Source organism: Oryza glaberrima, chromosome 5 (genome assembly GCF_000147395.1).
Source record: "Oryza glaberrima chromosome 5, OglaRS2, whole genome shotgun sequence".
NCBI classification, from domain to species: domain Eukaryota; kingdom Viridiplantae; phylum Streptophyta; class Magnoliopsida; order Poales; family Poaceae; genus Oryza; species Oryza glaberrima.
Window position 1 is genome coordinate 11,206,534 of NC_068330.1, and position 60,948 is coordinate 11,267,481.

The 60,948-nt window shown below is 44.7% G+C and overlaps 6 protein-coding genes, 1 long non-coding RNA gene and 1 pseudogene across 11 annotated transcripts; 5 read left to right on the plus strand and 3 right to left on the minus strand.

Moving 5' to 3' along the window:
• Positions 1-9,451: 9,451 nt before the first annotated feature.
• Positions 9,452-10,333, plus strand: LOC127773011 (uncharacterized). Its single transcript, XM_052299023.1, has one exon. It carries the CDS (start codon positions 9,452-9,454, stop codon positions 10,331-10,333), a length of 882 nt encoding a protein of 293 aa, XP_052154983.1.
• Positions 10,334-11,392: 1,059 nt separating this feature from the next.
• LOC127774958 (CAX-interacting protein 4-like) lies at positions 11,393-12,528 on the minus strand. Its single transcript, XM_052301252.1, has one exon. The coding sequence runs from the start codon at positions 12,452-12,454 to the stop codon at positions 11,561-11,563; it is 894 nt and encodes a 297-aa protein (XP_052157212.1). The 5' UTR covers positions 12,455-12,528; the 3' UTR covers positions 11,393-11,560.
• Positions 12,529-20,172: 7,644 nt separating this feature from the next.
• Positions 20,173-24,005, minus strand: LOC127774160 (uncharacterized). The gene is made up of 5 exons (XM_052300443.1): positions 23,850-24,005; positions 22,452-22,806; positions 22,036-22,116; positions 21,893-21,960; positions 20,173-21,747 (listed from the first exon to the last, which is right to left on the minus strand). Exons 1-5 carry the CDS (start codon positions 24,003-24,005, stop codon positions 20,173-20,175), a joined length of 2,235 nt encoding a protein of 744 aa, XP_052156403.1.
• Positions 24,006-25,046: 1,041 nt separating this feature from the next.
• Positions 25,047-31,142, minus strand: LOC127774161 (disease resistance protein RGA2-like). Its single transcript, XM_052300444.1, has 7 exons — positions 30,736-31,142; positions 29,981-30,144; positions 26,658-26,724; positions 26,237-26,291; positions 26,024-26,130; positions 25,350-25,773; positions 25,047-25,132 (listed from the first exon to the last, which is right to left on the minus strand). The coding sequence occupies exons 1-7, from the start codon at positions 30,937-30,939 to the stop codon at positions 25,047-25,049; spliced, it is 1,107 nt and encodes a 368-aa protein (XP_052156404.1). The 5' UTR covers positions 30,940-31,142.
• A 1,563-nt stretch (positions 31,143-32,705) lies between these two features.
• On the plus strand, positions 32,706-36,447 carry LOC127772714 (uncharacterized). The gene is made up of 8 exons (XM_052298666.1): positions 32,706-32,873; positions 33,467-33,579; positions 34,950-35,021; positions 35,160-35,195; positions 35,315-35,360; positions 35,504-35,591; positions 35,679-35,736; positions 35,994-36,447. The coding sequence occupies exons 1-8, from the start codon at positions 32,795-32,797 to the stop codon at positions 36,042-36,044; spliced, it is 543 nt and encodes a 180-aa protein (XP_052154626.1). The 5' UTR covers positions 32,706-32,794; the 3' UTR covers positions 36,045-36,447.
• A 1,682-nt stretch (positions 36,448-38,129) lies between these two features.
• On the plus strand, positions 38,130-40,297 carry LOC127774387 (uncharacterized). Its single transcript, XR_008017730.1, has 3 exons — positions 38,130-38,313; positions 38,461-38,544; positions 39,674-40,297. It is a non-coding gene; the product is annotated as an uncharacterized LOC127774387 (long non-coding RNA).
• An 8,569-nt stretch (positions 40,298-48,866) lies between these two features.
• Positions 48,867-53,301, plus strand: LOC127773900 (uncharacterized). 5 transcript variants are annotated; one of them, XM_052300127.1, is made up of 3 exons: positions 48,867-49,180; positions 50,118-50,909; positions 51,588-53,301. In XM_052300127.1, exons 2-3 carry the CDS (start codon positions 50,160-50,162, stop codon positions 52,848-52,850), a joined length of 2,013 nt encoding a protein of 670 aa, XP_052156087.1. In that variant the 5' UTR covers positions 48,867-49,180; positions 50,118-50,159; the 3' UTR covers positions 52,851-53,301. The 5 variants fall into 5 exon arrangements, with proteins under 5 accessions (XP_052156087.1, XP_052156088.1, XP_052156089.1 ...); XM_052300128.1 differs by lacking the exon at positions 48,867-49,180 and adding an exon at positions 49,187-49,714; XM_052300129.1 differs by lacking the exon at positions 48,867-49,180 and adding an exon at positions 49,187-49,678.
• Positions 53,302-56,101: 2,800 nt separating this feature from the next.
• LOC127774162 (uncharacterized) lies at positions 56,102-57,154 on the plus strand (annotated as a pseudogene).
• Positions 57,155-60,948: the final 3,794 nt, after the last annotated feature.

Below are 60,948 nucleotides of genomic sequence, written 5' to 3' on the forward strand. Positions count from 1 at the left end.
GCCCTTCTTTCCTTTGCTAGACATGTCCTTCACGTAAAAAACTTGCGTTACATCATTGGCAAGGACAAAAGGTTCGTCCGAGTATCCAACCTTGTTAAGGTCAACCGTTGTCATCCCAGTGTCATCAATCGTTACGCCTCCACCAGTCAACCTAACCCATTGGCACCGGAACAGAGGGACCTTGAGAGGACCATAGTCAAGTTCCCATATGTCCTCGATGGCACCGTAACACGTGCCAGTTGTACCATCGTGTCCCATGGCATCGATACGAACAGCGCTGTTTTGGTTCATGCTCTTCATGTCTTGGGCTCTCGTGTAGAATGTGTACCCATTGATCTCATATCCCTGGAATGTCGCGATCGAGCCGGATGGTCCCCTTGCCAGGAAGGCCAGTTGTTAGTTAATTGTCTCGTTACCCATGAGATGTTGTCGCAGCCACGCGGGGAAAGTATCAATGTGATGCCGTGTAATCCATGCTTCGGACTTACCGATGTTTCTGACGCGAACTAGAGCCAAGTGCTCCTCGATGTAAGGAGCCACCAATGATGATTGTTGCAGAACCGTGGAATGGGATTTACGGAATAAATTGTTGTCTACCGTTATTATTGCTTTCCTTCCGAGAGTCCCCTTTCCCCGTAGTCTCCCTTCATGGCGTGATCAGGTACCCCGATTGGGCGAAGGTCTTCAATAAATTATACACAGAATTCAATGACCTCCTCTATTCCGTACCCCTTGGTTATGCTTGCCTCTGGACGAGCACGGTTACGAACATACTTCTTCAGAACGCCCATGTACCTCTCGAAAGGAAACATGTTGTGTAGGTACACAGGCCCGAGAATACCGATCTCTTTGACAAGGTGACAAAACAGATGCGTCATTATATTGAAAAATGAAGGTGGAAATATCAACTCAAAGCTGACAAGACATTGCACCACATCATTCTGAAGGGCTTCTAATCTATCCGGATCGATGACCTTCTGCGAAATTGCGTTCATGAAAGCACATAGCTTTGTTATTGTTGCCCGGACATTGTCTGGAAGGATACCCCTTATTATAATTGGTAGCAGTTGTGTCATCAACACATGACAGTCATGATATTTTAGGTTTGTGAACTTCTTCTCCTTCGTGCTTATTATTCGCTTTATATTCGTGGTGTATCCAGACGGTACCTTGATGCTCTCTAAGCATTCAAACGTACTTTCCTTCTCTGCCTTGCTAAGAGTGTAGCTGGCTGGACTCAAGTAATGGCTTCCTTTCTCCTTGGGTTCCGGGTGAAGGTCGCCGTGTTGTTCCATATGCTTCAGATCATTACGTGCTTCCAGTGTATCTTTTGACTTTCCATATACACCTAGGAAGCCAAGAAGGTTTACGCAAAGGTTCTTAGTGAGGTGCATCACGTCGATTGCGTGGCGGACGTCCAAGAATTCCCAATAGGGTAACTCCCAAAATATAGAGTTCTTTTTCCACATCGCCGCGTGACCATCTTCGCCCTTTATAGGCTGGCTGCCAGGCCCCTTTCCAAACACTACTTTAAGATCTTTAACCATAGCAAACACTGTTTTACCGCTACGATGTTTAGGCTTCGTACGGTGGTCCGCCTTTTGTTCAAAGTGCTTGCCTTTCTTCCGTACTGGGTGGTTTGCAGCAAGGAATCGACGATAACCCATGTACACAACCTTCCTACAGTGCTTAACATACGTACTTTCTGTTTCATCCATACAGTGAGTGCAAGCCTTGTACCCTTTGTTGGACTGCCCAGATAGGTTGCTAAGTGCAGGCCAACCGTTGATGGGTACGAACAGCAGTGCTCGTAGGTTAAACTCGTCCTGTTTGTCCTCGTCCCACACGGGGACACCATCCTTTTTCCACAACAGTTTAAGATCTTCAACTAGTGGTCTTAGGTACACATCGATGTCGTTACCAGGTTGCTTAGGGCCTTGAATAATAATCGGCATCATTATGTACTTCCTCTTCATGCATAGCCAAGGGGGGAGGTTGTAGATACACATTGTAACGGGCCAAGTGCTATGGCCGCTGCTCATCTCTCCAAAAGGATTCATGCCATCCGTACTTAAACCAAACCGTATTTTTCGTGCGTCCTTTTCAAAGTCTTCAAATTTTCTGTCAATGTTTCGCCACTGCGAACCATTGGCGGGGTGTCTCAGCATCCCGTCCTGTTGACGTTCTTCAGCGTGCCAACGCGTCATTCTAGCATTCCCCTTGTTTCTGAACAAACGCCTCAGCCGTGGTATTATAGGGAAATACCACATGACCTTAGCAGGAATTCTCTTCTTTGTTGGCTGCTCGTCAACTTCACCTGGATCCTCTCGTCTAATCTTGTATCGTAGTGCTTTACAAACAGGGCATACTTCTAGGTTCTCGTACTTCTCACCATGATATAGGATACAATCATTCGGACATGCATGAATCTTCTGAACTTCCAGTCTTAGAGGGCAGACTATCTTCTTAGCCTCGTATGTTGACTCGGGCAATTTGTTTCCCTCCGGAAGAATGTTCTTGACGAGTTTCAATAAATCGCCAAATGCCTTGTCACTAACACCATTTTTTGCCTTCCATTGCAAGAATTCCAGAGTGGTATCCAACTTTTTTGCCCCTGCTCGCAGCCTGGGTACAACGACATTCTGTGGTCCTCTAACATCCGCTCCAATTTATGGGCCTCCTTTTCACTTTCACAGTCCTCCTTTGCGTCCTGCAACATCTGACCAAGATCATCCGCAGCGTCGTTATCGCCAGCATCCCTGTCCACCTCACCCGTTTGAATTCCTTCAAATCCAGCGTACTGAGCCCAGTCGGGAATGTTCTCGTCCTCCGCTTCATCTTCTTCCATTTCAACCCCTTGCTCACCATGTGATGTCCAACAATTATAGCTTCGCATGAACCCCGACTCAAACAAGTGGAAATGAATAGTCCTGGATGTAGAATACTCCTTTTGGTTCTTACTCTTATTGCATGGACAACAAATAAAACCGTTATGCTTGTTAGCTTCGGCCACTCTCAAAAAATAATGCACGCCCTCGATAAACTCTTTGGACCACCGGTCAGCGTACATCCATTGGCGATCCATCTACATGAAATGAAAAAAAATCGTACATAAATAAATTTTCGTACAGTAATGACAGTCACACAATAATGATAAAATATAATTATAAAATAATTCAACAAACAATTCATATTAACAAATTTTGAAGTTCTACGCTAATGTTAATGTTGTACTTCTCTTAATTTTCAATTCAGTTTGTTTTCTATTTTTTAAATATTAATTTTCATCATATTTTAAACTATGAGAATAAAATTCTTTTAAGTAAACAAACAAAATTTCAATATATTTTTCTTCCCCACACAAATTTTCTCTCTCATCAACTTACATCAAAGTTTTGTAGACAAAAAAAAATGTGTGAAACATAGCTCCAAAAGTAATATAACAACAAAAAACATTGCAGGATGAAGTTACTAACCTTTTAGACACCTCCGATTGTATATAATCACTAAAAAAATTCCACAAGAAATTTGGGCATGATCTCCCCTCTTTCTTTGAGAAATTTTGATGCTTGCTCGGGCTGGAGGAGGAAGAAGACATATATATAAAGGGGTGGATCTTTAGTCCCGGTTGGTGTTATCAACCGGGGCTACAGATCGCCGGGATGTTACCAACCGGGACTAAAGATCCCGGGGGGCCTGACAACGTCTGATATCTTTAGAACCGGGACTACCAACCGGGACTAAAGATCACATATGCCCATTGTAGCCACCAACCGGGACTAAAGATCATCTTTACTCCCGGTTTTAAATGGATCCGGGACTATTGTGGATTTCGGCCGACCGACCAAAGATGGTTTCTCCACCAGTGTACATATTTGGCTTTAAATAATCACAAAAATTAGAGGTTTTTCTATAAGGGTGGAGATATTGGGTTCTAGCTGACAAAGCTGGCCGGGTCAAGCAACCCACTCTACTGTAGTGGGTGTTCCACCTCTGACTATAAACATCGTTTGATGATAATATACAACAAGAAAGTGAATAGAAGTTAGTAATTGCATACAAGAAACCAACTAGTAATACTTATAAAGTTTATAATGTGTAGCACCTATAGAAAACAGGTCTTCATTCACAAAACATATCAATATATCATGCAATCTCATCATCTTGATGTCACAGAACAGATCAAGATAGCAAACTATTCAAGACAAGACAAAAATTCTCAAGCTTTATTTTGATACAAAGCTACTCTATCTATGTTTGTTACCATTTACTGGTACTATTGTAATTTTGACCACCAATAAATTTCAAATGATTAGGTTATGACAAATAAAAGTTTAATACTTATATTTATGTTTAGTACGTAACACATTTAGATATATAGGTGAAGTACTTCACCGTTTTTTAGTATTCTCTGATCTTTAATGATTCTAACTGTAAAACTTTTATATAAGCAAGTTGATCTTGACCTTTTATAATTAGGTTCTTATAGATTAATAATGCATCCCTAACGGTTCAAAATGTCAAACCATTACATATTTTTTTTAGGGATAAGTCCATTTTACACCCTCGAACTCTTGTGCTTGTCTAAAATACACCCAAAACTCTAAAACCAGATATTTCACCCCCTCCAACTTTCAATACCGTTCACTTTACATCCTCAAGTGGTTTTTCAGCTGGTTTTCATCTATGTGGCAATGATGTGTAAGTCTAGTCAGCAAATAAAACTAAAAATAAAAATTAGAGCCACACGTCAATGGCCACTTCTTTCCGCATCTCCTCTTCCCTTTCTTTCTCTATCCTTCTTCCTCCCAGACAGAGAGCATCGGTGGAGTTGAGCAGGAGATCGGCGACCGTGGAGCAGGGGACTCGTTGCGGCGACGGAGCTCAAGCACATCCCCAGCCTTCCCTTCCGCGCCGACCGCCGGCGAGCACGAGCTCAAAGGTCCACCTCTCCAACCACCTCCAGGAGCTCCAAAACTCCATCTTCTCCATGAATCGAGCTCGCCGGTGGAACTCGAGCTGCTTGGGGATGAGGAACTCAAGCTCGACGAGGCAGCGGCGGATGCAAAGCTTGAGCTCGACCTCGTCCTTGACCAAGCGGTGGCGGCGCTGCATAGGGATGACTCCTCCCCGCGCGTATGGCTCCGGCGAGGTCGGCCACTTCCGCGTGAGGCAGCAAGCTCGTGATTCGCAGCGCCACCGCCCTCGCGGATCCACGCCGCCGCCGCCGCCACCGCCCTCGCGGCTCCACGCCGACGCAGCTGCCGCCGCCCTCGCAGCTCTACGCTGCCACTGTAGCCGTCGATTTCGCAGCTCCGCGCCGCTGCCGCCCTCGCGGCTCCAAGCCGACGCCACGCAGCCGCCGCCGTAGCCGTCGATTTCGCAGCTCCACGCCGCCGCCGCCCTCGCAGCTCCGCGCCGCCGCCGCCGCCAACGGTCGTGAGAGAGGAGAACGAACAGGGGAGGGAGGGAGGGAGGGAGAGAGAAGGAGAGAGAGGGGGAGAGAATATGGGCTTGGCCCATGTTAATGTTTTGCGCTGACGTGGCATCCGATGTGGCATCCGACGTGGCAAAAACCATGGTAAAAACAGCCCGGGGGGTTAAGTGTCCGGTATTGATAGTTCAAGGGTGTATTATATCCGGTTTTGTAGTTCGGGGGTGTATTTTAGACAAGCACAAGAGTTCGAGGGTGTAAAATGGACTTTTCCCTTTTTTTTAACATTAGAGATCTAGCTCCTAGCCCACACAAAATGTAATCCTCCGCATTGAAGTAGAAAATACAGATGAGCTACAGTATGGTACATTAAGTCAATCGCTTTAATCTTAAAGTCGCTATATCCAGCATATGCTTTAAGAATACAATAGAGGATCAACGAAATAGATCTGGCCTCAAGTTCCCGTCCAACCTTAGCACACTCGTTAACCTCTTCACCTCCAAGCTCTGATGTGGATGATGACACCATAGGCACTAGATCTGGTCGCTTCGAGCTCAGTATTGTTGGATCTAGGTGCACTGAGCTCAAGACTAAAATATACCACCTGATTTTCCTTAATAATGACTAGCTAAACTATATTTGTCATGGAAAAAAATTGTGAAAAGTTTTATATTTGTTATTTTTCGTTCATGTTGAGTCAAAGCCTCTCCAGTTCCCCCCCCCCCCCCCCAACACACACACACATTTCAGTTTCGCCTTCATTTGAACCATCAACCCACAATTCTATCAAATTCCATCAAAATCACCAATGTTCTCAAGAACACGATTTTATCAAGTTCCATTCATAGTAGTTCCTCAAACTTTATTCAAAAATTCCTTGATCTAGCTTTCCCAAACCAATACAAAATTCCAAAATCGACGAATTCAACTATTTGAAAATCATTCCACTAAATACTACTACTATTTAAAAGTTTCATGCTGAGTTCTATCCGAAAAATCTTCTTCAAATGAATCTCTACCATCCTTCTGGGGATGAGACTACGAATTGGGCGCCCAATAAAAACCTGAAAAACCGGCTACCCTACAACAGTTGCATGCCTCCATCTTTCCTTTCCTCACTGCATGTGCACGTCCCCAACTTTCTCTCTCTTTCCCGTGTGTGCATGTCTACATCATTCTCTCTATATATGTACCTCTTTTATTATTTTGTGAAATTATTTTTCTTCTAAACTATTTATCGGATTAATGATCCGATTATACCATTGTATTCGTTTGTAATTGAATCTTTGTAAATAGATTATATTCATAATTAAAAAATTTTTATATAATGCATGAAACATCGAGTTGTAACTGGTTAAACATCACAGAGCACTGACGGAAACATCCAAATAATACAATGTGCAATATTTACAAATTAACTAGTGAAACAACAAAAAATAATATTAAAAAAATCCAAGTAACATCATGTGCAGCATTAAATAAAAAAATTTTACAACACAAAAATTTAAAATGTGCAACATTGTCGAATTCCCATTGAAACATTAACTTCTTATTCATGAAACATGGAATTTCAACGGCTGAAAATGTATATTATTTTCATCAGAATATAATCATGTGACATGCTTTTGTAAAGATTTAATTGCAACAAATATAACAGTGTATTCGAATTATACATTGGCTAAATAGTTTCGAAGATAATTTGTTTATAGGTTGTTAAAAATTTGTATGCATGCATGCATATATACTAAAGAAAGAAACAGGTGCATGTTATTGTGAAAGAGCAAAGATTGCTAGGGTTTAGCTTTTCAGTTTTGCCGATTCTATCGGAGGTCACCAATATACCGAAATTTTGGTTTGAAATTTTGAATAAATGTTGGTCAAATTTGAACAAAATATTACCAAGTTCAAAAAAAATAAAAATTTCGTCCAAAATAATATCATATTTATCGACGGGGGATACGCGTAGACCGGATATAGAGGGTATTGGGGTACGCTGGTACGAGGATCTACGTGATACGATCAAGCAAACAGGAAACAGAGATTATACTGGTTCAGGCCCCTTGATAGTAATAGCCCTAATCCAGTTGATATGGGATTATATGATGAAAATCACAGATTACAAAGGGAATAATGGAACTCGATAATACCGACGAGATCGTAGTCGAGTAGGTTCGACTAGATTACTCGGCGACTTGGCTCCTGTAGGCTCCGGCTTCGTAGGCTGTGGTGGACGTGTTAGCGGTGAAATTCGATGCCTTAGGTCCTCCCGGGGGTCCCTTTTATACCACAGGTCAGTTGGTCTCCAAGTAGGACTCAGAGACATCGGACCCTACACGATACAGTGACGACCCAGTTCTGTCCGAGTAGGACTCCTTCCATCTGTGAACTCCGTGATGAATTTCCTTAACGTATACAGAAAACGTCCGTATACGCGCAGGCATACCATATCGATATACAACGTATATCGAAGGGTAGAGGGTATATCTTATCCGTAACCCTGACAATATTCGGGCGCGGCAAGGGGGTGTGGGGGAGAGGGTTCCGAAATTTCCAAAATTTCAGAAATGAAATTCTGGAATTTTGAACCCTGGTGACCGCGTGCATTGCCGTGACCCCAGGGCTGCCGACCTCCCACGCCAGTTTGGCCGCGACGCTGGCTACTCGCTCATACTCAATTTGACCGAGAAAGGTTGAAAGGATCTTATAAATCATGTCTGTTTCACCATTTGGAACTTTGGATTAGCTTTGACTACAGATTGGACTGGTCTGGATTTTGCAAACGAAAAATCGAACAAATGAAATGAAGCAGTGTGGTCTAGATGACTACTCCATCCCAATGCAATGGTACCCAGTGCGTCACATCGTATTCAACAAACCGATCGCTAATTCTTCCTTATCTGGAATTTCTGGATCATGTGGTGAATCGAAAAGGAAATCAAATCGAACCCCGCATCATTTTCCCCAATGCGGACTCGTCGTCTTCCATCTTGGACCTGTTTGGGGAGCTTTAGATTCTGAGAAGCAGCTGTTTGGTAGCTAGTTTCTGAGAATCTGGAAAAACTCTGAAACCCAACTTCTCCAACTTCTGGCTTCTTAGTTTATTTTTAGAATTTATAACTACAAATTCTCAGAAGCTGTGAACTGTTTGGGGTAGTTTCTAATAGAAGCAGTTTTTGGGAAAGCTGCAGCTGGGACACAAACTCCCCCAAACAGGGCCCTTATCTCCTTCCCCAGTGCCCCGCCGTCTGTAAATCGCGCCGTCCACCAACGGCTTGAGAAGGATTAATACGGCGGCCATGGCGCCGACGGTTCAGCGTCCTTTGCCTTCCTGGGTCTTTCTCGACAGCACCGTGGGCGGCGGCCGCCGGGCGCCATCGAGAGAGGGTCGTCGGAGTGGGCGTCGAATGCACGGAGAGGCAGCTCCTCTACACCCACCCATGGCCGGTCGAGAAGAGAGCCGCTGCCTCGATGGCGAGGGGCATGACGCTCCACGCGCGCCTCGCCGAGCCTCCGCGTGTGTCCTCCCTACACGTCCGCCTGAACGCCGACGAGCTCCGCAGGTGCAGGTCGTGCTCCTCCCGGCCGCCGCACCTAAAAAGCGGCGAGTCAGAAGGCGGTAACGGCGAGATCATCGACGACAGCGGCGGTGGCGAGTCGAAAGGTTTCTCCCCGAACGCGATCGTCGAGACCGCGGACAAGAAGCTCATCGTCCTCAGCTCGTCGGTGCCGCATTGCCCCGATATCTGCTTCTACGTCGTCTACGAAGCCGCCGAGACGTCGCTCTCCATGATTCCCCACTTACCTTCTAACTGCCGACCCACCTTCACGCAGCGGCCTCTCCCCGTGCGCCGCCGTGGCGGCGACGGCGATGGTGGTGGCTACACCTTGGCCGTCATGGCGAGCGCCTCGGTGTTTGACGAACAGGGGGGTCGAAGCCGCAAGGACGTCCTCTGCATGTGGCCGCCGCCGGACTCCTCTAAGCCGCTGCCGCTGTTGACACGGAGGGGCATCGAGCCATGGCGGGCCAAGCGGCCGCGCTTCCCCTCCGACAAGCCGGACGACTTCGCCGCCGACACGGTGTTCTCGTTCGATGGACAGTTGGACACGCTTTCTGGGCCGACCTCGCACAGGGCGTCCTCTGCTGCAGCTGCGACGACGTGCTCTCCGGCGGCTACGACGTCGAGTTCCGGTACCTCGCGCTGCCGCCGGAGTGCCGGCTGGACGCCAACTGGGCCACGAGGAGGCAGCCGCAGAGGTACCGGACGATGAGCCGCGTCGGCGACACGATCGAGTTCGTGTCCATCGGCGACGGTCTCCACCGCCAGGAATTCACGGCCAGCACAACGCTGGCGGTGTGGGCTCTGGTCCCGGCCACCGGCGAGTGGAAGTGGAAGAAGCTCCGCGAGCTGAGCATGGCGACGCTGTGGAGACTCGACGGCTTCAAGAACGCCGGGTTGCCGGAGGTCATGCCGATCCATCCCATCCTGAGCACGAAGCAAGACGGTGTCATTTACATGGTCTCGTCGGCTGATGACCTCGCGTCCGCGGGTCGTGAAGACAGCTCCGCCTCCGAGTCCGAGGGGTGGGACTCTGATGTCGGGGACGAGAGCGACGACGACGACGAGGAAGACGGCGTCCTCGTTGAGGAGGAGCGGCAGTACTTGATCGGTCTCGACATACGCAACGAGAGTCTCCTGTCGTGGAGACGTCTCCCGGGTAGCGGCTATTTTTACCGGCCTGATCTCATGGGTTTCGACGTGTCCAAATGCCTTGACGAACATTGCCTGGGCCCTCCCGCCGACGCCGCTCCGAACACTGATGGGGCTGAGGTGCTTATATACGGTTCCAGCTACACGCAAGAGGAAGTTGCCAAGCAGCCCAAACTCTCGTTGATCTGAATTACCTTTTCTCTGTATAGGAGTCAATGTTTTAAATAGCGGGCTAAGGCATTTAGCGGTAAACTTCTCAAACAGCTATAGCGGCAGCTATAACGGGCTAAATGAGGCTATAGCGGCTAAATTGTACATGATAGCAAATAGCTAGAACCCTTCTCAAACAGCTATAGCAGGAGATATCGACAGCTATAGCGGGAGATTTAAAACCCTTATAGGAGTACATTAAGTTCCTCACTTCCTCCGATCTAGCTAGGACCACCCCGTCCATTGTGATCCTCTTCGCCTCCGGCAAGTAGGGGAATGCCCACACGTGATGGAGATGGAGCAGTCAGTAGGCTCCCATTGTGCTTGAGGGCTGCTATGCGGGATGGTTGTACCTCGTGTTGTGGTCGCCTCATCTAGTTGCCATCGTGTTTCTGCCGATTTTTTTTTCTTTTTTCTTTAGGCGATGTGTTCGTAGTTTCTTTACGCAGAGTAGTATGTGTGATTCAATGGGACCAGGATAAAAGAATTAGTATGATTTCACTCTACTGTGTGCATTGATTAGCATGCGTTTGTTCTGTGTTTGCGCCGCATAATAGAATGTACAGATGTTTGCGTGATTAAGAGTTACATAGTGTAAACAAAAACAAATTTGACTCTAAATAAAACACGTAACTCCTCTAATTAGATTTGCATGCTCGTGGAATGACATCACATATTGATATATCTCAATATTTTTTTTAGAATTTATTGATAACATTTTAGACCATATGCATAAAACTAAAGGATGTCCTCAAAGGAAAAATATCTTCTCGTGGAAACTAGATATTCCCTCCATCCTCTAATATAAGCGATTTTAATATTTTACTTATACTGTTTGACCACTCGTCTTATTTAAAAAATTTGTGTAAATATAAAAAACGAAAAGTTGTGCTTAAAGTACTTTAAATAATAAAGTAAGTCACAAATAAAATAAATAATAATTCTAAAAAATTTTGAATAAGATGAGTGGTCAAACAGTACAAGTAAAATGTCAAAATCCTTTATATTAAAGGAAAAATGTAGTATATAGTCCCCAAATACTGCACTTTTCAATCTTGAAAAATACAACAGGAATCTGTGAATAGAGGGCAAAGTCAGAACTCGTCGATAAAGGGAAAATATTGTCCAGAAAGATCTCCTGCTCCTCCTTGCGCCGCTTTGCCACCCATATGAGATTCAGCAGGGTCACGACCACCACTTCCAGAATCACTGCCGATCGAATGCATCCTTTCTGCGGCGGCGGCGGCGCCGCCGCAGCGTGTGGTGGTCGTCATCCGATGAGTCGTCGTCGTAGCTCCTGCGGCGGTGGCGGCTCCTACCCCTCTCCCTCTCCTCCTTGCTGCTCTTCCTATGATGCCTCCTCTTGATCTTCTTGTCTGAATCAGTCTCGCTATCCTCCTCACATGATCTTTCACGCCTCTTGCGTCTACTCTTCTTCTTGTCTTCTTTGCTGCTGCTTCTCCTGTGCTTCGACCTTCCCCTGCTGCTCCTCCTTTGGCGGCTTGTCTTCTTCTCTTTCTTCTCTTCCTCCCTCGATTGCTTACTGCCATCCTTGTGGAGCTCCCGCTTAGCGATTATTCTCTCAAGCTCAGGATCAATGTCAGAATCGGAGGAATCATAGCTGTCTTCTTCATCATCCTCAGCCGAGCCCTCCTCAGCATCGCTGCTACCACCAGAGGTCTTCTTCCTGAACTCGTCGAGCTTGGCCTGCGATGAGGCGGCCCGACGAATACCGGCCTCGACGTCGTCGTCCATATCGAGGTCCTTGACGCAGAGGAAGTTGCGGCACTGGAAGGTGAGGTGGCCGACGCGGCCGCACTTCCGGCAGCCGCCGCGGGTCTCGTCGGAGGTGGAGCCGGTGGCGCGGATGATCGTGAGGAGGCTCTGGTAGCTAGTGTAGGTGTTTTCGGAGGGGGCTGATGCGGCGGCGGCGGCGGCGGAGACGGAGGAGGATGAGGGAGCCTGGTGCTTGCTTCTCTCCGCCGGGGCGTAGGGGTCGTAGCCGATGGCGCTCTGCCAGATGCCGTGCGTCTGCAACGCCGCGCTGCTGTGGACGCGGTTGTTGGCGGGCATGCGCACGCGCCCCGCGGTGGCCGGCATCTTCGCTCTCGCCGGCCGCCGGTTGCGTCCGCCGGGGAAGGGGTGATCGGTTTAGGGGTAGGGTTTCGTGGAGGGCGACGGGGGAATTGGGATCGGGAGCGGCGACTCGGTCGAAGGAGAAACGCTAATAACGCGCGCGTTTTAAGACCTCGATTTCTCTCGGTCACAAACACTAGTTCAAATACTTGTTCCGTCTCGATGAGAGTCGGTTAAACTTGTTTGGGACTCTGGGACAAGGTCTGTCAGTCAGTATGTGTAAGTTTGTGCTAAAGACATACTCTCTCCGTCCCAAAAAAAATAAACCCTTTATTTCCGTGTCCAATGTTTAACCGTTCGTCTTATTTGAAAAAATTATGAAAAAAATTAAAAAGACAAGTCACGCATAAAGTATTAATCATGTTTTATCATCTAACAACAATGAAAATACTAATTATAAAAAAATTTCATATAAGACGGACAATTAAACGTTGGACACGAAAACCTAGAGTTTGTCTTTTTTTTTGAGACGGAGGGAATAATTTGGGTGACTTCATCTAACAACAATGAAAATACTAATTATAAAAAATTTCATATAAGACGGACAGTTAAACGTTGGACACGAAAATCTAGGGTTTGTCTTTTTTTTAGACGGAGGGAATAATTTGGGTGACTTGACTATGTCAATGGGTGCAAGTTTGTGCGAATGATCGTGTATTCATGTGTGACTATGTCAGTGTGTGCAAGTTTGTGGTTGTTTCTCGTTATGGTATTATTAATCGCTAAAATTTGGAAATGTTGATATGTCCTATTAGAAAAAATAATGAGTTATATTTCTTCGTTGACTAGCAATAGTGGTTGTGCGTTGCAACGGGAAAAACACCGTTTGATAGTGCGACACATTGAAAACCTCAAATCAGTAAAAATCAAGTCTAATTTGATATATTAACAAATAGGTAGAACCGAGTTTAATTTGATGAATTAGCATAGTATCGACGTTTGATGTCGCGATTCTGGTATTTGCATAGTATGGGGATCGTTGGTACTAGGATATACGCAAGATTGTAATAAAAGAGATGGGGACGAGGATTATTATATAGGTTCAGGCCCCTGAATTGTCAGGTAATAACCCTACTCCTGTTGGCCGAAGCTGGTCGTTGCTCTTATTCATCATAATCACACCAGTACAATATTTGGGGTAGCCTATCTATTTGTTGTCGACTTGATGGCCATAAAACCATCCCGTAGTCGACGATAGAGTAGTCTTCCTCCTCGAATCCGTGTCCGGCGAGATCAGAGACAGCGCTAGATCCCTCCTGACGGTAGTCGTAGGAACCGTATGGGGACAAAATAGGCTTATCTCCGATGTCGATATCCGCCTATCCGACGGCTTGTCTTGGCATATGTTGGCTTGTATGTTGATCTTGTGTCTTGATCTATTGTTCCGTGTCCTCTCTTCTCCTAGGGGGCCTTGTATTTATACCCATAGGTGCCCCCTTGTCCAAGTAGAACTAGGGAAACCAATATGGATACAATCCGAGTAGTCATTGTCGTCTCCATGTAGAACTCAATTGTTTCTTCCTTATGCTTAACTCCTCCTATATCCGAAGGTTGTTTCCGTATAAGACATAGTATGTGGTGGGTCCTGCCAAGATTTAGTCAACTACTATTAGGTATGTGATATCTATAACCCTAACACATAGGATTTAGGATTTAGTTTTAGATTTATTTTTTGAGCCTAACTTAGGAGTTTATCCGAGGACTTTAATTTAAAAAATCCGAGCCACATTGTTTGATCAAATTTGCTTTTGGCCTAGGTCTTCCCAAGCCGGCCCAAACTTGGGCTGGCCCATCTTCGGCGAGCCGATCCAATTCAACGGCCCGCAAGCCGAGCAGCTGAGCGCGGCCCACATATGTGAGGACGGTCCGATGCACTTCCGCGGCCCATTGGGCACAACGTAATCACCGGCGGTGGCGGCCCAACGCTGGGCGAATCTGAGCCGTCCGATCTAATGGACGGCTCTGATCGTCACCGTGCCGGATAAAGTGCCGACCGAGAGAGAGGGGCAAAACCCTAGCTCCCAAATCCCTCTCTCCCGATCCCATTTCTCTCCGGCGACGAGCGAGCGGAACGATGGCGAAGACGGCGACGACGGTCCGGCGAGCTGGTGCGCGCGTGCGGTGACGACCGCCGAGCAGCTCCTGCTTTGCCGGCTGGGGGGGCACACCCGAGGGGGCGCAAAGTCGTGCCACGGTGTCGGCGGTCCGGCTAGGCGGGCGCGCAAACGGCGACGAGCGCCGAGTAGCCTGGACCTCATCGGCGGGAGGGGCGACGCCAAGCCAACACTTCCAGTCTACGGCAAGGGACGGTGGAGGGGTGATCCAGGACAGCACGCGCACGGGGAACCCGACGCAACTGCAAGGAGGTGAAGGTGTGGCGGTGCCGCTTCCCGGAAAGCTCCGGTGAGCTTAGGGGCTTCAAGTCCGGAAAGTAACCTGAACCCTTAGCTTAATTGATTTGGATTTTGACTCTTAGGGTTCTTACCTGAAATTAGGGTTCTTCGAATTTGGGGAATTTTGTCGGGAAATTTCAATCTATTTTACTCCCTCTTTTTGAGTTAGGGGAGTTTCAATATCATTTATCCTCTTTTAATTTTGGGAACTTCAATCTAGTTTATCCTTTGCTCAATTTTGGTTTTTTTTTCTTTAGCCGGCGTTTCATCACGCGGGCGGGAATGGAGGGCGCTGCTCGGTCCCCTCGGAAAGATTGAGATTAAAATAAGATAAGATTTTCATGGACGACGGAAGTAAATTGAATCATACTTTCTTTTTTTAATGCTTTTTTTGCCTTTTTTTTATTATTACGGATGACTGAACGTTTTCAAATTTCTAAGTAGCAGAGATAGAGAGATAGAGATAGAGATATATAGTACCGTGTCACATATAATAGAATTCGAATTTTTTTACCACGTCATATATAATTCCTTTTTTTGAATCGGATAGTTTCGTTTTTTAGTTTTTTTCTAACTTCTTTTTGCCACATCCACGGAATCAGATTCGTTTTTTTCACCAGATTTTTTTTCGCCCAGTTTTTTTTTTCACCCGATTCCTTTTTTTTAATCGGGCAGATGCGTTTTTTTTATTTATTTTTCATCCCCTTTTTACACGGAATTGGATTCTTTTTTTAGCCCGATTTTTTCACGCAATTTTTTTGCCCGGTTTTTTTTCGCCAGATTTTTTTCGCACGGACGACGGAAACACCTCTTATTTTTTAACTAGTAGAGATGTGTGATGTTTAGTTTGAGGGGTTTTTATGTTTCGATTTATATTCGTCACCGAATTTGTTTCAGTTCATATTCGCTCAGTATTTGTATCCAATAATATTCAATTCTGTTTTCGTGGCGAAGCCAAAGGTCTAGCCAAACAGATTGCAGCAGCTGCTGCAGAAAGCACCGCAACAGACCCCAGCGCTAGCGGCTGGTTGTTGGTGTCACGCTTGATATGTGTTGCAATTGAAATATATTGATTGTACATTATTTTTAGCCAATTGCAATATAAATATGATAGGGTTCTGGGATTCAATTGCATAAGAATTTTGGGACCTGCTGAAATAGACAAATTCTAACCAATTTTACCACAAACATCATAAACTATGGGAGAAATGGAAAGTCAATGTCTCGGGCCCCATCGAAATAGATGAATTTCGGAGTATTCCATATGAATCCTAGAATCTTATATGGTATGTGTTGCAATTACCTGTTTTTATCGAGTATATCCACTTGCTATCTATATTTTAGGGTTGCGTTCGCCACTTTGGTACTATCTCTTCCTGGTGCAGATAGCGTATGTGCGCGCGCGTGTACGTGCATGGCCACCTAAGTTCATACTGTATTTCTTTCAAGAAAAAAAACTATATTGAAGAAATGTTTAATAATAACGAAATATGTGAATCCAAATATTCGAGTACATGCATCTTCCAAAACAATCATCCAGTACACGTGCCTTGCAGAGGAACACCTTATTTTGGCGAAAAAGGAATTTATCACATCTTTATAATCTTCATATATTAGTAAAAGTTACAGTAATTTCTCAAGACATCTGGCCATAAAACAAAGGAGATCAGCTATGAGCAAATTCAACATATCTGGAAACATATATAAACATACGTCTTGCGTGAGCATACTTTACATAGCCAAGGAGAAAGATTAAAAATCCAATAGTATTCAAAATCCTGGTGCAACCCATTTGAGCATGAACAAATGGTGACAAATAATAACCAAACTCAGACTTCAAGAATTAAAATGTCATTAATCACTGCTTGTCGCCATGCGCCGTATATTATAGGTTCCACTCACATTCAATATTTTTTATTTGCTTTTTCAACAAATGGATAATACTAAATCAATAAACCAAACTTTATAGAAATTTATCTGAACGGAAAAGAGTACTAAGAAATCTCATTTTCGTCATTGGAGCAGAATCTTTCCAACTCGCCCTTGCCCCCCCCCCCCCCCTCCACCCCAATTTATTTGCACTGTTTTGGAGCATTACATTACTGCATCAATGCATCATAATCTTGCAACGAAGGGAACAAATCGATCTCCCCATGGAGAGTAAATGTCTAATTCCTGATTTTGCAAGGAGATGGCACGCAAATGAATAATTCTTTTCGCGAACGCACAAAATGTCTAATTCCTGCTTTTGCAAAGAACAGACTAATATTAACTCTTGCTAAATAGGATGCTCATTTTCTACAAGAAAAAAACATGTAGAGGGCTTTTAAGCATCAAATAGACTGTAAAATTCAAGATTTTTATTTGAGTAAATAGGTGCAAGATGCACGAAGAAGTCCTTAGGTCATTTTAGTGAAGAATTTATGTGTTTCAGTTTGGAATTCTAAAAGTACTTGCGTAACAAATTGCTTATTTTAGTGATGCCTTCTAATTCACGCAAATCAAGATGCTAAATCATCAAAGTTCATTCCTGCACATTTCTTTAAGTACAGATAATAATATCCTCCTACTGATAAGAATGCCCAGGAACTTGAGTGCATATATGTCTCAATTCTACACACATGCATATACAAAAAAAAAGAAAGGCTACTGGCTACTTACTCAAATCAAGCAAACAGAACTACAGAACAGTCTCTACTTTCTGATGACCTTCCTCCAACCCCAATAAATCTCAGTTTCTCACAGGCACAGTATTGCGTATCGGTCCAATTTGATGCTGATACTGTTCAGTTAGTAAAACTAAAGAATATACTGCAGATTCAAGAAATAAACATTTTCGTTAGCTGAAACTGCAGTTTATAGATTATAGCAATGTACAAATATTGTAGCAGAGTTCTGCACTAGAACAACGAGCGGACATAAACTTTCTAGCATAGCATTAAAATAACAACACAGAATAAATATAAGAGTGCGGAGAGAGAGAGGAAACGCTCAGGGTCTTCCGTCTAGCTTCACAAGGTGGTGGGTTAGATACACTAGAAGGGATACCATCATCTCAATCGGGCGGTAAACCCCATCTCAATCGGGCACGGCGTCCATCACAGGCTAGAAGTCACAGATGTGAAGAGTTATCTCAATCGGGCAAACGGCCGTCACTGATGAATCTATCTCAATCGGGCCCTAATTAAAGCCCGTCACCGATAGCTTTGACCCAGACGACCAATCAAACTATAGCCCGTCACGGATGACCTATCTCAATCGGGCCACAACTAGCGCCCGTCACAGATGACCCTTATCTATGACGGGCATCAACTATAGCCCGTCACAAATGAGTCATCTGTGACGGGCATTAATGCCCGTCAATGCCCGTCACAGATGAGTACATCCAAAAATAAATAAATTTTATTTTTTGGCTAGCCCTGCCCTCACTCGTGTGCACCCACGTGGGAACTATAGCCCATCACAGATGACAGATGAGTACATCCAAAAATAAATAAATTTTATTTTTTGGCTAGCTCTGCCCTCACTCGTGTGCACCCACGCGGGAACTATAGCCCGTCACAGATGAGTCATCTGTGACGGGCGATGAGTACAATCCAAAAATAAATAAATTTTATTTTTTTGGCTAGCCCTGCTCTCACTCGTGTGCACCCACGCGGGAAGTTCAAACTTCCTAGTCAGTCGATTGGCTTCCGGAAAAGTAGTTGTAACTTGTTGGTATGAGTATATTCTATTAATCCTAATAAGCCCTAGGCCAGGATGTCAAATTGGGGTTATTAAATGATTTCAAATGGAAAAAGTCACCAAAACCAAAGTGTAGAACTCATCGAGGTGTTTAATTTTTATTTTGGTCATTTTTCCATCTGACTCTATTTAAACAATTTGAAATTTGAAATTGAAAGTTTAAAAAGTTCAAATAGAATTTTAGATCAGTGAACGACTTCAACTGAAAAAGTCATCAACAACAAAGTGAATAAGTTATACAACTTTGTTGTTGATATTTTTTCCATTTGAAATCTTTTACTACCCGTAAAATTATTTTGACTCATAAAATGAATTATTATACTGCACTTAATTATTTTGCTATAGTCAACTTACAAATATAAACATTTCATATGAAAAATTGAAAAATAGTCATCGGTGACGGGCTTTAGTTAATGCCCGATAGAGATTAAGTATATAGCCCGTCACTGATGAGTCATCTGTGACGGGCCTAGTTGTTATCTCAAACGGGCCTCAAGTTATGGCCTGTCACGGATGTTGGTCATCTGTGACGTGCCACAACTTGAGGCCCGTTTGAGATATGGAATGCTATCTCAATCAGTGACGGGCTGCAACTTTAGGCCCGTTTGAGATATGGAATGTTATCTCAATCGGGACTAAACTATGGCTCGTCACTGATAGGTGTCATCCATGACGGGCTTAAGTTTTATGCCCATCTAACATGTCTGTGCGACCATATCTCAATCGGGCACTTTTCGGCCCGATTGAGATGACTTCCTTGTGACGGCCCGCTATTTCTAAGCATATTAGAGCCCGTCACAGATAGAAGGATCTGTACTAGTGATAACCTGGGTTCAAAATCTCACCCCTTCTAATTATTTGATATTAGGTATTTCCCTAATATTCACGTCTTTTCTTAGAGAGAGAGATAGAGAGAGAATAAGCTGACCTTAATATTGTGAATACCATTCTAGTGCGTTTAGTATCAGTACCACTGTTAGAAATGAATGAATGTACTAGTTTTGATTTCGCACTATTCATCCACAAAATATTCAATTGCAACTATTAAATTACCTTTTCTTATTTTGAATTCAGGAGATTAACTATACCTCATAGTAAATTTATGGATAGATTAGAAATAAAGAGGTACAGCCAGCACTAGCAGCACATGTATTATGTCAGACTCCTTAAAATTTACTAGTCGTTATGATACTATAAAGCAATCAGAATGGAAAACTTGTAATAAGTGATTATTGCTTTGTGCATCTTCAGAAGCAGTGGTCAGGATATTATTATTCCAAAATTTAAAAGTGAAACTAAACCAATGTTCTGTGATTATTTTTAAATCCTAAACACTCAAGCATGCTCGTGTGTTCTTTCATTCATGCATTAATTGCACAATGGAGGTAATTCTAATGCTTAATTTGTTTGTTGTCATTAAATATTCCTTAGTTTCATATATTTTGACCAAGATGATCAACCATATCATAATAGTCATTTCTCCTCTAAAACAAGAATTAAACATTATTTGTACAGTAAGGTGCTCAAGAAGATTAGCAGTGCAGACTAGGGGCAATAAAGCACTGCAAACAATGTAAGCATAAATAACTGCAGAAACAGTAGGTTTGCTGGGTTAATTCTTACTTTCTTTCCTATGTGAGCAAGCTTCATCTTGTTCTCCTCTATTTCATACCACCTCTTTAATTCAGGACAGTAGGAAACTTTTACAACTTCAAGCATGGGGAGCAGTTGTATACTCTCCGGCAAGGATTTGAGGTGTGGGCAGTCACTGATGTTCAGTTCCATGAGAGAGGCGAGGTGGCCCAGCCCTTCCGGTAGGGATGTCATGCTTGAACAACCGACCATCCATAGCGATTTCAGGGACGTGAGATGCTTCGTGCTCTCTGGCAATGACTTCAGCTTCAAGCATTTCCACAGAATCAATTTCGGAAGAGATTTGAACTGACACAGACTTGCTGGCAGTTCTACCATGTCTTGACACTCTACTGTTATCTGTTTAATGGAAGAAAGGCTTTCAATAATCTCAGGTGAGCTGCAGGTAAGGTCGTCACACTCGTATATCCTCAGCTCATGTAGGGCAGGGAGGTGACAAAGCAATGTCCACTGATCCAGCGGCACCTTGCAATGTTGGACATCCAAGGTAGTTGATGACGAAGACGATGATGGGCCAGTGTACTGTCCACCTCCACATGATGTTACTATATTATCACTGTTCGATATTTTCCACTGGAAAGCTCTTGGCTCATATAGCTTCAACTTCAACTTGGGGCAGTCCAATATTTCCAATTCTTGTAAACTTGGGAACATGAACACCTTATCACCATGGTCATTATATGATGTCCTCCATTCCTCCAGGATTTCCATACTATCAAGGGTAAATTTTATCAGTTGAAGGAAGGGTTCGCTGCCACCACAGATATCCCCATCGATTTTACTAATGCTAGGCATGCTTCTAAGAGTCAATTCCTGCAAGTTCGTTAACTGACCAAGTGGTGGTAGGCTACTGCAGCTCGGGATATCATCCAGCACAATCCGTACAAGATCAGGGAGATATGAAGAAATGCATGTTAACCATCTTGGAAGGCAAACATTGTTGTAACCTCGTAGCTCGAACTGACTCAAAGTGTTTGGTGGCACTAGCTGTTCCAATACATTCATGTCATCAGCAAATCTCTTGGCATCCCTTCTCCATTCAAGTGCCAGTTTTGAGATGCTTGTTTTCTGTGACAGCTTTATCCTCTTGACTTCTCCTGTGGATTGTACATTTTCTAGACAACTTATCTGCAACTCCGCAGGATTTGCATCCTGAAGCAAAAAAATATTGCTTCCAAGTTCGTTATCACCTACATGAACCACAAAGTTTGGCAACAAAACTAAATTCTGGTAGAGCTTTGGCTGTGTGCCTAACAGCACAGGGCGGAGAAGTAAACCATTTCCATCGTCTAAAAAAGAATTCTGGTGGAGCTGAGATGGACTCTTGTCTTGACTGACTCCAGTCCCTGGCAACCTGTCGCATATAGGAGCTTGAGGCAATCGATCTCGCATAAACTTTCTGGTAGGCTCTTTAGATGGCAGCAGTTCGAGAGGTTCAGGGTATGTAGCTTCTTGAGGCTTCCAAAACTTTCAGGAAGACAAGAAAGATAGAGATTTCCAGACAAATCTAAAATGCTCTAAATTGGAGAGTGTGCTAATGCATTCAATGTATCTGAGGCTATCAGCTAGGTAACTGAACACAGGTGTTAGGCCCTGAGCTAAATATAAATACCGCAGTTCGGTAAGACCGATCAAAATATCTTGCAGCCCCCTGAGATGGCATAGATGATCTGGGAGTCCCTGTGCAGTAGTGTGATAAGTTCAAATGTTGAAGTTTTGTAAGGCCGACCAAATTATCTGGTGTCCATTCCAAACATGAGCAGCCGGATAAATATAGATGCACCAAATTTTCAAGGTTTCCAAATGATCCAGGCAATACTACCATGAGAAGGCACCCTTACAAGTTTAAGTACTTGAGTTCGGTGAGGCTACCCAAAGCTTCTGATAGTATCCCACGTGCTGAATATCCTGAATCTGAATACACTAATCTTGATATTGCATCCATCACATTTTGCATATGAATGTGTGAAGCTTCATTTTCCTTCTGAACACTAGAGAGTTCTGAAGACAAGTTCAGATATTGCAGTCTGGTGAGGCTACCCAAAACTTCAGATAAGCACCTTGAATTTTTCTTCTGCGAGGGTAAGCAACTAAGCACCTTGAATATAATCGGGGTCTATACAGCCTGTTGAGGCTACCTAAATGTTCAGATACATCTGTAAGATGAGTACAATTTGACAAATCAAGGTGCACCAAATTTTTTAGTTCCCTGAATGATTCTGGCAATTCTACTATTCTAGACCCTGATAGATTGAGGTACATCAGAGCGTCAAGTTTTCCAACTGTTTCTGGCAATTCTACTAGTCGAGAACAGCCTGATAAATCAAGGTGCTCCAAATTTCTTAGTTCCCCAAACGATTCTGGCAATTCTACGAGATGAGAGCAGCCTGATAAATTGAGGTACGTCAGAGCCTCAAGCTTGCCAATTGATTCGGGTAATTTCGATATTTCAGGAGATTCACGGAGGTTGAGGTAATTTAATTTTGACAACATGCTAATAGATTCAGGAATCACTCCATCTCTAACCTGTGGCGCATGAAGATATTGCAACTGCTTCAGTTGATAGATGGAATCAGGAAGCTTCTGTATAGAGCAATGATTTAAATCCAAGACACGCAAGCACTTCGCAGATGAAAATGCTCCATCATTGAGTTTTGTTTTGCTACAACCCACCAAATGGAGAGCCCTTATCTTTCCATGTAAAATCATGGAGAATTCCTTTGATGGCTTGTCCTAGTTGGTGATGAATACGTAGCGGTAAGTGCTTTGCCCACATTTATTTTCTTTCGTATCATCTAGAACAATTAATTCATCATCTATGGCTGATCTTGCCATGTCATGCACAGGATCATGCATGGTCAATGTTACGAGTCTATCATCCTTTTGACTAATCTGCACAAAGCAAGTTGTGTATGGAAACGTCAAATCGTCAATTATAATCATCCTATTATACTGTTTTTGGTGACTTGAGATGGAGATTTGTTTCAAAAGTAATATACTACTTCAAAAACCTTATAATATGTGGCTGTTTTATCATATTAGATGTGCAAAATGATTGATGATGTGCCAAGGCAAAATGATCCATCATTTGAAAAAGACCCCGGCGTTGCCCACACGCAGGCGACACGGGGGGCGAACCCTACCGCCGGCGCCGACCACCCTCGTCCCCTCCCCTACCTCGCCGCCGCCGGAGCTCACCGCCGGCAAAGCCGGCCGGCGAGCTAGGAAGGCGGCGGCGGGGCTTTCTCCGCAGTGGTGCCCCCTCTCAGGCGTGGGGGAGGTGGAGTTTTTTTGCCAGCGGCGGAGAGTGGCGGCGGCGAGGAATCCTGGCCAGGCGGCGGTAGATCCGGCACCGCCGTTGCCGGATCTGGACGGTGCGCCGACGGTGGTGTCGTGGGGCGGCGCGAAGCGGAGGTGGCGCGGCTGGCGGTGGCCGCTGCGGCGTCTGGCGGCTTGCGAGGCGGCGGGGTCGTCACGCAAGTCGACTCGCGAGGCGGCGGTCACGCGCAGCGGCGCGTGCGCCGGAGTATGGGCGGTGGTTTGCCGGCGTCCGCGTGGCGGCGTGGCACCAGTACGCACCGGTGGTCGGCCTTCCGTGGTTGGTGAGTCTGGTCTCCGACCACCCTCCCGTCGCCGGCATTTGCGGAGGCCGCCCCTGCAACCACCCGTTCCTTCTCCCTTGCTGTCTTCCTCCTTTTTCTCTTCCTCTCTGTTCCTCCGGCCATCGCCGGCAGCTGCTCAGGCCCCCCCTCCACTCACCGCACATCCCTTCCTCCCTTCCCCTCACCATCACTTCTTCTTAGTTGCTCATCTGCTCGCCCCAATGTGCTCTCTGCGCTGGCGGTGAAGTTGGTGGTGGTTGCAGCAGTCGTAGGGTTTGTCCCGTGATGGCCAGAGTTCCTCGCCGGATTCATGGAAGACTCCTTCACTCCTTGGTGCTCCTCCCTTCTTTTGGCCATCTCCAGACCCGGCCGTGGAGCGTTTCGGTGGTTGAGGAGAAGTGTTCGTCCGTGTTTGGGGTCCAATTTGTTTGTAGTCAGGGCTCTTAGGTCTCGCCAGTGCTTCAAGTGTCCTGTGTCCGTGTGAGTCTGTCGTAGTGCCGAGTTTTGAGCAGGGTGCTTGCCCTCTACGATGCTAGAGTTTTTGTGTTAAGGCGGAGTCGGAGCTGCTGCATCGGGTTCAGCCGATGAGCCAGGCAACGATAACACTTAACACTCTGGCTCTGGTTTCTTAGAGGCTCTACACCTTTGAGGAATTCTTAGGTGAAAGCCTTGTCTAGTCTTCCAGGATCGGCAACATCGACGTCTGCGGGCGCCGTTTCCTCCTTGGAGGTGTTGCCTTATGGACTTTCTCTCCCTTTGGGTGAAAACCCAGCCTAGTTCTTTGGGCAGGCGTCGGCAGCGGCTTCTGTCGTTGTTCACCTCCTTGGAGGCTTCGCCTTGAGGGTCTTGCTCTCCCCTCGGTCACTACTGCGATTCGTAGTTTTGTCGCAGGCTTTTTCGTGTCTTCTGTGCAAGGTTTTTGCCAGTTTCCCTTTAGCAAACTGTGCAGTTGTATGGTTTTCGGGACTGGTTTTCCTTATAAACAGGGTCAACTCTCTTCTTCTAATATATCCGGTAGATCTCCTACCGTCTACTGTTTCAAAAAAAAAAGGAACTAGGTTTGTTTCTTTATAGAGAAGTGCACATCTGATTACTTACCGAATATGATTTAGAATGTTGAAGGAAGGACATTCCCAAGAGATGCTCTATGTAGTCCTCAGCAAGCTATGCAGCAGAGAATGTGATGGATGGCTCGATGAAACCAAGAGCAATCCATTGGTGAATCAAATTGTATTTTGTGATATTGCCACCTTTTGGAAAGATGGCACAATAGGCAAAGCACATCCTCAAATAAGATTGCATGTTGTAGTAGTTTAACTTCAAGGATGGAAGCACCAAGTGATGTGGTAAAGATGCTTCTTCAGAGGAACATTCGTTCCATATTTCACTGTTGTTCAGTGCTAGCCATCTGTCAACTGCTTTGGAATACAAAGTGTACCCCAAGTGCTCGAGCTGCTAAGGGCATACCTCCACACTTGGTTGCAATCTCTTGCCCTATAACCTCCACCTGCTGTTTATCACCTCTACCTTCAAAGGCACTGTATATTTTAATGATAGCCCAACATATGTCATCGTTCAATGGTTCTAGCTTGTATGGTTTCACTGTGCAAATTCTTTTGGCAATTTCTTCTGTGCGTGTGGTAACTATGACATCCACCTCACTGCCCTTCTTGCCAACATTTAACATAATCTTCAAATTGTCCAGCTTAAATTGGTCGCTCTCCCATATGTTATCTAAAACAATCAAAATCCTTCGGCCTTCTAGTAGACCGGCAAGGCGTTTTCTCATCAACTGAATATCTGAAATAAAGCTCTCCTTTTCTGGATATGCAACATGTGAAATTATTGTGTTCACTATTTTATCCAAATCAAAGGTCTGAGACACATGGACCTATGCATGGAAATCGTACTTTGTGAAATGGCTGTCATCAAAAACCATGTGTGCCAACGTTGTTTTACCAATGCCTCCAATCCCATAAATAGGGCTGTGTTTAGATCCAAAGTTTGGATCCAAACTTTAGTCCTTTTCCATCACATCAACCTGTCATACACACACAACTTTTCAGTCACATCATCTCCAATTTTAACTAAAATTCAAACTTTACGCTGAACTAAACACAGCCTAGGAAGAATAATGGTACTTCTTCAGAGCCTCTTGTCAGCAATGCAGCTATGATGTTTCTTTTGTCCTCGGACCTCCCGATGATGACACTTTCATCAGTCAACTCAGGTAATTGAGGCCGCGGATCTGCACGATAGATGCTGCTCAAAGGAAGCAGTGTTTGGCACAAAACTGAAATTCTTGTGTTCCTCTGTGATCTTTGCCAATTCCTTTCTCATCCTCTTCATCTTACTAGCCATAGGAAACCTGCTAGGTGCAGTTGCAAGTTTGTGGAACACTCCCTTTTTCTGCAATAAATTTCACTTGATTTATTAATATACGTGAGAATTAGTGAAAAGTCACAAGCTACAATTTATATTGATGGAAACCTGGCCAAACTGTTAACGAACACAGGATTGTTTACTTTGACGACATTGAAGAAGTAGTTCAGTGCAAGAAGATTATGTAAAATGGTTTTGACAATTGGTTACTGGATCTCAGATATACACAACAGGTCGTTGACTTAATGTTGCAACCAAGTTAGATAAACCGTACTACAAAAAAAAGTGACGTGCCATAATCCCACAACGTAATACTACAAAAATTGGGCAAAATGTTCCTACTCCAACTTGGTCGGACCCAGGACAAGTTAATTTGGTTTGTCAGGAGCTTACCTTCCCTGCGTCCGGCTCGGTGGACTGGAATTCGTCGAGCATGTCGGAGATATCATAGGCCGCCCTTGAGGCGCTTGAGCCAAAGCCGCACAGGCTCCTCCCGAGCAGCGAACGTCCGGTGAGCCGGCGGAGGATGGTCCCGGCAGCCGGCAAGACAGGCGAGGTGGTAGGCGAGGACCGGCGGCGGAGAAGCAGCGCCGGGAGCTCGTCCCCCCCGGTCGACGGTGGTGCTGGAGACGGAGGAGTCGGGGGTTGCAGGGGGAGACCGGTGCCAGAGGTGGAGCCGAGCTGCGCCATCCGTCTGTCCATCGGGACGCGATCGTCGGCCAGTGGAGGCGACGGCGACAGCATGGCCCCGTCGATGAGGCCGGCGGAGCAGAACGGATGCTGAAGATGAAGCCGACGACGGGCGGCCTGACGGCAATACAAGAGCGCCGCGCACGGAGGTCGGCAGAGGAGATGTGTTTACGCCATAATTTAGCTCATGGTTGATTTCATTTGAGCGGGCCAGATTATTTAGAATAGTTGGTGCAATCGTTAGGTGGTTTCCTTAAGAATTGGCTAGCTTGATATATGTGCAGGAATTTGTGTTGCACCTGGAGGTGTACGAGTTGCTGGGGGAGCTGCAGTGTTTGGATCGGCATGGTGATGCATGTGCTGCTACGACCGAGGAGTTACTGCTGTGCATTCTGTACATACTGGATTGATTTGATCACATACATGCAGTGGAGAAGAAATTTGGCGTGCTGCATTACTCCTTCTCATGCACAGGAGCCGTATTGGCTTGCGTTGGTGTGCGGCTGAGGCGGCAGTTCACAGATGACAAGGCATGATTAGCGCGGGTGGCTGCAAAGATAAAGATATTATTTCTGTTTTATTAGTTTGTTTCCTTTCGGTTCAACTTTCCTATTTTTGTGTGGGACCGGTTAATTCATGTGTACGACGGCACACACACACACACATATACATATATATATATATATATATATATATATATATATATATATATAGAGGACACTCATATGGGGCACCATGGTGCCCGGGCACCATGGTATCAAATGCACAAAATCACTCAAATTTTTCAAAATTTTTAAATTGTGAGTATATACCTAGTTATAATAATTCGATTCATACCTATACCTATCAACAAAACAACTCAAATTTAACTTTATTTCACAATTCATGATTACATACCTAACTAATTATATGTATGGATGCTATATACCTAGAATCAAAATCTAACAAAAACAAGTTCAAATTCAGTTCAAACTTGCTTTGAACTAGTTAGTAAAGTAGTTAATGTTAATATCTAAGTAATTGAAAAAGTTTCATACTCATTTGAATTGGGTATATACTCAATTTCAACAATGGTGCCCGGGCACCATGGAGCATCAAACAAATTTACTATATATATATATATATATATATATATATATATATATATATGCTGGTCACGGATGATCAGAGATGAGAACCCCGGACAATTTTATCAATCTACTATTCATCTTTTTTTCTTTTTAGTTCTTTTCTATTTTATTTTTATGGCTGAGTTCTAGCAACCCTAGAATTTGGTTGATCTTTGCCATTTTACACTGAAAAAGGTCGTGGATTGGCAAATGAACGAAAAGGCGGAGAGGTGAATAACTCGCCAAAACTGAGGAAGAGGAACCTTTACCAGTTAGATGGGGGAGGGGACTGTGGGGCTGGCCATTGAGGCGCCGATGCAGGGTCGGCGGCCGGTCTTTGGGAGTACGTGGCCGTGTCAGCCGCTTCCCCAATGCTCATACCTCCGCCACCAGCACGAGCAGGGCACATCGCCGTCCCTATTGCAAATCCCACCGCTAGATCCATGCAACAGGAGCAGCAAAGGCCGGCGGCTGTGTAGCGCAGTGTGTTGAGGCTGGCCTCCTGAGTCCTGATCCACACCGGCAACGACCTGAGGGAGGCGTGGAGGAGATCTGCGCGGAAGGTGTCGGCGGCGACCAGGTGATGGAAGGCGTCGGCGGCGACGTGAATCCTGGACAACGACGGATGCGACGACGGAGATGGGGATCGGTTGAGGGCGAGCCAGCGGCGGGGATCGGTGGCGGCGATATGACGGACGCGACGACGGCGACGGCGGTGGCGCAGGGATCGGTGGTGGCGAGACAACGGACGCAACAACGGCGGAGTGGTGGCAGTCGAGGGCTCAGGCGAATCCTAGACGACGGCGTTGGGGATCGGTTGAGGGCGAGCCGGCGGCGGGGATCAGTCATCGGTGGCGGCGAGACAACAGACGCGACGACGGCCGAGTGGCGGCAGTCGAGGGCAGCAGCGACGGCGGTGGCGCCGATTTGGCCGAGCACGGATGCGATGGCGGCGGAGGGATCGGTGTGGCGGCGCGTGAGAGGGAGAGGACAGGAGGGATTAGGGGTAGACGGGGGTTTGGGCGCGGGGAGGGGATGGCGGGGCTTGAGAGTGGAGAGAGAGGGGGCGGAGAGGAGGGCGCGGTTGAGAGATGGGAGGTGGGAGCGATCTGGACCGTTGGGATTTCACCGAGACAATCCTGACCATTGCATGAGGAATGAAAAAATGAGTGATGAGTGAATGAGTGAAAGTATTTGTTGAACTATAGGGTAGATCTTTTTTTTCTTTTTAGATCTTTTCTATTTCATTTTCATGGCTAAGTTCTAGCAACCCTAGAATTTGGTTGATCTTTGCCATTTTGCGCTGAAAAACGGCCGTGCTTCTCCACGAAAGCGAGAAGATTATCCTTTGCTAGTTTGCTCGGAAACTAGTCGTTCGTCGTCACGTAAGTACGATATTTATCCTCTTTGCTAATTTGCTTATAAATTAGTCGTGTGATTCCGCGAAAGTGAATTAATCTCGAAATCGGTTTCACTAGCCGATTTTGATCTATCGATTTTGGCGACTCTATTGTTTACACCATAAATCGTTAGGTGATATTCGTGTCCAAAAACCCCTTCCGACATCTAGTCAAACATCCGATGTGACACCCAAAAATTTTCTTTTCGTGAACTAAACAATGCCTATATGTTACTCCAACTCTTTTGTACATAGTGTTTGGTTCAAGATCAAATTTATGGCATCCCACAAACTTTTAGCCCCATGTTTCATCTATCCGATACACTAGATTTACCAAAAAAAAAAGTGATGTGCCATAATCCCACAACGTAATACTACAAAAATTGGGCAAAATGTTCCTACTCTAACTTGGTCGGACCCAGGACAAGTTAATTTGGTTCGTCAGGAGCTTACCTTCCCTGCGTCCGGCTCGATGGACTGGAATTCGTCGAGCATGTCGGAGATATCGTAGGCCGCCCTTGAGGCGCTTGAGCCAAAGCCGCACGGGCTCCTCCCTAGCGGCGGACGTCCGGTGAGCCGGCGGAGGATGGTCCCGGCAGCCGGCAGGACAGGCGAGGTGGTAGGCGAGGACCGGCGGTGGAGAAGCAGCGCTGGGAGCTTGTCCCCCCGGTCGACGGTGGTGCTGGAGATGGAGGAGTCGGGGGTTGCAGGGGGAGACCGGTGCCAGAGGTGGAGCCGAGCTGCGCCATCCATCTGTCCATCGGGGCGCGATCGTCGGCCAGTGGAGGCGACGACGACGGCAGGGCCCCGTCGGTGAGGCCGGCGGAGCAGAACGGATGCTGAAGATGAAGTCGACGACGGGCGGCCTGACGGTGATACAAGAGCGCCGCGCACGGAGGTCGGCAGAGGAGATGCAATCTGTTGCTGCTGCTTGACGATGACTAGACTAGACGAAGAACAGACGTGGAGATCGATCTCTTCAAGACGACGACGACAGCGACGAGGAAGAAAAAAGAAAAAATGGGTGGCCACCTCCGGGTGATCGCTACTCCCGGGGGCAGCGGCGGCGGAAGCGTGAGAGCGGCGCTAGATCGCCCGCTCTGATACCATATTGGATAGTATAGGGCGAGAGGAATACTGCATAACGTGGGACACATTTGTATTAAGCCTCAGGGGTCGATATATATAAAGAGTACATAGGGAGGAAATAAGGAAGGATTACAGATATGGAAGGAATCCAAACAAACCAATTCTATTCTAATACGACTCAAACTACTATATACTCAAACATCCTCCGGCGCCGACCGCTGCTCCGGTCTCGGAGCAGCGCGTTGACGGACTCCAGCGTCGTCCGCATCCCGTCCAGGTCCCTGGTGAAGTTCCACTGCGCCGTGACCTGGTCCCTGGCGGCGGAGCCCAGCTTCCTGGCCACCTCCCTGAGGACTATCGGCGTGAGCACCTCCCCTACTCCGGCCATGGCGCGGCCCAGCCTCTGCTCCAGCCTCTGCTCCTACTTGATACTCTAGATTCTTCCCAGAACGGCAGAATGGACTGGCACTATCCGAATCCATTGCAGCGAAGTGAGAGGAATATCTTCGAGGAGGATAAGTCAATGAGCTTGCGCGTGCCGCCGGTAAGATTGACTGGTAGGATCCCCACCCGGCCACCCCACCACGACGGACCGACGGGGCCCGGAGAGGGGAGGAGATCGCAGTCCGATTATATGCGATTACACTAACGGCATTTAGCGGCTTAGCGCTTGTTGGGTGCGCTAAGCCCAAGAACAAGGACACCCCGGTGCCAATCCTCCTCACTTAAAACGGAACGACGGTCCGTTTGGTTGGACGGAGTTTTTAAGAATGGATTGGGAGTTTAGAGAGATGATGCTATTAACTGCTTTGTTTGGTTAGAATACATGAAAATTTTTGCGGAATAGGGATGGGGAATTGTGAGAGGAACTCTCTCCTTTTTAATACTTGGGTAGGAGATGGTAATTGGGGGGGAATTCCTCCTTTACTCTGCCTAAACAAAACTCAGCCATCCGTTTTTATTAATGAACTAATATCTAACTAAACTCCCTATCAATTTCCATCATCTCTACTAAACAAGATACTGGGATTAAAAATCAAATTCCCATCTTAATCTCACCATCAATTTTCTCGTGTAAACTCTCAATCTCAGGATTAATTAAGTATTAGCTAAAAATTTTTAAAAACAAATTAATATGATTTTTTAAAACAATTTTTTATATAAACTTTTTTAAATGCGCACCATTTAGTAGTTTGAAAATTGTGCACGTAAAAAAAGAGTGAGATGAGTTGGGAACTCATGAGAAAGAACATACTATTAAACTCGCATTTTTTAAAAAATGTCATAATCGCACGTACGATTGTTATGTTTGATTCTCTCGTACGATTGCTCACGGATGGTAAACGTTACTTGTTGCGGACAACGTGACTGGCTTCCGTCGAAAACGTTACATTGACGAGCTTCGTACGTAAAATATTGTTCCTATAGTAGCTCTCTAATCATAATCATAAGAATATATAGTAGTGTAGTACAGCTTAGAGCAGGTTTATTAGTACCACGAGTTACTGGTGACGTGTGTCACATCATCTATAAGAAAATTAATAGCTACACTATAATTTTGGTTATGTACTGATATAAATGACGTATCTATAGGAGAGACTATGATCAACGGTAACATTCATCTTCTCCCGCATATCATTTCATTTCCTACCGTTAATTTCATACTACCTGCGTCCTAAAATATAGTAACTTTTAGTTATAAATATGGACACACACCTATCCAGATTCATAACTAAAAATACTTATATTTTAGGACGGAGGGAGTATTTATGTTTCACGTAAAATGAGATGTTAAAAACGTGTGATTAATTGAGTTTTAATTATTACAAACTTGAAAAATGGATTAATCTAATATTTTAGAATATCTTTCATACAGAAAGTTTTCACGCGAAACGTACCGTTTAGCCATTTAAAAAACGTACCATTTTAATTCAAAAGTTTATCCTCCACTTTCATTAGAAACGAACGGGCCAATGGCACATTACACGAGAATATATCCAAACTCTGTGAGCACAATCTGCCATTTCATTGCCGCACCATTTCCCTAGCCGTCCGATCCACATCCGTCGATCAGAAATAAGCCCAGTGACGTGATCCCAACGAGAGGGGCATGAACCTAAATACCGACCATTCGCGGGGTGCTGTCCGAAAAAAAACAGAACGCAGTACACGCAGATTTGTTTTCCTTTCTTCTCCCAGCGTTGAGTTCGCCGCCGGGCGCCGGGAGCCGAGGCCCGAGAGAGATGGGGTTCATCGGCGATACGGTGGAGTCGATCCGCTCGATACAGATCCGCCAAGTCCTCGCGCAAATCATCAGCCTCGGTGACGCCCTTCATCTCATCCCCTGATTATGTTCGTCGGTTTTAGAGTTTTTCTTTTCGGAGTCCTTCCCGTTCAGATCAGTGGGTTGCGGGGCGCCGCGTAGTTCTTGATTTCAAAGGTAGTGATGGATTTACCGCGCGATTATGCGAAAGCTTTGGTTCTTTGAAGCGTTTGGGAGGTTACGCCTGCAGGATTTGGGGAGGGAGGCTTTAGGGGTTCTTGATCTGTTCCTGTGAGGTTATTAAGGTTTTCCTTTTCTTGAAAGAAAAAACGAGGAATATCTGCATTGTATATGAAAGCCTTAGAGGAATGGATTGTGATTTTTCTGCTCTCGTGTAATGTGGGTTGTGACTTTGGTGAATGCCTGTAGATGATTGTTTTAAACTTAGGGGTTAGAGCTAGTTGTAAATAATAATATTGTTCCCTGCTTAAGATTAGATTGTAAAGTTGTGATATTTAGGGAGGGGAAAAGAAGGGTATTGGGTTTTATCAGTTAATCTGCTTTTTTGTTTGTTTGTTTGAGGTTTTAGTGCTCTTGGATTTGTTGTCTCTTTGGTTGGGGACTCGTTATTGAGATGTTTTTTACTTTGCAGGTATGATTGTTACCTCCGCACTGATCATATGGAAGGGATTGATGGTTGCAACGGGGAGCGAGTCCCCAGTGGTTGTGGTCCTTTCTGGTAGCATGGAGCCTGGATTTAAAAGGGTTAGTTTCCACCTAACAAAACTATGAAATTTGCTTATTTTAATTACATTTATCCTCGTCTTGTCCTGTGGACATAATTATTCGCCTATCTTGTCCTGTTAAGATTTTGCATATCTGCTTTTTTCGAATAAAATGCACTTGCTCCACTTTATATTGAAGCAACATAGTTTAGGGTCACCAGAGCAGGGAAATGGAAACACACAGAAATGAGAGAAACCAGGGTGCAAAATATATCATCCAAAATGCACAGTAATGGACTGTAAAGTGGCAGATATAGTGAGAGCAAAATAGAAGAAAGGCTAACAGAGTTATTTCTTAATTTTCTCGCGAATGCCGCAGTCTATCCATCACCAGCTTTAAAAACACATTCCTTTGCTGCATGGAAGAACAACCATCCTGGACCTGGAAATAACCACAACAGGCTGCCTGATCCATTTTCCTTCTATCTCCATTTTATTTGTTGGTAACCAAACAGGCCACACAACTGTGGCCAAGCCTAAGATCCAGGGCCCAGCCTCTCGATCAATCTTCATTTGAACCCAGATGTGGATAACTTTTCCAAGCCATAGGACTGCACTCCTAACCAAGGGCTTCATTTTCATTGATGCTGCACTGAAGCCATAATATAGCTAAGACACAATTCCCATCTTGTATCAAGCCACACAGAGCATATTTATCCGAGCCACCCATTTCTTATGCACCACCTTTTGGTAGCTTACTCGATAGTGCTTGTGGTAAGTTTAGGCCAAGGAATCCACCACATGGAGAACTGGTCTGGCATTGATTGACGTTCTCTTTTTCTTTTTGATTTTGTCTGTATTAACTAAATAAAAACATAATAATCAAAGGAATTTTAGCTTTCCAGAGATCTTGTAGCTGACATTTTACTCAACCCAAATTGAGTTCTGCGCAAGGAGCTAACTGTGAATTCACCTGATTTCTCTAGCACCCATTTAATTCCATTAGTTCGATCTTCCAAGTCTTCCAAACACGTGATAAAAGCCAATCTCTAGTTTTTTCTAAAGCAAAAGACCTTTGGAGTCGACCTTCCCTCCTCTTCTGAAATGCAGTTTGGAACAAAACACTGAGGATAAGAATACACATTGTATAGTTCTTTTGCATAAGAGTAGATTCCGTTTCATAGTTCGGTTAGTTTGTAACTAGTTGCTGCCTTGTCCTTTTCCCTTCCTTCCATCTTTAACTTGTTATTTCCCAGTCATCACTTTTAAAGGATACTGTTACGTCAATCTGATAATGTGTTAGTGAATATTGTCTATTTAGTCCCCAGTGTTTTCTCCATGTTTCATTTTTGCATCCTTTGATCATCTTTCACACTAGTAAACCTGAATGATGTATTATCTTCTTTGCAGGGCGATATCCTTTTTCTACACATGAGCAAAGATCCTATCCGCACAGGAGAGATAGTTGTTTTCAACATTGATGTAAGTCTTACTGAGTCATTGTAACTTATTATCTGTACATTACTCGCTGAATCATGAATTTATCAATTGGCCCTATAAATCATGCTTACATATGCTCCTGAAATCATTAATTTTAACATTTGGTTGTACCGTATGTAGGGCCGTGAAATTCCAATTGTTCACCGTGTGATTAAGGTAATGAACTCTGAAGTTTTCGTCAATCAATCTAACTTTTTATTAGTTGATGTTAAGTCACCTTTTATTTCGTTATTTTTCCTGGGTATTCATTTGAGTTTACTCTTATCTGTGTATAGGTCCATGAACGCGAGGAAAGTGCTGAAGTTGATATCCTCACGAAAGGTATTAACCATATTTCCTTTTGCTCCATATGTTTCTCTTTCTGGTCAATTTGTGTAGTGCTGGTTGCAATGGACATCTAGAAATGTTTAATGTACAATGGGTGCCAATGAATGTTTTGTCTTAACTAGTAAACTGCTTCTCAGGTGATAATAATTTTGGGGACGACCGTCTTCTTTATGCACATGGGCAGCTTTGGCTTCACCAACATCACATTATGGGACGGGCTGTAGGGTCAGTATGCTCAATTTGAGAACATTAATCTATTGTCATTCCTGGTGAAAATTAACTTGGCCAACCTTATTTTTCTGCTGTCTGCAGCTTTCTTCCATATGTCGGGTGGGTTACAATCATCATGACTGAGAAACCATTTATAAAGGTATGCTCTTCCTTGTTTACTAACCTGGAGATTAAACTACGGTTACTCTAATCCATTATCCATGTGGGAATAGTTTGTAAGATGTTGATAAAAGTTTTAGTCCTCGATTATTATTTCCAATATTGTAAATAGATACTAGGTAGGTCTGTCAGTTATCTATTCCCTAGATAGACTATAACTCAAATTGAGAATATTATTTGTAGCTTAATCGATCTATTGCTGAGAGTATGGCTGACATTTGTTATCTGTTGTTGCAGTACCTGCTCATCGGCGCTCTGGGCTTGCTGGTCATTACATCGAAAGAGTAAAACATCAACTTCACCCAAGAATTTAGCGCAAACATTAGAGGCCAGTGGCTTATACACTCCTTAGGGAAGATACCTTTTGTTTCACCATGTTATTGGGAACAAAAAGACATGCTTGCACCAATGGATGAAAAAAAAAACGTTTATTCTGGATCTGATGTAACATCTCCTATAGTCCTAGTTAAAGATTAAATATGATTTATTGCGTTGGATGAAATTTACTTATAAAAAATTCCTTGTATGACACTAAACTAGTACTATGAACTATGAAGTGGTCAATGGTTGTGACCAGTAGGGCGCCTCAGGCTTTTTCACTTGTGGTAGATGTTGACAAGTAACTGAAGAAGAGAGATGAGCTCTGTAGCTATTGACAACTGAAGAGTAAAGTTGAGTTTTAGTCACTGTATATCACTGTCGTCTGCAGCCATTACTGACCTGGCATCACTGTACAGCCTTGTCGTCTGTAGCAAACTTGCAATTTAGCAGCCTGTTCTCCATGGACCTTTTAAGATTTAAGAAAGGATTGGCGATATTTTGTAGTACTAGCTTGGCACCTGTCCATTTCAAATAAATACCTGTAAATCGAAAATCCAAAAGAATTGTCCACAAATCCAAATAGTTCATTGAAAACCCAAAAAATTGTCCACAAATCCAAATGGGACAAATAGTTCATTGTAGACTACATGGGAGTTTGAGACAAATCCACTGCCTCATGTGCGAAGTTAAATATTTTGGAAAACAAAAATCACCATATTTCATATTTAAATATATAGAATATCTAGAGCCCGTGGCTGAAAAACTGGAGATAGATAGTGAGCCAGGGCCTGTTTGTAAGTTCATATTAGAGCAGCATATTAGCACCATGTAAAACAGAGCGGCTCATTAATTCATCATTAATTAAGTATTAGCTATTATAAATTTTAAAATTAATTTATTTCTTATTTTAAGATACTTCTACATATATATTTTTTTTAATAAAATGCATCGTTTACTTTGGAAAGCGGTGCTAAAGGAAAATGAAATTATAGTTTGGAGTTGAAGTTTAGAACTCAACGAGAAGAATATAGGGCCGTTTTGGTTTGCTACCAAAACTGGGCCATACCAATATTTTGGTTATTGGAATAGTAAACTCGTAGGTTTGGATTGTGACCTAATCAATGGTAGTGCCCAGATTTAAATTGGGCAAATTTTGCTACAGGGCACTGCTTATATGTGGTTTTAGCCCTAGGACACTGTCCAAACTCATATTTGGGCGAAAACACTCCATACACGTGGTAATTTGCCTGTGGACACCGCGCCGATTAAAATAATAATTTCCGATTGAAGAGGAGAGAGAAATCGCGTGAAATGTCAAAAATGCCCTTGGGCCCACATGTCAGCTCTCCATCTGTCTTCCTCTCTTTCTTTTCTTTCTCCCTCCTTCTTCCTCCCGGTCGCGGCTTGCTCGGTGACGGCGGCGACGCCCAGAGCACGCGCGGCCTACTCGGCACCAGTGGCTGCTGGAGGACCTCCTTCTTCCTCCCATGCCGTCTCCCTCCGTTCCACCTTGCCGCCGTGCTCCACACCGCGCCGAGCCGGCTAGGGCTCAAGCACGGCCGCGCCGCGCCATCACCGCCCAACACCTGCGCTCCACATCGTCGGCGAACTTGTCCCACCCGGGGACGCGGAAGAAGCCCGGGGCCTGCGCCCGCGTGACCTCGATCCTCCTCGCCAAGCCAGGCACGACCACCGGCGCATTGTCGTCAGCGACGCCGTCGTAGGCGCCGAACCTCTCGACGTTGTGCTAGCAGAGGAGGCAGAAGGCGCACATACTGAAGAAGGTGAGCCGCGGGACGGCGAGGCCGGCGGCGAGCTCCGACGCCCACGGTGTAATACCCCAAGTTTTAAATTAATATATCTCACGGAATATTAGAGCAAACGCGCAAAAGTTCAACTTTTAAACCATTGTTCATATAGGTGATCGGGAACCGTGGGTGCGTAGAGCTCGCCGAATAGTGCAAAATAGACTATAAATTTATAGTAATCGGAGTCCGAACGAAGTCCCGAGGATTGAATAGATGTGAGCCGTTAGATCTTATTTAGTCTCTTTATATAACCAACCAAAAAAAAACAAACGAAAAAAAAAAAGAAACAGGAGCGATTCTCCTGTAGCCCTAGCCGCCGCACCTCCTGCGCTCTGCCGCCGCCGCTGCTATTCCTCTCTTCGCCGGCGCCGCCGCTGGTGCAGCCGTCGCCGGTCGCCACAGCCGTCGTCGTCCGCAGCCGGTCGTTGGTGAGCTACTGTTGTTTCTGTTAATTTCCCTGCTGCTGCCGAACCCTGCTGTTGCCGATCTGATCTCTTCCTTGCTGGTGGTGCACGGCTTGCTGTTGCTGCCAATATTCGTTTCTGCTGCTGCTGCTGTTGGCCTGCAACGAACAGGAAGGAGGGAGAGAAGGCAGAGAAGAACAGGAAGGAAGGAAATAAGGGGAAATTTGATAGAAGAAGGGAAATTTGGGGAATTTGGTGAATATTTTCAAATTCTTCGTTTTTCTTATACATTAGTACTGCTAGGTAATCCGTTTTAGTCTATAGTTGTTTCTAATTTATATTTAAGACGATCTGTTTCCAGTTTTTTCAAATTTATTTTATATCGAACGCTAGGCTGAAACCGTGTTTTCAAATCTGGTATTAAACCATCAGGAATCAGGTTAGTTGTCCTAAATAAAGTTTGTAGTCATTATCAATATCTTTCCAACGGTGCTAGTTTCACTCGATTCCGATAAATGGTTTAGGAGAAACAGCAAAAACAGTACTGCTGACCGGGTCCAGAAATCAGGACAGCAGTTCGTTTTTCCTTAATCTGGGATTTTCAGAGGCATAATCTGATTTTGTGCTCAACATGAAAGTTGTAGACAATTTTGTCTAGATGTCCGAAGTTGTATTATTTGCTAGTTTCCGTTAGACGGTTTGTGAGTTACTCATAAAACAGTAATGGAACAGCTATAGGTTATTTAATACAAATCGGTAAAAGGTTTATATGTTCTAGGTTTCGATTTTAGTAAATATCCCTTGTAACCATCGTTAGTTAAATATAGTGGTTTATGCGTAGTTTTGCTCCACAGGTGTGGAGGGTTCCAACGTTGGAGGAGTTGAGTCGGAGTATCGAATGAGTTAAGGCAAGTACAAGACGGACTTATGTGATGGACAAAACTGAGTTGTTTTGTTTGGCTTTACTTGCATAATTATTATTCAATTGCTCGTTATTACTGATTGTATGGCTATGACGTTATGCTACTTATTCGTGTTGCGACCCATATTCAAATTCATGACGTTATTCATGTTTCATTATTCCGGATGTTCTGTTTACATTATTCAAGAACCATGCGTAGCCATGGGAGTGCAATTTGGATTTTTATTCATGATCCTTAAGAAGCGCTGATCACGCTTGCTCGGCTTACCGGTAATGCTAAGAGGATATTCACACCTGCCCGGGAGGGAACTACTATCTTTTGACTTCTTTGGTTTAAAAATAAAGTAAATCCAACCCTTCATGTTGGTTTCTTAATGCATAAATCATGCGTATGTTTTACTAGTTCAAGATTGTACTTGCTGAGTATTCTTTACTCACTCTTGTGTTTAATTTGGTTTTTAGGTACCTAATGACATCGATCGGCATGGAGCGGGAGTAGCACCCTTGGACTACACATTATTATTGCACACAATTGAAATTAGTTTTAGACTATAATTTTTGCTCAGCATAAGTTTTGCATAGAACTTGTAAAGGTCATTTAAGGTTCTGATCCTTATTTTTCACGTGGGATTTGTGGAGCTAGGATGGTTTGGATTGTGTGGTTTATATCGGTATTGACCTTTCTTATAACTGCCTGTCGTGATGTCCGTATTTTTAGGGGAGACTTTGCCGAAATTTCTAATAATTTTAGGACTTAGTTTTTGAGTGTATTTTGGTGTGGCATTCTAGGTACGTGGTTACCTGGGGTGTTACACACGGGTGGCAGAAGTCCACCACAAGGCACGTCGGGCGAGCGTGGAGGAGGAGGTGGCGTTGTCGAGCGGGAACTTGGTGAGGCGGACCGCCGGGCCGAGTCAACGGTGGGGCGCACCCTCGCCACCATGGCCGGCGTGGCGACGACGGTGCAGAGCGCGCCGTGGGTGGTGTCGAAACAAGATTTCGGCAATACTAAAAGGGGGTGGCTATCAAGCTAGAAAAGTGGATGGGTTTGGAGACAAGGAAGTTTATGCAGGTTCAGGCCTTCTTAATAAGAAGTAATACCCTACTCCTGTCCGGGGTTTGATCCGCCGAGTGTATTATTGATCGTATGATCTGATAGTAGAATCTCGTACCCCAAGAGGCACCTAGACCCCTCCTTATATCGGAGAAGGAGTCCGTATTACAAAATACAGCCCATATCCCTAACGGAATAGGTAGTTACAGATATGGTCCGTTAGCAATTGTTCGTTAGCAATTGTCTGTCGGTCAGGGTGATCCAAGCGGTCAAACTTGATAGCTGTCTCTGACCACCGAAGGTACTGGGGCGTATCAGGCTGAACGGCATTGATCTCTCGTTCGGTGAGTTTTTGCTTCCGCTTGGATTCGTAAGCTAGAGGTCCGCCAAAGATGTGGTTAAGTTCCTTGCAGGAGTCCTGAAAACCAGTCAGGGCATCATCTCCATTGTCCTTCTTTTTCGACGTGCCTTGGTCTCCGTCAGTCGGCTTGCGTGCGCTCTTGGCATATTGCTCTGCGAACTGTTTGTAGACGAAGCAATCTTTGGCCGCGTGATTGGAATTTGGGTGATGCGGACATTGGGAGTTCATGATCTTGTCGAAAGTGTTGACGCGTGAACGTTGTCGGGAGGATGGTGTGGTAGTTGCTACAAGTTCCTCGGGCTTACACTTGCGATCCTTGTGATTGGTACTTCCACTGCCCCCTGTAGTCAGCGCATCTTTCTTTGGCTTCCAGGTGTTGCCCGACTGCTTGGATGCGATGACCACGTCTTCAGCCTTGGCATACTCATTAGCTTTCTCAAACATCTACTTGACCGTACTGGGAGGTTTGCGGCCTAATTTGCCGACTAAGAGCTCATGACGAATGCCCTTGGTGAAAGCGGCGATGATGACGTCGTCGGTGATGTCGGAGATCTTGTTGCGATGCTTAGAAAAACGTCGGATGTAATCTCGGAGGGATTCTCTGGGCTTCTGAATAACGTTGTAGACATCAAACTGGGTGCTGGGGCGTTCAAAGGTGCCCTGGAAGTTGGCGATGAAGTGGTCGCGAAGCTCCGCCCAAGATCCGATTGTGCCATGGGGTAGCTCGTGTAGCCAGGACCGGGCAGAATCTGCTAGGGCCACGGGCAGGTAGTTTGCCATGGCTTTGCTGTCTCCTTCTGTTGCGCAGATGGCGAGACCATAGACGGTGAGCCAGGACTCAGGGTTAGTGGTGCTGTCATACTTCTCGATTCCAGTCGGCTTGAAGCCAGCCGGCCAATCCACTCGATGCAGGTCGCTTGTGAAGGCAGCAACTCCATCCACATCATCATCGTAACGATTTGGTGAATGGTGGGGGTTGTAGCCTCTTGCCGCCCGGCGCTGGTTGATAGTCTCGTGAAGATCGATGGGATGCCTACGGTGTGGGGAGCGGGGATGTTAAGCTCGACGCTCCTTGTGCCGGTCAGGGGGCGAGTGGACAGATCGTTTGCCGTGATCCCTGCTCCTGCGATTGGATCCCTCGCCGACGACACTAAGGCTTGGTTGGTGATAGTCTTGAGATCGAAGAGGTGGAACTCGGCTGCCGGTCGGCGTGAGGGTGCTCGTGGAGTTAACTGGGACCGAGGCGGTGATCATGGTTTTGGTCTGGTTCAAGATGTTGACGACGTGATCAGCCTGATTGAGTGCGTCTTCCTTGAGGAGGGTGTCAAGGAGGGTGATCACTGCAACCGCGTTCTGTTGGGGGGTGCGAAAAACCGTCGTCCCCTCGACGTCTTGTTGCCCGATGAGCTCTCTTGCTCGTCGCCCAGATTCCAAGGCGCACTGTCGTCGATCCTCAGCCTTCTTCGCAGCCTGTTCGCGATCTTGTTGTTCACGCTGTAGTCGTTCTCGCTCTTGTCGTTGTCGTTCTTCCTCCAGTCGGTGACGTTCAGCTTCTTGTCGTGTGCGTTCTTCTTCTGCTTCTCGGGCTCGGTGCTATTCTGCCGTCTCGTTGTCGGCCATGAATACGCCGAAAAAGAGAGGCGTGTAGTCGTCCTCGTAGCTGTCGTCGAAGTCATCGAAGTTACCGTAGTCGTAGTAATAGCCGAAGTCGTCGTACTCGAGGATCTCCGTTGGTCGAGAACTGACACCGGGGGAGCTGAGGTAGCCGTCCAGTTCTTCCGTCGAGACTGTCCCGAGAGGTTGGAGTATAACGCCGACCTCCCTAGAGTTAGACTGGATCGAAGCCGAAGCTAGATCCCGCCTAGGCCTTCGGGGAGAAGATGCCTTGGTGGTGAAGACAGCGGCCAGATCATCGGGGAGTCTCATCAGGATTGAGGGATAGGGCCCATCGTCTTGATCAGGTCATGTTGGAGTAGATTGGATTTCGTCCGAGTTGTTTGGGGCTGACTCGATCGAGATGATCTTGGGGTAGATCTCGGCCGAGTTCGGAATACCGAACAGGGCAGAGACCTAGCCTCTCCCCGACTGGTTCGGATCCGAGTCGAGGAGAGAAATCCTGCTGAAGTCATTGGTGATGAAGTCGAGGCTGCCGAACCAGAACGCCTGCCCGAGAGGGAAGACGAAGTCGTCGATGCCGGAGACAAAACCCATCGCACTAGTTGGCAAAAAACTTGACGCTACCCCTACCTGGCACGCCAACTGTCGAAACAAGATTTCGGCAATACTAAGAGGGGTGGCTATCAAGCTAGAAAAGTGGATGGGTTTGGAGACAAGGAAGTTTATACAAGTTCAGGCCTTCTTAATAAGAAGTAATACTCTACTCCTGTCCGGGGTTTGATCCGCTGTCACATCCTGATTTTCGTTTTAGGATTTATAAATTATTATTAGAATTTATATTAAATGTTCATTAATTTACAAGTGAAGTTAAATGTGGGAAATAAAATTTCCTAAATATAAAGCATGGCTGGATTTAATTTTTATTAAATTCTCCGTGGTTAATTATACTCTCTGAAATTTTCTCGGATTTTTCGGAGCTCAATTCCTAATTTTAATCATACAAAGAACATTTCAGTAATTACCCACAAATTAAATTAATCATTAAATGGTCTGATTATAATCTTGTTAAGTACTTTGAGTGTCCAAGTATTTTCAGGATTTTTCTTGAAATTATTTGAGCATTGGAAGTATTTTTAACAATTGAAAGATCATTCAGTGATTAATTTAATTGGAAAAGTAATTAATAATTCTTTCCTTTCCTTCCTTTGGTTGTCAATCCTTCCCGGTTCACTCTCCCCGTCCGCGGTTCGTCGTATCCGCCGACCCCTTTTGCCACCGCGGTTTCGTTTTGTATGACGAGCCGAGTCCTATTCTCTTTCTGGTTCCGTTTCCTCTTCCTTTCCCAAAACGGCACCGCATCTGTTTCCCCCACCTTTCCTTTCTAGGCAACCTTCTCCTCCCGTATCTTTTTCCCTTCCTCCTCTCGGCCTCCTCCCAGCCGTGCGCCTCTCCCCTCTCCCAGCCGCGCACGCCTCCCCTCCCCTCCCCCCTCTGCCGTGCCTCCCTTGGCCCCACCTAATCCTATTCAATCTTCCCCTATATAAGCCGTCCTCTCCCCTCCTGTTTCCTGTTTTTTTTTTGTGTTGCAGCCGCCCCTAGCCTCCTCCTCCTCCTGTTTAGCCACCTCCTCCAGCACCCTAGCCGCCGCTGCCCTAGCTCGCCGCCGCCGCTAGCCGTCACCCCTCGCCGTCGTCATCTTAGTCGTCGCCGTCGTCTTCTCCGGTGAGCTCTCCTCTCTCCCATGTCGTTTACCGGTGTAGTTTATCCCTAGGGACTTAATCCAATTTAATCTAATCTTGTTTGGCCCTAGCGTCGAGCCGGTCATTGCCGTGCACCGCACCCGCTGTTGTCCGCTGCTAGCCGCCGCGTAGCCGCTGCCCTAGTGCACGTACTGCAGTCGCCGCGTCGCTGTCGTGTATCGCTACCGCTGCCGCGTTCTTGGCTCAGCAGAGCCATTGCTACCGCTCGGTAGCCGTCTTGCTAAGTCGTTGTTGAGTCGCTGCCGTTGCTGCGCCTTGCTGTCGTGTTGTGCCGTCGTTGTTGTGCCTTGTCGTAGCCGTGTGCCGCTTAAACCTAGCCGCCGCTTTAGCCCGTTGCTCACTAGTCGAGTTATCTAGCCGTAGGCAAGGTTGTCAAGATCGGGATACTAGGTAGTATCGTTTTGCTCAAAGTAATATCGTACCGTAAGATCGTATCGTAATATCGGGGATACTATGGTATTTTCTTTTTTAAATTTTAATTAATATTTATATTAATTATATATATAGCCATTCTATATAAAAAATGTAGTAATGATATATGTCATGCAAATAGAGATATTTATCAAGAGAAACCACGCTGGTTTTGATATATTTAACTGAATTTTATATAAATTTGAGCATATTTATTTACATTATTTTCAAACCATGTTATTTTAAATAATATTTTGTAGTATCGTAGGGATCGTAGAATCGGGATACCACCTAAGATTTCGTAGGATCGTGTAGTAATGAATAGTAGGATCAAGATACTATAAAAATTAGGATACTAGGTGGGATCGGTATCGTTTCGGCTTAGTAGGATCGTAGTATCGTAAGATACTAGGATACGAATCGGGATACTAACAACCTTGGCCGTAGGTGCAACTCTAGGTTCCTACTGGCCTATCGTTTGCCGTATCGGGGCTTTATCGTGAATCGTTTCTAGCCCACCGGTTTAGCCGCAGCCGTTGTTGAGTCGTTCGCTCGTTCGTTGGAACGAGGTGTTCCCCGTGCTCCATGTGGAGTCGTCCTTTAGTTTAGAGCTGTTCAGAGCCGCCGGTTCCGTTCGCCGGTTTTGGTTGATCATTTGGGTGATCCCGTGTCACGTAGAATTGACTCGTTGAGTCGGTATCTCATGAGGCCCGCGTGCCAAATCAATCAAGCCATCCAATCTTGGTCGACTCGGTCAAGATTAATCTCAGCAGTCCAAAATTGATATAAATCCGTTCTCTCTTTTCAATGGCATATTATTTCTTTTTAATATATGTCATCTACCAAATATGATCTAATCTTTTCCGGAGGTTGCTTTAATCTTTTATCTCCATTATAAATCATTTGTAAATGATTTAATTAATTTGGAACAGTCTTTTCTTTAATAGGTTTAATTGGAATTAAATCTTGTAAAATTTGTAATTAATTCATATGAAGTTGGAATGAGGCAGTTCAAGTCTCATAATTCATCTAAAATCATGATCTACATGTTTGTTTACTTTTCATGTACTGTTTATTTGGTTTTTATTAGTCTTTTTCTAGGTTTTGCGTGTTAGCTTGTCGTTTCCGTCGTTGCGAAGGTTCGCGAGTGCGCCGGAAGCATTCAAGAAGATTAATTGAAGACCGATTATTGCAAGGCAAGTCACACAGATCCCAAACACAATTCCTTTGAGCATGTTGATTCTATATTTAAATTCTCTATTTATTTCAACTGTGCATTTATTTTCGAATGTCACCGGGTGGTGAGCCTTTCCCATTTAATTATGGCCGAAGATGACTTTATTTTCCTATGGGTTATAATTTTATTAGCTAGAACCTTATATATTGGTTTGATCCAGCAAATGTTATATATATATATATAATTGCTTAGCCATGCTTAGAAACATTAGCTCATTAATGGGATAAATCATGCTTCACTATTACTTATGGTTATATTTAAAGGTAGCTCACGATGGTTAATCGTGTTATGTTAATTAATTGATAATTAAAACTTGTCAATGGTGGGTTGTGAGCACATGGTTTTGATGGTCGTGCTTATGGCAATTAAGGACCGGTTCGCGAGCTACTGTTGTGAGACATTAACCGTACCAACCACAAGCCAGCGTGGGCAACGGCTTTACCTTTTGTATAGCATGGTTCATTACGGGGTGCTAGACTATGAAGCGGCGAGAAGTCCGTGGGGGTCGCTGGGGAGTCCATGCCTTTGGTTATTGAGGGGGTGATTATGATCCAGGAACGGTGCACTGTGGTGAGTTGTCTTGTGCAGAGGGTATTGTCACAGCCTCTATTCGGGTACTTTCTAGTATCACGACGCATGGTAGACATGATGTTGAGGCTGTGTCTTGTGGGTACAGTGGTACACCTCTGGCCAGAGTAAAACTATTCAAATAGCCGTGCCTGCGGTCATGGGCGGGTTGAGCAATGTTTTTCGTGATTAGTCTCACATCTCTCACAATAATTATTGATGCTATAAATGGTAATAAATTGCTTAGCTCCTGGTTTGGAGTTAGATCTGTACAGCCGGGTATGGTTGTTTAGGATGGTTGGGCCTGAGCAGTATGGGTGTGTTATTCAGTGTTTATTAAAAATGATTAATTACTCTACTGTTTTACTATTCTTAAATATTTGCTAAATGCTGCTTTTGCAAATGAGCCTATATTATGCCATCCTTTGGTATTCTTGTGCACTTGCATATTTGCTGTGTGGTTTGTTGAGTATGTCATATGCTCATTCTTGCAATAATCAATCAACCTCAGTTGAAGAAAAAGGATCCAGAAGGAGAAGACGTTTGGTTTATACCCTAGTTGAGTTGCCTGTGGGAGTGGAGCTAAAGCCATCGCTAGACCGTTAATTCCGCTGCTGTTTACTTTTCTTTTCTAAGTATGTAACGTTATTATTATGATGGATTTGTATATTAAATTGTCAGTTTGTGTACCTCGGCTGATTCCTGGACGAGGGTTTTATGCACAAATAAGTTCGGAAATTACTAGTGAATTTCTGGGCGTGACATCCGCCGAGTGTATTATTGATCGTATGATCTGAGAGTAGAATCTCGTACCCCAAGAGGCACCCGGACCCCTCCTTATATAGGAGAAGGAGTCCATATTACAAAATACAGCCCATATCCCTAACGGAATAGGTAGTTACAGATATGACCTAATCGTAACCGACTAGGATCCCGGGTACTTCCTTAACACATAAGTTTGGAACTTAACCCGGGCCTCATTAAAGATATTCTATCTATACATGGCTCCCTATACCCAATCGGATTATACATGCCGTGTAGGTATGGGGTATCCATAATCTCCACAGGTGGCCAGCAGCAGTGCGGTGTCCACCGCCAGTATGAGGTGGCCCTGCGCCATGAGCGAGACAAACACGAAGTGCGCCACCGCCATCGATGCAGATAGTTCGTGTTCTCGCTGGCGTTGTATTTCTATTGCTTGTGCAGATAGCTGCTGATCCATCCATATGTGTGTGTGCGTGCTTTAAAGAGAGAGACGTGACGGCCGGTGATGTGTTCGATCGTTTGTTTCCAGATGCCGGCGTGCGCCCCCGCCGTTGCCGCCGATGGAGCTAGCAGCGACGACGTCCTCGATCTCGTGTAGCCGCTGCTCGGCCTCGGCCGGTGGTGTCCCACGTCTCGTCGAGCACCACCCTCGCCTCGCCGCGCCGCCCCTTCATCGCCAGCCACTGCCACGACGGCGTGGATGGTTCGCAGGGCGTCGTGGAAGCGGGAGGTGCGGTCGAGGCCGTTGCGGACGAGCTGGAAGGAGGGGATAGAGAGAAGAGAGATAGGAGAGCTGACACGTGGGTCCAAGGGCATTTTTGACATTTCACGTGATTTCTCTCCCCCTCTTCAACCGAAAATTATTATTTTAATCGGCGTGGTGTCCACTGTCAAATTACCACATTTATAGAGTTTTTCCCCCAAAAGTGAGTTTGGGCAATGTACTAGGGCTAAAACCGCATATAAGCAGTGTCCTGTAGCAAAATTTGCCTAAATTGGACAAATTTTGGCAATGCATAGGCTCAAATTGGTAGTGTCATCCGCCGGAAGTGCCCAGAAGCAGGCCACGCAACTAACATTGTGCTTATTTACGCTACGTAATTGTCGTGATGAGCAAAATGAACCTAATTATGTATATTTCTTATCATCTTATTTGTGCTTATTCTGCAACAAATAGTACCAAAGCTATTACAACAAAAAAAAATGGTAACCCTTCGTTGGTACCAATCCAAATGGAAATTGACCCACAAAAAATTGGCACTTCATTGACGGTTTGACACTAATCCTAACATTCACATTTACTATGCTACCCTATCAAAACCTTGGTAGTGCCTAAATTTACCTAGATTTTGGCACTACTAAAATTTTGGTAAGGTACCAAACCAAATAAGCCCATAGTTCTCACTGAAGTGCTGAATTGGGCTTAGGAACAGTTATGGGCTTTCAACCCACTACATAATTTTTTTATTTCCTATTCCATTTTCTCACTCAGATGCCTGCTAAATTTGCCATAAATGTTACTACCCTTTTACCTAATATTTGTAGATATTATTACTGCCATAACATTATTTATAAGAATTCTTGTACTATTTATAAAGTACTCCTATTTAGGTAATTACTAATACCGCTCTAATTTGATGGTCTATTCTATACTCCTTTTTATCTCCCGGAAAGAGACAGAATGGGAACCATACTTAAATAAATAAATTATCTTCAGCGTCAAAAAGGAACAAAAAAATGTGTTCTTCCAACCTTAGAACGTGACAAAGACAACGAAAAGAAAAATCAATATGTTCTTTTCAGCTTTGAGGTTATCACCAAAGCTTTCCAAGGATGACAAGCCGGGATGAACTTTGCGTCCAAAAAGCAGGTCCAAAAAATCCAAACCCTTTATCCTGGCCCCGTCTGCAATCCACTTCTCCCCCTCTTTTGCCTCTGCCTCAGACTATTCATTCGATGGCCAGCGAGTAATAAGATTCGCTTTCTGCTATCCTCTTCTGCTTCTGCACACTTCTTTGCATGTGAACCCAAGCTCACGCACGCTGACAGTTCATACAGCTACTGTAAAAAAAAAGTTTCCACCTGGGGCCAATACTTTATACGGACTCACAGTAGTACTTGTGAGTAGAACAAATGGTCTAAATTGTTCATTGATTCTGTTATAGATTGCTTAAGCCAGCAGCAAGAAAGAGTACTGGTAAGCAGGCCAAATATGTGGCTGGTTTCTTGTTTTTTCCCTATAATTTGTACATAGATTAATGTTTCCTTGCAAAACTTGTGCCTGCATTCTTGGTTCTTGCCATAATTTCTTTGGGAGCGGATGAGAGGAGATGAGACGAGGTCGTCCTTGCTGGACCGTGTCTTTACTGCTATGATCTTTGCTGGTTGAGGCAGATGTGGTGGATGGCTTCTCTTGAAGAGGTCTTGGGTTCACATGGCCATTGCTTGCCTCCTCCTTTCTCCGTGACGTCTTCTTCCTGTGGGGTTCTTCCCTTTGGAGCTTGGCCCCTACCTACTCAGGACAAGCGTGTAGATGCAGGCGTGAATAGCCTTTGCCTGTGCTCCCATGTCAATCAAGTGTGCTGTGCTAGATTGGTCCCAGAGATGGTGCCTCTCTGGTGCTAATTTCTCTTGAGGGTGTTTCTGGTTTGGATTACTGAGTTAATGACGCCATGGCTGAGCAGAGTAGGATGAGGTTTCTTGCTTCTTCCTCTCTTGAGTTTGTTCTTGGGTAATTAATCCTTTTCCTGGGAGCAACTTGTGAGTTGTGACTGTTTCTTGGTTTCCTCCGCCTTGGTTTTACCCCCCTTTTTTTTTGCGTTTTTTCGAGGCATCGATTTCTGAGCCGGATAAGTAGTTGAGCTGCTGGTGGCTGAATTATTAACAGTCCAATTAATTGCTGACATCCCAAGATGGGCAGTTCTTGATAACCCCAGTAATTTAATCGCTCGGTTTAGTAGCTCTGGTTTCAATTGCTCCCACATGGAGTAACAATTCATTAGTTAGAAGGATTTAGAGCTGAAACTTCTTCTCAAAATCGCAGTTCTTGGTTGTTGATTTCCCTCTGTTCATCGTGGAAACGTGTTAAGCTCAAGTTCTTGCAATTTTTCTTTGCTTTTTTTTTTGTTTTGTAGAGGAAAATTTCTTGATTAGGAGATAGTACAAGGTTGGTGGCTATGGAGGAGGAATCCCAATCCCAATCCCATTTCCCGCTCCGGTGGGAGAGCACCGGCGACCAATGGTGGTACGCGACGCCCATCGACTGGGCGGCGGCGAGCGGCCACTACGACGTCGTCCGGGAGCTCCTCCGCCTCGACGCCAACCTCCTCATCAAGCTCACCTCGCTCCGCCGCATCCGCCGCCTCGAGTCCGTCTGGGACGACGACATGCGCTTCGCCGACGCCGCCAGGAACCGCGCCGCCGTCGCCCGCCGCCTGCTCCACGACTGCGAGCCCCCCAGGGGCGCCGCCGCTGGCGGCGGAAGCCGGCCCAACCGGCTCATCCGCGCGGGCTACGGCGGCTGGCTCCTCTACACGGCGGCCGCCGCCGGGGACGCGGCCTTCGTGCGGGAGCTGCTCGGGAGGCAGCCGCTGCTGGTGTTCGGCGAGGGGGAGTACGGCGTCACCGACGTGCTCTACGCCGCGGCCAGGAGCGACAGCTCCGAGGTGTTCCGGCTGCTGCTCAGCGCGGTGCTGTCCCCGCCCGAGTGCTCCGCCGGGGGAGAAGGCGACGGCGGCACCGCCGCCATTGCTGGGGGTTTCATGTTCCGGTGCGAGATGATGAACCGCGCGATGCACGCCGCGGCGAGGGGAGGCAACCTGGAGGTCCTCAGGGAGCTCCTGCAGGGGTGCTCCGACGCGTCGGCGTTCCGGGACGCTCAGGGATCGACGATCTTGCACGCCGCGGCCGCGAGGGGGCAGCTTGAGGTGATGCTACTTCCTGCTTCACAAATTTTTTATCTATGAAATATTCATGACAGGGTAATTCCATAGAAGAATTAGTTTTACTTTGTAGCTGCAACTTTTGTTAACATTTTGTCAGCTCTAATCTATGAAACTTTCTGATTCTTGAGGTGGTTTGATCATATTTAATTGCTAATCTGGGGACACTGGAATGATATATATCTGCTACATTATTGTCTTTGATTTGACTGTCCCTGAAGTTGATCTTGTGAACATGCTAGCCAGATTTCCTTTCGTTTTACACATGATATGATTTCTTAGTGACACATGATATGGCATGTTCTAGTTAAATTAATAGAGATGGAAACTAGATGGCATTGACAGATATTCTCAACCTACTACTGAAATGTGGTGTGTTTAGCTGTCACGAATGTTTGGTGAGAGTCAGCAACTGAGGTTTAGTTGTAAACCATTGACCTAATAAGGAATTTTATAATACATCCATATATGCTTGTCATTGGAAGTGTTCACCGACACGCTAATGCGTGGTGAAGAAATAGTCTGTTCATCTGGGATGCCATGACAAGTGTCTTCCCACCATCTGTTCTTTTGTTCTAAATTTATATTTATTGATTAAAATCGTCGTGTGTTACTCTGTGGATGCATACTGAAGTATTAGCATGTTCTTACTTAATTCTACAGGTTGTGAAGGATCTTATTGCCTCTTTCGATATAGTCAACTCCACAGACGAGCAAGGGAATACGGCATTGCATCTAGCCGCCTTTCGAGGTCATTTGCCCGTGGTCAAAGCCCTCATCACTGCATCCCCATCACTTATATCAGCTACAAATGAAGTTGGCGACACGTTCCTTCATATGGTGCTGACTGGCTTTAGGACCCCAGGATTCCGAAGGCTTGATCGTCAGATGGAGCTTATGAAGCAATTGATTGGTGGAGTGATCATGGATTTAAGCAGCATTATCAATATGCAAAACGACGATGGAAGGACAGTTCTTCACTTGGCTGTGATTGGCAATCTGCACTCTAGCCTTGTTGAGCTCTTGATGACTGCACCGTCGATTGACCTTAATGTCCGGGACAATGATGGCATGACTCCTCTGGATTTACTTAGGAAACAGCCACCAACAGCATCGTCTGAGATACTCATCAAGCAGCTTATTTTGGCTGGTGGAATTGCAAATTCAATGGACCATGAGACCAGATCAGCCATTGCTTCTCAGCTAAAGATGCACTGTATCGTAGGCAGCCCGGGAACATCCTTCAAGATCCCAGATGCCGAGATCTTCCTCCATGCAGGTATCGATGCGTCAGACATCAGCGAAAGAACGAACTCATTCTCTAGCGTTGGACAGAGTGAGCCAGAATTTCCGGAATCCAGTCGTAAGAAGCTGAACTCTATGCAAAATGCTGCGAAACATCTCAAGATCCTACTCAGATGGCCCCTCCGCAAGGAGAAGAAATCATCATCCGGTGCCCGAAATGAACTGGACGACGACGCATCCTCTGTGGATTCAGTCAAGAGCTGGAGCCACGGGGAGACCCCGACACCGCTGAGGCAGAAGTACTCCAGGATGAGCTCCCTGTTCAACAACAAGCGGACCATGGCAGCCAGGATCGGCTCACCGAGTCCATCGATGAAGAAGAGCTTCGCAGATGGCCTCGCACATGGCGTGATGCAGCCCGAATCGCCTTCAGGCTCGGGCTCCTGGTCGTCGTCGTCCTTGGTCGACAGGATTGAAGCCGTCCGTCTGGACAAGAATGGCCAAGCATCTCCTGATACCAGTGTGGTGATCAGGCGTACACCCAAGAAGCACGGGTCTTTGAACAGCAGGCTCATGAACCAATACTTCTGCATCGGAGCGCAGGGGATAGCTGTCGAGGACTCAACCACGGGGCAGCGATCAAGTCGGATGTTCAGAAGTTCACTTCTGTCAGCTGCCTGAATTCGTAATTTAGACATGGTTTGCTTTCCTTGACTTCACTGCTTACAAGTTACAGCTGATCTGTTAGTATGTGCGAGTGCATGTGAGAAGACTGTCATATGTTGTGTTTGTATTACTGATGCAAAATGGTGAGATCTAATGTAATGTAGTGCGGTTGGTAGTGTGTAATGATTTTGTTGGGAGAGTGAGTACAATTGAAGGCATGGTTTTCAAGTTCTATGGTTTTTATATCTTACAATATCATATGAGGTTAGTGAGTATAATTTGTAGCAGAGTAAATTACATTGGTGGTACACGAACTTGTTAGGTGAGTGTAATTTAGTACATAAATTTGTAAAATGCTCGTTATTTGATGTTGATTAGGATGTGACGTGCATACGCATAGTGAGTATGTATAAAACATGCTATATTTACAAATTTGTTATCTACTTTATCTTGAATTTCGTATGTTTCTAACCCATGTATTACTGTTCGGTATTTTATATCTTTCTCTACAATCACTATATCTCATTCTATCTTTTTTATTGAACAGGTGTATGTCTAAGTAGCAATCTTCTCATATATATGTTTATACAGTATCCTAATCAGCACCTAAATTAACAAAAATAGTCATGTAATGTCCTTTTGACCTTAAGTCGCACGCGTAATATAAGCTCGTGTACCAAAACGAGCATTTTACAAGTTCATGTACTAGATTGCACCCACCTAATAAGTTCGTGTACCGCCGATGCAATTTACTCTTTGTAGCACCTTTTGTATCTTACGACTATATAGGTATACAAAGAGAGGTATACAGTTGCATAAAGAATATAGCGCCTCTTCAAATACCGTAACCAAAAAAGATTTAGCGATCTTTGTTCACGTCATCACGTGGGTCTTATCTCAATATTACATTTGAGTGGACATTTTAGAAAAAAGCAAGGATGGACGAATGATCCGACATGCCAACTATATATGTAGTCGAGCTAAGAAAATATGCAGCAAAGGCTCATCAAATACGCAAAAAATCGCAAGCAAATGTAAACCTTGCTCCACTTTTCTAAATGACTAGCGACTAATTTCAGTCTTGGCTCCGGGTTTTTTTTTTATTATTTTCAAAAATACGGGTAAGATTTGCGTACCTTCGTATTAAGACTAAGTTTATATTATAGCACAAGTGAAGACAAGTATGAACAGAAGAAAAGAAGAAAAGAAAGTTGCAAAATAATTGTGAAAGGCATGGCGATTTTAGATATCAAGGTCATGGTGGTGGGTTTCTCCTCTGTTAGTTTTAATCTGCTTATCTATCGCGTGTCAAACTTCGCGGTTCATATGCTAACTCGTTTTTTTAATATTATCATTTGTAATTACACTTTGTAATGATTTTCCATGATCAATAAAACACATCTTTCTCTAAAAAATTAATTGTGAAAAGCTATATCTTACGGCTGAATTGTATGACAAAAAAAACTCGCACTAGACTAGCGTCTGGAAGGAGTACTAGAGTGTGGCTTCCTTTGAGGTAGCACTTGCCACCTCCATCCTTTTTTTTTTTCTGGCCGTTCGAAATACGATTGTTCTATTCCTTTCAAATTGACCATGACGTTAGAATTACAACAATGTCGTAGCCTGCTATCACACTACTATTGGAAAAACAATTGCTTATTTGAAGGAGAGCATTTTATCTAACTGATTTTCTAGAATGATAAATAAAGAGTGCCTCTAGCCAACTAGATCGTCTCTTCCTGTTGATCACAAAGAACACAATGCTAGAGATGCTGCAGGCCACGTATGCTTGATCTATCTGTCGTCTAGCAACGGCGGTGGGCCACTAACCAGTAGAAATACTTGTAATGCGGTGGTGAGGTTTCGAGATCTCCAATGTCTTCATCAAGTATCAACGAAAGTCTATAAATGGGAAGAACATATGTAAAGAATACAGCACAAGGATTTTTTTTGAGTTTCAAAACCATAGAACAAGTTGTGTATTTGACCATTGAAGAAGTTGCTCAACCATAATTTTCTGTGTAATTTCCGGATAGTACATATATTCAACCAACTGTTTAATTTTCAAAATTTTAAGCCTTTTTATTTACTTATTTTATTTATTACTCACTCAATCTACTTTTGATAGGCATATTTCCAAATCTGAAAAATTTATTTTTGATAGGCATATTTCAATCCAACAACCTATCATCTTAATATCTTTATCAGATTTAATGCGTAACTCTCCATTCTTCCACACAAGATTGGCTACATGGACATCAAGAAATTTAAATATTAATGAATAGCTTATTTATGAGGAATGATTAGTAGCATACTTAAATAGATGATAAGTAGAATTACTTATCCTTGGTCTATGTGTTAAGATGGAATATGACTATCAAAAGTAGATGTAGGGAGTAATATTTCTTAATTGAAGCAGGAGTGTTGTAGTTTGGAAGACTAATAACCCAATACTTTATGGTTAGGGCATCCCCAACCCTCCACCTCAGATGGTGTCCATAGAATTTATTAGCCTGCCACATAAGTAAAATTCTGATGTGGCAAGGTAATTAAAGAAGTGAGAGAAGGAAAAAAAGAGAAACGGTGTCTCATACACAAAACTGGATCGGCGCAGCCACCAAGATGCATGAAATGAGAGAAATTAGCATTGGGGGCAACTCATCGTTTCTTCCGCCTGGATTTTTCTCGAGCTCCCGATCTGCTGTGTGCCGCCATGCCCGTCTCCGTCTAGCGCGCCAATTTCTTCTCGGCGAAATTTTTGGTGCGGCATCAATCCTCTTGGCACCAAGTTCCTGCTCGCCTTTTCTTTTTCTTGCCGCTTCTATTTTTCCCCAATCACCTGTGTTCTTCAATATCTCTGCTTGAGAGCAAAAATCGCCAAAACTCATCTCTGGTGGCTTCCACATTCTGTCTTCTTCCCTATATCCTCTTCCCTCTTCCATACCATCATGTCCCACCAATCTGAAAATGATCCGCCAAGTGAATCCCCTTTGCATGATGATTCTTTGGATGAGGTGAGCAGCATAGATCCAATGGATCTGTACCCTTTGGATGAGGTGAGCAGTATATTGGGCGATATTGCTGATCAAGTGATTGTTGAAGTGAAGTCCGAAGTTGCAGCTCTACAAGACATGAGACCTACCAGGCGGAGTGGTACAAGAAGTTATATTGATAGGCCTTATGCAGAATCTGAACAGGGGCTCTTGAATGATTACTTTGTAGAGAATCCAGTCTACAATGGAACAAACTTCCGTAGAAGATTTAGGATGAGAAGACCCCTGTTCTTACGCATTGTTGAAGCCCTTGGTGAGTGGAATGAGTATTTTACTTTGAGGATGGATGCTCTTAACCGCCCAGGGATATCTCCAATATAAAAATGCACATCAGCTATTCGCCAATTGGGAAATGGCAGCCCTGCAGACCAACTTGATGAGTACCTAAAGATTGGTGAAAGTACTTCAGTGGAGTGCTTGAAGATATTCGTGAAGGGTGTGATTGAGGTGTATGGCGAAGAGTATTTGCGACGATCCACCGTACAAGATGTTGAATGCTTAGTGCATACTAGGGAGCACCGTGGGTTCCCCGGCATGTTAGGGAGCATTGACTGCATGCATTGGCATTGGGATAAATGCCCAGTTGCTTGGAAGGGAATGTATACCCGCGGTGATCAAGGTGTTCCTACAGTGATTCTAGAAGCGGTAGCGTCGCATGATCGTTGGATATGGCATGCCTTCTTTGGTGTTGTTGGATCCAACAATGATATCAATGTGCTGAATCAATCACCTTTGTTCATCCAGCAGTTGAGAGGGGAAGGTCCTCAAGTTCAGTACCATGTCAATGGAAGGCAATACAACAATGGCTACGGCCTTGCAGATGGTATATACCCAGAATGGGCTGCTTTCATAAAGTCAATTCGCCAACCACAATCATAAATGCACAAATTATTTGCACAACATCAAGAAGGGGCAAGGAAGGATGTTGAATGTGCTTTTGGTATTTTACAATCTCGCTTTAGTATTCTGGAACGACATGCACGTCTTTTTGATCAAGGGGATTTTGAGAATGTCATGCTAGCTTGTATCATTCTTCACAACATGGTAATCGAAGATGAGAAAGATATGAATCAAGATATTCCTCTTGACTTGAATGAGACACCAAGCACGTCATCTGTTAAAGAAGCTACAATATCTCAAGGCCATAATCCAGAGATGGAACAAGTGATAGAAAGAAATGCCATTATTCGTGATCGTACTGCTTATAGACAACTTCAGTCAGATTTGATTGAGCATATTTGGCTAAAGTTTGGGAAACGAAGTTAATTAGGTGATCGTGCATCATTTTAAGTCTAGTTTACAATCTGTGTATTACATATACTACTTCATATATAGCTTAGCAGTAACAGTTGAACTAAATAACTACTTAATTTTTTCCGTAATGTGATTTTTTACCTTACATATATTGATATCTCTTCTTTTATTTCCTTCCTACAGATAAGGTCCTGTCTAATGTGTTGCTGCTCTACCTAATGGTTGAAGTGCTCCTGTCTGCTGGATAGATGAAATGCTCCTGTCTGCTGGATGGATGACCTAATGTCCATTGGATGAATGAATTTTTAATGTTGAATGTCATCAGGCTATCTAAGTTATTATACTTATGTTTCTTTATTTTGATGAACTGTGTCGATGTTTGATGTCGCGATTCCGGTATTTGCTTTGTATGGGGATCGTTGGTACTAGGATATATGCGAGATTGTAATAAAAGAGATGGGGACGAGGATTTTTATATAGGTTCAGGCCACTGAATTGTCAGGTAATAACCCTACTCCTGTTGGCCGAAGCCGGTCGTTGCTCTTATTCACCATAATCACACCAGTATAATATTTGGGGTAGCCTATCTAACTGTTGTCGACTTGGCGGTCTGAAGTGCTGACTCGTAGTCGACAACAGAGTAGCCTTCCTCCTCGAATCCGCATCCGGTGAGATCAAAGACAACGCTATGTCTCTCCTGACAGTATCCGTAGACACCGTAGGGGACTAGCCATGCTTATCTCTGAAGTCGATATCTGACATCTTGTCTTAGCGCATGTTGGCTTGTATGTTGATCTTGTGTCTTGATCTATTGTTCCGTGTCCCCTCTCCTCCTAGGGGGCCTTGTATTTATACCCATAGGTGCCCCTTGTCCAAGTAGAACTAGGGAAACCGATATGGATACAATCCGAGTAGTCCTTGTCGTTTTCATGTAGAACTCCATTCATCATTCCTTATACGGAACTCCTCCTATATCCGAAGGTTGTTTCCATATAAGACATGGTATGTGGTGGTCCTGGCGAGATTTAGTCAACTACTATTAGGTATGTGGTATCCATAACCCTAACAGTAGCCCCCGACTTCAATGCAAATGAACGAGTTCATATTCTCAATCCGAAGACCTCGGAATAACTGTTATCGAGCTCACGTGACCGTTCTCAGTAAGTTCAGAGATAACCATAGACTTCCCTTATCAGTCTCGTGCGGGCACCGTATAGGGTTTGTCTGAGTCAATCTCCGACGTCAACCAAGAAAGTACAGAGCATACGACTAACTCTCTCGTCTTGCTGTAATCGAGAATTTGGATTGAAGTCAAGAAATTTTATCTCGGCGGGTACACCATCTCTTCATTCCGTATTCCTTGTCAAGGTCCACCAACCGTTCTCGAGTGATCGAGAAGGCGCAGAGTCTGCGACGGAGCCTTGTCAACATTTGTCGTACTCGCCTTAGTCGATCTTGGTATAGAACCATAGAGACATGGAGTCTTCGACAATGTCGAATAGAATTTTCCTGAAATCAATACTTAGAAAAGAATATTAGATAGAAATAGCATGTTATAATATGTATGGAAAACTGAAAATGAATTAAATTTACAGACTAATGTTTTGTATATGAGCGTCTTCTCTTTTACCGACTTCGACCAGTCAGTTTGTTGAGTCATACACTCTCCCTAGCCCCCAGCCTTGTCGTCGGAGAATCATTCTCGGAGGATAAGGCTCTTGGACCCTTGACCTGCTTTGGTTGAAAAAGCGCTTACCCTAGCCCCTAGCAGTGAAGTTGGAAAACCTAATTTCTGATTACACGGCTTGGTTAATATGCATGGTAAGAACTTTTACATGACCAGATCTTACATGGTCGTTCGTCTCTGCATTACCTGACAAAGCCTTATCCGCTCTGGGCGTCCCCAGCCGAAGTTCCCTTAGCTTCCTCGGAGGCCTTGCTAGGGCGGCGTAATGGGACAGTAGGATTGGTTTCAACTCTAGGTGTCGTCGTGGTAAGGGATCTCTGGGTAAAACACTTGGCAATATTGTGTACATGATATCAACTTTGTTGGAGTAGAGGTAGTGGGAGAATCGCTACACCTCTGGTCGAGGACCAGGTAGTAGTCGTAACTCGACCACTTAAAGTAGAAATAGTGGGAGAATCGCTACACCGCTGGTCGAGGACCAGGTAGTAGTCATAACTCAACCACTCAAAGTGGAAATAGTGGGAGAATCGGTACACCGCTGGTCGAGGACCAGGTAGTAGTCGTAACTCGACCACTTAAAGTGGAAATAGTGGGAGAATTGCTACACCGTTGGTCGAGGACTAGGTAGTAGTCATAACTCGACCACTAGAAGTAATTGTACGAGAGATCGCTACGATTGACTGGTTGAGAACTAGTGAGTAGGTGTCTCTCGACCATTTGGAGTCGTGGTACGAGGACCGCTACGCTGTCGGTCGAAGATCAGTCATAGTTGTTCCTCAACCATCTGAAGTCATCTGAACTCGTGGTGCGAGGACCGTTACGCTATTGCCGTAGTCGTACCTCGACCATCAGAAGTTAAGGCGCGAGAGATCGCTACGTCCTACTAGTTCGAGAACCAGGAGTAGGAGCCTCTCAATCACCTATAGGGGTGCTAAAGTTGGTTTGTTACATGTGCACCTCATGTGGCCAGCATGACTCACATACCCAACTTATAGCATATCCGGATATCCGCTCGCAATCATATCGGGTGATCAAGCCGACAACGTTCACGAGAATTTATCCGTTAACAACCTTTTCTCGAATAGCCCAGCCATGGTCGGCGCTATGAGATAGGTCGTCGGTCTTCGTTGGTAGGTTGGGTGCGACAACTCCGCATTTGTCGAGAATGTTCTCGATAATGGGGTGTACTCGACCACAACCTACTCGAGTGCTCAATTGTTCCTGAAAAATATTTTCTAGAAGGCAAGACATATAGAAGATAATATCGAGTATGTATTCAAAAAACTACATGGATCTTCTAGTATTATCAGGATATAACGAGCATATGAAATATCAGGCATTATATAAAGAGAGAATCCCTTATATGCCATTGAAATTTGGTCTGATCCCTGATATGCCACACAAAATTGGCTCTTCCCTTATATGCCATTGGGTGAAATTTGAGCACCCTCTCATGCCACTCACGTGAGTTGACTGTGTGTTGACTGTTAACTTGATAGTGAAAAGACGAATTTACCCCTGAGTTGTTAGGCAGGCAGTACCATTACATGGCATTTTTTTAATTTGGTTGACATGTACATGTATATACAACATTTCAGCATTATATTGATTATATGAATAATTTTCAGCATTATATTGATTATATGAATATTGTATATACAACATTTCTACCACTACCATAGCATATATTTTTCACAAAGACATGAATTAAACAAGTAGTTCTCCAACAAAAGCTTGGACATGCAGTATACCGAGGTCTCTAAAATATTACATGGTCATGTCATAAAAGTTCAAATGACCTCACAACACCAAAATACATATTGACAGTACCAAAATACATCATAGTGCATCAGCACTCATCACAGTGCATACTAACACAGTCCTAACATGCAAATTAACTAGAGCAGTACTCCAAGATATTACAGTACCAAGCTAACTTCCAAATATTACAGTACCAAAATAATTCAACACATGCTTAGTCTAAATTAAAATCTAGAGATTTCTTCTTTTTGCTTCTTGTCCCCATTACTGGACTATCTGGAGTCACGGGAACAACTTTTTTTCGCTTGATTTGAGCCAAAGGTGTAGCAACAGTGCTATCTTCCTTGTTTTTCTTAGT

Bases quoted from the DNA above. Each gene is read 5' to 3' on its own strand.
- LOC127774160 (XM_052300443.1), bottom strand. From the start codon at position 24,005: ATGGCCGGAGGAACAGAGAGGAAGAGAAAAAGGAGGAAGACAGCAAGG. The intron at 22,807-23,849 runs GTGCCACGCCGC...CATGCGCCACAG, and splicing joins CCGACCACCGGTGCGTACTG to GTTAGAGATGGAGTGATTCC. The intron at 21,961-22,035 runs GTTTGGAATGGA...ACTACTGCACAG, and splicing joins ATATTTATCCGGCTGCTCAT to GGACTCCCAGATCATCTATG.
- LOC127773011 (XM_052299023.1), top strand. From the start codon at position 9,452: ATGGCGGGCCAAGCGGCCGCGCTTCCCCTCCGACAAGCCGGACGACTT.
- LOC127774161 (XM_052300444.1), bottom strand. From the start codon at position 30,939: ATGGCCGGAGTAGGGGAGGTGCTCACGCCGATAGTCCTCAGGGAGGTG. The intron at 30,145-30,735 runs GTTTGAGTCGTA...CTCCATCTCCAG, and splicing joins GGATGTTTGAGTATATAGTA to CACCACCGTCGACCGGGGGG. The intron at 25,133-25,349 runs GTATGCCCTTAG...TCTTTCCAAAAG, and splicing joins GATTGCAACCAAGTGTGGAG to GTGGCAATATCACAAAATAC.
- LOC127772714 (XM_052298666.1), top strand. From the start codon at position 32,795: ATGGGGTTCATCGGCGATACGGTGGAGTCGATCCGCTCGATACAGATC. The intron at 35,022-35,159 runs GTAAGTCTTACT...TACCGTATGTAG, and splicing joins TAGTTGTTTTCAACATTGAT to GGCCGTGAAATTCCAATTGT. The intron at 35,737-35,993 runs GTATGCTCTTCC...CTGTTGTTGCAG, and splicing joins CTGAGAAACCATTTATAAAG to TACCTGCTCATCGGCGCTCT.
- LOC127774958 (XM_052301252.1), bottom strand. From the start codon at position 12,454: ATGCCGGCCACCGCGGGGCGCGTGCGCATGCCCGCCAACAACCGCGTC.
- LOC127773900 (XM_052300127.1), top strand. From the start codon at position 50,160: ATGGAGGAGGAATCCCAATCCCAATCCCATTTCCCGCTCCGGTGGGAG. The intron at 50,910-51,587 runs GTGATGCTACTT...TTAATTCTACAG, and splicing joins CCGCGAGGGGGCAGCTTGAG to GTTGTGAAGGATCTTATTGC.